Source organism: Oncorhynchus mykiss, chromosome 19 (assembly GCF_013265735.2).
Source record: "Oncorhynchus mykiss isolate Arlee chromosome 19, USDA_OmykA_1.1, whole genome shotgun sequence".
Classification (NCBI taxonomy): domain Eukaryota; kingdom Metazoa; phylum Chordata; class Actinopteri; order Salmoniformes; family Salmonidae; genus Oncorhynchus; species Oncorhynchus mykiss.
The window spans coordinates 18,799,117-18,871,205 of record NC_048583.1 but is presented as its reverse complement, the minus strand read 5'-3'; the positions used below and the strand labels follow the sequence as shown (position 1 = coordinate 18,871,205).

General features: G+C 42.5%; 1 long non-coding RNA gene and 1 other non-coding gene across 3 annotated transcripts; both read right to left on the bottom strand.

The window, feature by feature from the left end:
- Positions 1-32,598: 32,598 nt before the first annotated feature.
- Positions 32,599-32,654, bottom strand: LOC118941552. The gene has a single exon (XR_005037849.1). It is a non-coding gene; the product is annotated as a U7 small nuclear RNA (small nuclear RNA).
- A 22,957-nt stretch (positions 32,655-55,611) lies between these two features.
- On the bottom strand, positions 55,612-68,479 carry LOC118941462. 2 transcript variants are annotated; one of them, XR_005037674.1, is made up of 5 exons: positions 68,418-68,479; positions 58,129-58,333; positions 57,837-57,912; positions 56,817-56,873; positions 55,612-56,524 (listed from the first exon to the last, which is right to left on the bottom strand). It is a non-coding gene; the product is annotated as an uncharacterized LOC118941462 (long non-coding RNA). The 2 variants fall into 2 exon arrangements; XR_005037673.1 differs by having other exon boundaries at positions 57,837-58,333.
- Positions 68,480-72,089: the final 3,610 nt, after the last annotated feature.

Here is a 72,089-nt window from a genome sequence, read left to right as displayed (position 1 = left end):
GAGAGAGAAAGAAAGAAAGGGAAAATTAGAGAGAGCATACTTAAATACACACAGGACACCGGATATGACAGGAGAAGTACTCCAGATATAACAGACTGACCCTAGCCCCCCGACACAAACTACGGCAGCATAAATACAGGAGGGGTCAGGATACAGGAGGGGTCACGGCACAACCCAACACTCATAAGTGTATAGCAATGTCAATCAATCAACAGCACGAGGATAGTGTAAGGTGCAAATGGACAAAGTCAGGAAAGTGCTTGAATATACTGTGAGTGCATATGGCCTGTACATGATACATTGAGTAATGTACAGTGTCCATGGGACAGCATCTACACTAGGCATGTGGGCTACATTTAGTCATCAGAGCCCAGTTCTCAAATTCGTACAAAGTGGAGAGGCTACTATTGACTGCCACAGTGTGACCCTTAAACTGTACCAACACCAAGGGTGAGTGATGGAGTTTGGAAATAGGCCCGTCTGAATACATCAGCATTCATTTTGATGATGGTCATGATGATGGTAATGTCAGCGGAGGGTGTCAATGGAATTAACTTGCTATCTGCTAATATCCATAAGAGACAAGGATGGTTGAATAGTGTAGCATTTGTCTGAATACTGTGAATTCCATCGGTTTCCCATAAGGAATCGACGTCTCAATCAATGACTTTCCTATAGTCTGAGCGATAGAGCATTCACGTGGAAGCGATTGTTATGCCACTGAGCCGAAACATTTGTGGCATAGCTGTGATATTATCTCTGACTCTTGAGTGCCACTTCACCATATCATTGGATTAGTGTTGAAGGAGTTTCACTCATCACCTGCAGAGTGAGAGAGGAGGAAAATGTTTTAGACTGTAGTGTGTGTGTGTATGAAAGAGGGAGTGTTTCTGTGTGTCTCTCTCTATAAGTGTGCATGCATGTGTGAGCTGCAGGCTGCAGTCTGACAGGATTCGATTAGTTCTCCTGAGCCAGCAGCCGTGTCACCTTGGACAATGACCTCATCTCGACACGGAGAAGTGAGCAGAGTACAAACAGGTCAAGAGTTAATGGCGCTATTCTGGAGGAGGACTTGAGGTGTGTCCCAAATGGCACCAAATAAACAAAAAGGGTGGCATTTGGGAAGCACACTTGGAGTTTACTTTAAACCATTCACCAAGTCTTACTCAATTTCACACTAAACAAACGCCTTGCCTCAGTTGCCTCAGCCCAATGCTTTTTCACAGGAATCAGACCAACTGTCAAAATGTTGTCTGAAAGCTGGTCGATACTGTTTTATAAATGTTGTTTCCCTGGCAACCCTTTAAGTACGTTTGTCAGTAGCATTGACAGTCAGGTAACACCCTGCTATCATTAAAGAACATGGAGAAATATAAAACTAATTATTATAAATAACATATTGTAATATAAATTAATTTAAATGTAAATTGGGAAATTAAGATAAGCTGCCAGTGCAGGAGGTCAACAAAAGGTCAATAATGGAAGGTGGAGAAATCCATTATTTTTTATTGGCTTTGAAGCTTCTATTAGCATACACTGTTCATTTGCCATCCACTTCCTTATGTCTGAAACACAGGCTTCCAGGGTATGTAATTGTGGGGTTTCACCTTGTATTATCGAAATGTACAGCTGTGTGTCATCTGCAAAGCAATGAAAGTTGACATTTTGTTTCCAAATGACATCACCAAAAGGTAGCATATCTAGTGAAAACAATAGTGCTACTAGAATGGAACCTTGAGGAACACCCAAGAGTACCGGTGATTTGTCAGAGGACAAACCATCCACAGAGACGAACTGATATCTTCCCGACATATAGGATCTATAACAGGGAATAACTTGTCCACGTAGACCAATTACGGTTTCCAATCTTTCCAAAAGAATGTGATCATCAATGGTGTCAAAAGCGGCACAAATGATGATAAATGCAGAACCTTGGTCTGACGCCATTAAAAGGTAATTTACCACCTTCACGAGTGTGGTCTCAGTACTATGATGGGGTCTAAAACCAGACTGGAGCATTTAGTATATATTATTTGTCCTCAGGAAGGCAGTGACAGCTTTTTTTATGTTGAGAGGAATGGGAGATTCAATATATAAATGCATATGTATGATAGTAAAAAAAAAAATAAAAAAAAAAAATTGGGTTGAAGGTTTGGATTTTTCGGGAGAAGCTTTATTACTGCCACTTGTTGTGAGTTTGGTACACATCCGGAGGATAGGAAGCCGATCATTATGTTCAACATAGGAGGTCCAAGCACAGTTAATCGCGCTTTCAGCAGTTTAGTTGGAATAGGGTCCAGTAGACACCTGGAAGGTTTAGAAGCCATTGCTATTTGTTTCAAGAGATACAGGATTACCTCGATTACCTTGACACCGGTGCTCCCGCACATTGACTCCGTACCGGTACCCCCTGTATGTAGCCCCGCTATTCATATTTACAGCTGTTCTTTAATTATTTGTTATTCTTATCTCTTGCTTTTTTTGTTGTTATATTTTCTTAAAACTGCATTGTTGGTTAATTAAGGGCTTGTAAGTAAGCATTTCACGAATAAAATTTGATGTGATTACGAAACTTGAGCATTTCCATTGATCTGAGGTCCTGGCAGTTCTGTGCAGACTCGTGACAACTGAGTTTTGGAGAAATAGTCATCTTCAAGGAGAGGTCCGTAGTTTTCCTAATGATGATATATTTGCCGCTGCTGAAGTCAAGGGCAACCACACTTGGGGAATGGTGCTTTTTAGTTAGCTTTGCAACACTATCAAAAATACATTTACTATCGTTGTTATTCTCCTCAATAAGGTTGGAAAAATAGGCTGATCGGGCAGTAGTGAGGACTTTTTCGATATTGTACGATACGATCCCAAGCTAGTCAGAAGACTTTTCCATTCTAATTGTCTGGACGCTTGCTTCAGGGCTTGGGATATCTTTTTTTTGCGGTGTGACTGCAACAAGGGTATTACAGAAGGTTAAGTTTAGATCCTCAGTTAGGTGGTTAACCCCATATGGCCGACGTCTGCAAACCAACGGATATCTAATTAGGATAATACAAAAATCCCCATAGAAATCTGTCAGTTTTAACTAGAGATATTTAGCAGACACTTCATAGCAAACTTCCCTTAGATTTTTAGGGGATAGATCTGTTGTTCCATGTAAGCAAAATGTTATTCAATACGTTTGTCTGGGCTAATACCTGTAAGGCCAAATACACATTTTCATCAAATAATGTTATGTATTTTGGGGTTCAAACAACAAAATTATCCTTGGTATGACCGTCAAAAATTGGGATTTGACATGAAATCATGTTCAAGTGTTCATCTTGAACCACGTTTCAATCCACAGTTTTTATGCGACTAGACTGCCATATAAAATGCAGACAGAATTTGTTTGTTTGCATCTGTAAAATTAATTGAGAGAAATGGAGGTGGAAATATTTATATAATAACCATCATATCAAAGTAAACTTAGAGTCACTCGATGACATGGTGTAAGAGCCTCCCACTATGATTCGGCTTATTATAAATGATGTTGAACTTCACAGGGTGGTGAAAGTGCACGCTGATGCACTTGATGCCCCTTTTCAGTCATTTTCAGGAGTCTCATTCTGGTGACATGATGATCAATGCTTGATTGGCTTTTGATAAAAACAAATATTCCAACTTTTATCCATAATAATCTCATAATGTAAAATAGCCTAACCAGTACTCACACAGCCTACCTGCACTGTACAGTTGAGGTCGGAAAGTTTAATGCACCTAGGTTGGAGTCATGGCAAGTTGGTTAGGACAACCACTCCACACATTTCTTGTTAACAAACTACAGTTTTGGCAAGTCGGTTAGGACATCTACTTTGTAACATGACACAAGTCATTTTTCCAACACTTGTTTACAGACAGATTTCACTGCATCACAATTCCAGTGGGTCAGAAGTTAACATACACTAAACTAACTGTGCCTTTAAACATCTTGGAAAATTCCAGAAAATTATGTCATGGCTTTAGAAGCTTCTGATAGGCTAATTGACATTTGGAGGTGTACCTGTGGATGTATTTCAAGGCCTACCTTCAAACTCAGTGCTTGACATCATGGAAAAATCAAAAGAAATCAGACAATATCTCAGAAAACAAATTGTAGACCTCCACAAGTCTGGTTCATCTTTGGGAGCAATTTCCAAACGCCTGAAGGTACCACGTTCACCTTTACAAACAATAGTACGCAAGTACATAAACACCACGGGACCACGTAGCCATCATAACGCTCAGAAAGGAGACACGTTCTTTCTCCTAGAGATGAACATACTTTGGTGCGAAAAGTGCATCCCAGCACAGCAAGGACCTTGTGAAGATGCTGGAGGAAACAGGTAAACAGTATCTATATCCAAAGTAAAAGGAGTCCTATACCGACATAACCTGAATGGCCGATCAGCAAGGATGAAGCCACTGCTCCAAAACCGACATAAAAAAGCCAGACTACAGTTTGCAACTGCACATGGGGACAAAGATTGTACTTTTTGGAGAAATGTCCTCTGGTCTGATGAAACACAAATATAACTATTTGGCCATAATGACCATTGTTATGTTTGGAGGGAAAAGGGGGAGGCTTGCAAGCCGAAGAACACCATCCCAACCATGACACACGGGGACAGCAGCATCACGTTGTTGGGGTGCTTTGCTGCAGGAGGGACTGGTGCACTTCAAAATATATGACACAATGAGGCAGGACAATTACGTTGATATATTGAAGCAACTTCAAGACATCAATCAGGAAGTTAAAACCTGTTAAGGATATGGCAGACATATGCCCCCTTTGGAGAGATTGGGTACCCCTAGTAAACTGAAAAAAAAATCTGTAAAAAATTGCTAATATATGCAAATAAAAATTATTATTGGATAGAAAACACTCTAAAGATTCTAAAACCGTTGGAATTATGTCTGTAAGTATAGCAGAACTCACAGGGCAGGCATTCTTCCAAACTAGTTTTTGTGGCCATGAAAGTTGGAGCAACTTTGACGTCATGGCCCCCACCCTTCCCAACCAGTTATGATTCTGGGGAGACTTTCTATCTCTTCCGCTAGATGTCCTCTTTCAGTAGAGCTTTGAATCGTTCAAATCGAGAATTGATTTGCATGCGCCACCGTTTCAGCTGAACGTGGGAGGGTTGATTCCCAATTGGGAACCAATTTCGTAGACAGGTTAAAGCCTGGTTGCAAATACGTCTTCCAAATGGACAGTGACCCCAAGCATACTTCAAAAGTTGTGGAAAATGGCTTAAAACCTGTTATGGATGATACAAATTTTCGCAGCTTTTTGTTAAAAATCGCGCAACATTTCAAAGTCCTGCTACTCATGCCAGGAATATAGTATATGCATATGATAAGTATGTGTGGATAGAAAACTAAAACTGGTTAAATCGGGTCTGTGGCTATAACAGAACGTGTTTAGGAGTAAAAATCCCTGGTAAAACTGTTTACCAAAAACAAAACAAAAATATTCGTCCGCCATTCAATGTATTGTTTAAGACGAGAGAAAATATATGCGAATCCCCTGTAAACGCCTACAGCTTCCACACGATGTCGCCATTGCTATCAATATCTGAATAATGTATCCTTGGTTACATCACGAATAGACCCCTCCTTTCTTGAGGCGCACCACAGTATGTTGTGAAACTGAAAAAATGGACGATGATTTCCAGACTTGCTGCTATCGAATACAGATCGCCCCGTGATCAATTTGATACATCATTAACGTTTATTAATACCTAAAGTTGGTTTAGAAAAGTCGTTTGAAGTGATTTGTAAAAGTTTATAGGGGACTTTTGTAATTTTAAAAAGTGACGTTGCGTCTTGTAAATGGACTTTTTGCAGCATCAGACTGGCCTTCAGCAAATGACATTTTGGGTATACAATGACGGATTTAATCGGGAAAAAGACCCAATTGTGATGTTTATGGGACATATAGGAGTGCCAACAAAGAAGCTCGTCCAAGGTAATGAATGTTTTATATTTTATTTCTGCGTTTTGGGTAGCGCCGGCTACCGCAAAATCTGTTGTTTACGTGTCGTGCTGGTATTTTGGGGGGTGCATGCTATCAGATAATAGCTTCTCATGCTTTCGCCGAAAAGCATTTTACAAATCTGACGTGGCTAGATTCACAACGAGTGTAGCTTTAATTCAGTACCTTGCATGTGTATTTTTATGAAAGTTTGAGATTTATCGAGTACTAAGTAAAGTACTATAGGTGGCGCTCTGAAATTTCCGCTGACGGTCCCTGTACAGGGACCACCTCCATAAGAAGCTAAGGACATCAAAGTCAAGGTATTGGAGTGGCCATCAGAAAGCCCTGACCTCAATCCTATAGAAAATCTGTGGGCAGAACTGAAAAAGTGTGTGTGAGCAAGAGGCCTACAAACCTGACTCAGTTACACCTCTGTCAGGAGGAATGGGCCAAAATTTACCCCAATTATCATGGGAAGCTTGTGAGAGGCTACCCAAAATGTTTGACCCAAGTTAAACAATTAAAAGGCAATGCTACCAAATACTAATTGAAATAACTGAAATAAATAATTCTCTACTATTATTTTGACATTTCACATTCTTAAAATGAAGTGATCCTAACTGACCTAAAACAGGGAATTTTTACTTGGATTAAAAGTCAGGAATTGTTCAAACCTGAGTTTAAATGTATTTGGCTAAGGTGTATGTAAACTTCCGACTTCAACTGTATCTGCGAGCTGTTGGCTAGAGCACATGTGTTAAGACCAGAGTAGCACATTTGCAACAGTTTTTGTGAAAAAAAAACTGGTCTCAGAGCATTTCCTATTATTCTGGAGGTAAATTCAAGACTCTCCATTTAGTATGATACAGTATGTAACGTTTGTATGGTATGTATTAATTTGTGGATGTCCATCACCTATTTCCTGTGATTGTTTAGAAATTACAATATCTATTATGCAATATGAACAATATGTTAAGAATTTGCAAAACGTTCGATATATTACGAATTCCCGCTAACGTTAGCTAGGCTAGGGTTAAGTTTAGGAGTTAGGTTAAAGGGAAGGCTTAAGCTTCGTTTTAGGGGAAGGCTTAAGCTTCATTTTAGGGGAAGGATTAGCTAACATGCTAAGTAGTTGCAAAGTAGCTAAAAAGTAGCAAGTCGTTTTAAAGTTGCTAATAAGCTAAAAATGCAAAAGTTGAGATTCAAACTTCAAACATTTGGATTACTAGACATTCACGTTATATGCCCATCCATCCACTCTGACCAATCACCCTCCTTTTGTTTTTAGTAACCATCTGTCTTACGTAACCATACTAAATGGAGTGTCTCAGATTTACGTACAGAATACTAATAAATGCTCTAAGACCAAAAATGAGTTTTTTTCCCCCCAGAAAATCACATTGTAGGATTTTTAATTAATTTATTTGCAAATTGTTGGAATATAAGTATTTGGTCAATAACAAAAGTTTATCTCAATACTTTGTTATATACCCTTTGTTGGCAATGACAGAGGTCAAACGTTTTCAGTCTTCACAAGGTTTTCACACACTGTTGCTGGTATTTTGGCCCATTCCTCCATGCAGATCTATTCTAGAGCAGTGATGTTTTGGGGTTGCTGCTGGGCAACACAGACTTCCAACTCCCTCCAAAGATTTTCTATGGGGTTGAGATCTGGAGACTGGCTAGGTCACTCCAGGACCTTGAAATGCTTCTTATGAAGCCACTCCTTCGTTGCCTGGGCGGTGTGTTTGGGATCATTGTCATGCTGAAAGACCCAGCCACGTTTCATCTTCAATGCCCTTGCAGATGAAAGGAGGTTTTCACTCAAAATCTCACAATACATGGCCCCATTCATTCTTTCCTTTACACGGATCAGTCGTCCTGGTCCCTTTGCAGAAAAACAGCCCCAAAGCATGATGTTTCCACCCCCATGCGTCACAGTAGGTATGGTGTTCTTTGGCCTCCAAACGCGACGAGTTGAGTTTTTACCAAAAAGTTATATTTCGGTTTCATCTGACCATATGACATTCTCCCAATCTTCTTCTGGATCATCCAAATGCTCTCTAGCAAACTTCAGACGGGCCTGGACATGTACTGGCTTAAGCAGGGGGACACGTCTGGCACTGCAGGATTTGAGTCCCTGGCGGCATAGTGTGTTACTGATGGTAGGCTTTGTTACTTTGGTCCCAGCTCTCTGCAGGTCATTCACTACGTCTCCCCGTGTGGTTCTGGGATTTTTGCTCTTCTTGTGATCATTTTGACCCCACGGGTGAGATCTTGCGTGGAGCCCCAGATCGAGGGAGATTATCAGTGGTCTTCCATTTCCTAATAATTGCTCCCACAGTTGATTTCTTCAAACCAAGCTGCTTACCTATTGCAGATTCAGTCTTCCCAGCCTGGTGCAGGTCTACAATTTTGTTCCTGGTGTCCTTTGACAGCTCTTTGGTCTTGGCCATATTGAAGTTTGGAGTGTAACTGGTTGAGGTTGTGGACAGGTGTCTTTTATACTGATAACAAGTTCAAACAGGTACCATTAATACAGGTAACGAGTGGAGGACAGAGTAGCCTCTTAAACGAGTTACAGGTCTGTGAGAGCCAGAAATCTTGCTTGTAGGTGACCAAATACTTATTTTCCACCATAATTTGCAAATACATTTATAAAAAAAATCCTACAATGTGATTTTCTGGATTTTTTCTTCTCATTTTGTCTGTCATAGTTGAAGTGTACCTAGGATGAAAATTACAGGCCTCTCATCTTTTTAAGTGGGAGAACTTGCACAATTGGTGGCTGACTAAATACTTGTTTGCCCCACTGTAAGTGAGAACTACATTTAAAAAAAACAGGGCAAAACAAGCTCACATGAAAAATGAAAAAGGCATCTGCAAGTCACATTCAATAGGCACATCAACCTTAACCCCCCCCCAAGAAAAGACAAAGAAATGCTCATCCAACCCTTCAGTCACAGGGGAGTCAAATATATGTATTTTTGTTTTAATAAGAATGCCATCAGAGCATGGGCTGTTGAAAGGAATCCCGGAATGGAGCCCAAGCCTCAAAACAGTTTGGGGTTCCCACGGTTATTGAATTAAATATGTTCTGATTTCAGAGAGCACAACACATCTCCCACCCAATATTTATAAGATGGGGGAACAGCCATCTTCCAGAACATATGATACAGTGTGGCTGGTTCCGTTTTACATCGGACACAGGTAAGATCAAAATCAGAGAATATTATTCTTTAAAGGCAACAAAGGGTTCTGTAAGTCATTAATGATTCCATATACATCTGAAATTGCACCCCTAGAAAGCTTGTTTAGCGCAAAGATGCTCGCTATTGCTGTATTTGCAGGCCTATGGGGAAATTCAGGTGTGTTAGCTCTGACAAAGTTCCTAGTCTGGAACTAGTGGAAGAAGTGGGGGAGGTTGAACTTTTCCTGTAGCTGAGAAAAAGAGGCAAATGTATCAAAGAATAATTGGGCTAGTGAGGAGAGGCCTAGTGAGTGCCAGATGCCAAAATCCCCATAATTTAAAGACAGAGGAAATCAAATGTTCCGATTGATTGGGCCTGATTGAGAAAAGCCTTGGAGGCTAAACAGAACTGATTCCAAATTTTAAGAGACTGCTTTACAATTGGGTTGACACACCTTTTGCATAGGGACACTGGGAGAGACGAGTACAATACAGAAGTACAGGTTTACACAATTTGGACAACATCTGGACCCAGAGTGGTCTTAGGCCAGTAAAAAAGGGCTCTGAAATTTGCAACCCAATAGCATGTCTGAAAATTTGGTAGAGCTAAACCACCCAATGCCTTAGGCTTCTGTAAATGTTTTGTACCATCCGTGGTACCTTGCCATCCCAAATAAAATACATGAATGTTTGATCCAGTGAATTAAAAAAGAATGTTGAAATAAATAAACATTTGGGCAACACATTCATTTTCATGACATTAATCCTCCCAATAAGAGAGAGGTAAATACTTCCAAAAAGTAAGATTGTTTCAATCTGTCTGCTAGAGCAACAATGTTTTCCTTAAACAAATTTGAATACTTCCTTATCACTTTAACTCCCAAGTAGGTGAGTTGATCCCAGACAATCCTGAACTGAAAACTTGCAAAAGAGCACTTTAAAGCAGCCTTATTTATAGGAAAACGTTAATTCTTGCCTAGATTCACCTTGTACCCTGAGATTGTTCCAAACTTTTTAAGAATAGAGAAGATACATGGCAATGAGGTATCAGGGTTGGAGATAAACAAAAGGAGGTTGTCAGCATATAGCGAGACTTTCTGCTCTAAGCCCGTCCTGATTATACCTTGAATTGCATCATTAGAGCGCAATGCGACGGCGAGGTGTTCGAGTGCCAAAGCAAACAAGGGGGAGTGTGGACAACCCTGTCTGGATCCGCGGTGCAAGGGAAAATAGTCAAGTTGTTAGTCCTTACCGAAGCCATGGGAGAGAAATAAATCTTTATACACGCAATGAATTTGGGGCCTAAGCCAAATCTATAAAGGGCAGCTGTTAGATAGTCCCACTCAATGTTTGTCAAAAGCTTTTTCCGCATTGAGCGAGACCACCAACGCTGGGGAGTACAGTATATTCATAAGGCGTCCAATATTGAAAAATGAATGCCTTTTTCTCACAAAGCCAGTCTGGTCCGAGTGTATTACTTGGTGTAGCGAGCCTTCCATACGGATGTCTAAGAGCTTGGCTAGGATTTTGTAATCAGTTCAAAAGCTAGATTAGGCAATAGGATCCACATTCCATGGGGGGGGGGGGGGGGTCTTTGTTTTTCTTTAATAGTAATGAAATTGAATTCTGATAAAGACTAGGCGTTAGCTTTGATGTATTAAGGCACCCTGCATACAATCGAGACAGGAATGGGCAAAGCAGACCGGAAAACGTCCTGTAAAATTCAGTTGGAAAACCGTCCGGACCCGGTGATTTACCACTTTTCATCAGCAAAGGCTCTTGATGAGAGTCAAAGGTGTGTATAGTGCAGAGTAAAATTTTTGAATTGATCATTAATCTCTTTATGTATAACTTTGGTAGCACAAGATAGGGTCCTTATTTGTGGGATTTAACATGAGGCCTCAGATTTACGGATCTGATGTGCAAGGAGTTTTCTGGCCTTGTCGCCTTATTCATACACTATCAAGCTCGCAAGAGTAATTGTTCAGCTTGCCTGGTAGAAAGCTAATTTAGATTGGAGTAGTTGGCGCTCTTTATGTAGATCAGAGGAAGGATCTGTAGCATACTTCTCATCCAATCTAGCTATGGCTTCTCGCAGGTCTCGAAGCCGCTGAGAGAGAGCTTTGTTTTTGCTGGCTGTATAAGAAATAATTTGGCCACGTAGGTGTGCTTTGAGAGACTCCCAAATGGTAGAGCTGTAACGGGTTTCTTCTTCCTCCTCTGAGGAGGAGGAGTAGGAGAGATCGGACCAATGTGCAGGGTGGTAAGTGTCCATTTTAGTTTATTAAACGGAACACTAAAGAATACAAAATAACAAAGTGAATGATACAAACGAAAACCGAAAAAAACATTACAACGGGAAACAATCACCCACAACTCAAAGGTGAAACCAGGCTACCTAAGTATGGTTCTCAATCAGGGACAACGATTGACAGCTGCCTCTGATTGAGAACCATACCAGGCTAAACAGAAATCCCAAAACATAGAAGGAACATAGACAACCCACCCAAGTCACGCCCTGACCATACCAAAACAAAGACATAACAACAGAACGAAGGTCAGAACGTGACAAGAGCAGGACATCCCTGGCATTGAATTCATTTCTAGGAATAAGGTGATTTCAGAAGAAATGAAATAAACAAACTCCTTATCTGATAATAAAAATGGGGTTAGACGCCATTGATAACACATAGGAGGTTGCTGGGGAAACTCTAGCTCAAGCACTAATGGTGATGTTTCAGAAATAACAATAATCTCATAAATACACCTCTGAAGATTAGGCAGGAGTTTTTTGTCCAAAGTAATCAATGCCGGAGTATGTTTGATGAACATGAGAATAAAAAAGGAATACTGTCTATCTGTAGGGTGTAGGAAACACCAGGCCTCACACAACATATTTCGGAAGAAAATATTTAATTGGTAGGGCACATTTAGATGGAACTGTAGTTCTTCGTGAGGACTTGTCAAGAACTGGGGACATTGTACATGTGAAATATACCCCCCACTAAAAATAAACAAATGGGAATCTAGCAGATAAAAGGTAGAAAATAGAAAAAAAACTTGTCATTCCAATTGGGAGCATAGACACTAGCCAAAACAAGAGAGGTAGAAAACAGTTTATCGGTTACTATGACGTGTCGTCCCTTAAAATCAGCAATAACCTCAGAAGCTACAAAGCACCTCTTGATTTACTATGAAAGTTAGAGTTGAACAGTTGACCAACCCAATAAAATGTATCAAGGTTTTCAACCAAAAATCTAATTTGAAGTAAGCACATTACATAGTAAGACGATCAAAAAAATATATATAAATAATTGTCTAGTTGGATGATAAGAAAATTTACAGCCAAGACCAAAAATCTATGCGCAATGTTGAAAGTTTGCTGGGTATAAATGACGTTCAAAACCTTTAACAGTAAGTGAAGACCCTCAAAAACGTGTAGCCTCGGAACATTTACTGTTTACTGGGTCGGTACAAACAGATGCAGTAAACAAATAACCTAAATATTTTGAGTCACTGAAACTGAATAGGTGAATGAGACAACTCCTATGTTTCCAGGCTAAGTAAACCCTTAATACAATTCAATTAAAATGACTGAATGCTTGTAAGGCCAGCACACTAGATGATCAAAACTTTGGATCACATCAAATATGCCTGAGTGGGTTCGCCAACTCCCCAACTATACAAAAAAAGTATGTTATACCTTAACATAGTTGTACCACAGGTGGGCTACTTACTTTACTACCCTCAGTTCGCAAGCAACAGTTGCTGATCTATGGGCAAGTTCAAGACTTCTTGATGTGACGTTGAATATGAGCCATAGCCTCATCCGGAGAATCAAAGGAGTATTCTTTGGCATTCGCATGGTATAGACGGGCCGGGAATCGCAGTCCATATTTCACACCTGGATGGTCCCATAGTAGTCCTTTGGCCTGCCCAAAAGCTGCACGTTGCCTGGAAACATTGCGGGAGTAGTCCTGGTATATAGAGCGGCTCTATCCTTGAATGCCCACAGTGGTATCACGGGCTCGTCGGAGAATCTCCATCTTCTCATGGAAAAAGTGCACTCGAAGAATGATGTCATGGGGCCTCTCACCATCCCGGGGCGTAGCGACCGGTAGACACAATCAATCAGGGGCTTCTCATCCATGGCAAGAACATCCTTCAGCAGCCCAGAAACTAAATCCGCGGCGCGAGGTATTTCCGCTGACTCTAGGACCGAAACCAGTCTCGGGTTATTGCGGCGAGAGAATCGCTCTAAACTCACTCAGTGTTTTACTAAATAAACAAAACAATAAAAACAAAACACAAACAACGCACCGACATCAAACAGAGTCAATAACACCTGAGGAAAGAACCAAGGGGAGTGACAGATATAGGGAAGATAATCAAGGAGGTGATGGAGTCCAGGTGAGTGTCAATATGCGCTGGTGTGCTTGACGACGGTGACAGGTGTGCAGGATACTCAGCAGAGGGAGTATATGTGACAGAGCGTAGTAGTTTGATGGCCTCGAGAATATTAATTTCAGCGCCGCCAGGCCAAGCCACACCCCCGGGACCTCAGACTCAGGAGAGGGCCGTGATAAGAGTGGGTCTTGTAGGCCGGGTTTTCTCAAAGTCATGTTTTTGGCCTTGTGTTTTGTCGACATGCTGACATTCAAATGTAAAGTGTTCTTGGGTTTTATGGAAACTAATATTTGAAAATAAATACGGTTTTGCTGCAAAATTCACATAAACTTTAAGAATACTGCGGGAGCAAACGGAAAACACCTCAGTCGCACATTGCATCCCACGCACTGATTTTTATCCGCAAAAGTCTGTTTGGTAGAAACACTTTTGGGAATATGCACATATGCAGATCCTTATGCAGATTTTGTCATATTTGCATGAAAATCTTTCGCCAATTGGATGGAAACCTACCTACAGGCAGAATTCAGTCCCAATTTTCTGAAGTGACCTTTACGATTGAACTCCAGTGAAGTTGTCTTCCATTTCTCGCCATCTAAGCACAAATTCACTTATCAGGACTGCCTCAGCCAGGGATAATGGTAGGTTCACTTTTCAGGACAGCCCCATCCAGGGATAACGGTAGGGCCTGAATGAACTGCCTTGATTACAGACCTGCACCACTATAATAACAGCTCAGGGAAACTAAGCCCCCTTCAGAGCCTCCGGGTCGAAGTTGCCTTAGGCACAGATACAGGATCAGCTTGCTCATCCTGACCTTAAACATTCCAGATAGTAGTGTCCCATAGGCTAAGCTATAGAACCAGTTTACCCTCCCCAAATCCTACACTTAACCATTAGGGAGAAGGAAGAAAAGCAGACCTTAGATCAGTGTCTAATAGCAACTTCAACATTCTCCATTGAAGGTAAATGGATTTGGGTGTGGTGAACCGTGACCTGGTAGTTTGGATTAACTGCGCCATTGAGAGGAAATGCTTTCCTTCAGCAGGGCTAGTGGTTGGTATTCCACATTCCACAATGGTCTATTCCAGCTGTGAATCTGATGTAACCCTGCATCATAATGGTTTCTTTCGGGTCTGTAAAAAGTGTGGCTGTATTGGATTGGTCAAACATGATTTTTCCTCCAATCTTGTTCAATCACAGCTTGGATGCATCTAAGGGTATAAATCTGATGGATGAAGGGATGCAGTTTGTTTACTACAAATGAATTGACATTAAGAGACTATTAGGATATTGAACCGGGCACTTAACTAATGGGGGACGATTTCACTTTGATGAATGGAGGTCAATATTTCCGTCACACTGACTCAAACTCATTGGCATTAAATCAGTTGTTTTTTTATTTACCCCAGTCTGATGTAAAACTAGGTTTTACAATGCATTGTTAAACCTGCTGTGAAGGAAGACTGGGCTGCTGCTAGAACAAAGCAGCCATTGTGTTTGTGGTGGAGAAATAGACTGGATCTGGATGTTACATGACCAGACAGTGTGATTAATGACATTCCTGAGCAGAAGTCTGGGATGGAACCCTTTACTGTACTAACCAATGCACACACAACACACACACACACAAATACACACACACACACACACACACACACACAGAGATAGATAAAGTCATCCCTATACAACAGTATACATTCAGTTATGGTATTGTGCAGAAATTTATTTGGCAGCCAATATGGCAGGTGGTCAATAACTCAGAGATGCTGAAACACCAATAGATGGTTTGATACAGATTTTGGATTGTGGGTGTGTGTGTGGGTGTTTATGTGCGTCCGTGTGTGTGTGCGTGTGTGTGTGATTGGGCCGCCAGGTTTCTGACTTGTTAAGAAATAGAGCTGAACTTTGAACTACTGCATTGCGACACTGTGAGTATGTTTACATGCACAGTAATAATTTGATATTCACCTGATTATGTCAGTAGGCAGGTCATGCAATAGTCATGTCAACACCTTATTCTGCTTGTCTTAACTGGCTTAAAAGTCGGTAAGCAAATAGAGATTAAAACACCTGGTTTTCTGAGCAATCTATCGCGCTATTAGGACATGTCAATGCCTTAATCAGCATTCCAGCAGTGCATTTGATCTGTGCATGCGCCAGAACTTTTCGCGCAAGGCGCCCTTTCTAGTGCGAACCAACTGTACATGTCCGAACTCAGAATCAAATACTGTATCCTTCCCAGAAATAACGTGGATGCTGTGGTAGAACGTTTGTTTTGATTGCCGATTTTCTGCTTTTTTCAGAGTGCCATCAGGTCGGCCGATTTCAGATGTGCCCATGTAAACAGGATAATTAGGGAAATTGTTCCTCTTGCAAAGCAGTTAAACGTTTTAATCAAACTATTGTTAACCTGACTATCCATAATAATCCCATTATTGTGTGCATGTAACCATACTCAGCGATGAGAGGAGAAGGGATCACCTTCTTGATCCTATTCAAACGATTTACAGGACAGATGCCGCAATTCCCAGGGACTAACAACAGCGCTAACTCTCTCATTTCATTAGTCTAGTGTACAACACATGTTGGGTTCAAGTGTCAGCTGAATTTGCCTGGAGGAAATGCTACTTGTGACAAAAATACTTGTACTAAAATGATCCAATTGATTGATCATTGTAAACACATTAGGACAGCAAAAACTAGTACGCACAAGAGTTCTGAAAAGGCGTACTGTCGAGACTCATTGGGCTCCTTTGTGAGTTGATTGGAAATCACTGCAGTCTGCAGACGTGTTTGAGGCGTATTAGCTTCAGGTCGACTCAGGGATCTGCAGCAGGATCCATCAGGACTAATGACTAATTCACACCGTGGTGGCGGCCTCCAGCATGAACAGAGAGGAGACTACTATTCATCACTGTGATTTGGGATGATCCTCATAATTGCAGATGCATGAGCGGCTCAGCTAACGGCTTTAGTAGATGTCTTGGGGATTAATCAAGTTGTATTGAATTAAGTGGAATTGAATTTTGCTGGAATATGACTGTATGATTGCACTTTGTTGGCTTTACGATTACAGGTTGCATCGTATTGTCAATATCATGAGAACTGTTGAAAACTACTGCAAATGGATTTGTGGAAAATGTCAAAATTCCCTGAGGAAATGTAAAAAATTATCCACAGTTATTTTGAAATCAGCACACTATTGAACAGAGACCACAACATCTGACAATGCGGGAGATAAGACAAGATGAGAGACCAAACCTTTTCCATTCTGTCTCTGTCTGTTACTGCAAAACCATGTAAACCACAGCACCAACAATTGCCTAGCTGGAAGACAAGTGGTCTTTCACACAGTTGGTTTGAGGCTAATCAATTGTGACAAACGTCCTCCACCTCCTCCACCAGTCTCCACAGGCATCAACCCTGGGAGGGATCTTCTTCTCCCAATGCACTCCTGTTTCTCTCCCTTCCCTTGATTGCCACTTCCTAAAAAAGCCTTCATGCTGCAACGAATGCTGTTGGTTTGGTCAAGCTGCCTGTTTGTTCTGTGGCCCAGCAACGGAGGCGAAAGTAGAAAAGGGTTCATAGACTGCTGTGGAGTGAGTGGGCCGAAGCCAAGGTGGTAGAAGAAAAGCCTGCAGGCAAAGGATCCGGGGATAGCAGATAAAGACAAAGTTTTCTCACGTCTCCATTCAATGCCCCATAAGGTCCTGTGAGGTAGATCTGTTGATTCTAACCCTGTTTACTGTGGAAAACCCAGCATGGCTAAAACAATGGAAAAATGGTTCTGCTATTAAAAGATGATTTCTCAAGTTGGAATTACTCTGTCAGATGAGCTCAACGATGGAATTATGACGGTTTATTAAGGAATGGCTACAGGTGTTTACCAGTTAAATTGTCGGAATACTCTTTGCAGAGAACCCCTAGACCTGCAGCTCCGTCGGCCACAGACGCAAATTAGCAGTTGAGTTTCTCATTCGAAGGAACTGAAATACGATTCACTGTGGCACTTCTGCCTCGGAGGCCTTCGGAGACGTCTGTGCTCGTGAAATATGCAACCCCGTGTAGACCATTATTAAAGAATGCAGCGTCACATCGGAGTTGCGGATGCTACCGGCTTGACAAATACAGGCAATAAAAATATGCAAATGAATCTCGCACATGATGAATGTGATGTGTGTGTGTTCTGTCTCCGCAAGTGCTGCGCCGCCATCATACAGAGGTCATTCTCCATTTGCGTGTCTCGCAGTGCCATCCTCATTAATTTCAGTGACAGTTGGCCTATGCAGTTAATTGTGATTAGATTTCTCCACCAACAGTTGACCAAGTAGTCTATATAAAACAGATGGCTTATGGAAATCAGTTCCCGAAAGGAAATGGTTCCTGATACAGCATCTGATCAAATTTCCCCTTTGCACGATACCATAAACCAACAGTCAGTACAACATTCTGACAGTATCGGCCCACATTTGCTCGCTCGGTGTCCCAATGTGTATGGTTGTAAATCCAGCCCCTGACGTTGAAATGTCCGTCAACGATAACAACCCTGCTGTGGGTCGGAACCCCGCAGTCTGCTCAGCTCTGATTGGCTCCTCGTTGTACTGGATCATCTCTTGTTCTCACACCCATCTGCAGTGACCTGGAGCAGGACCAAGATGACCCTGTGTTATCACCATCACCGCCCTCCTCCCCTGCATACTTCCTACCCGAGGTAGCATCTGTTCTTTCCCTTTATCTCTCCTCTGCGGAGCTCTTTACCAGGAGGAACCAACAAAAAGATCCTATCCTGTGCTCTTTCTGGTATTCGTTCATCTCTTTCATCATACTGGTGTTACTTTGATATCGCCTTTGTGCGGCCAAAAGTAACACTAACTACAAGGGAATGACGTGTAATGGCATTGTATTAGGTGTGTAAGTACCGATAATTGTACACTACTCACCACTGCTACTTCTGATTTCCAAGAAGGTGATAGGCTACATGTGCATGTGCTACTGGTTTTTACCTCTACGAGAAAATAGTAGACCTAGGCTTGTCACCGTCCTGGAACCGCCTGGTTTTAATGGGTCATTGGTATTGACAGAAACACAGAGTATATTGTGTCAAGTACTGCTTAATATACTTAATGTGCTTACTAGCTTATTATGTAGCAATTACACAGATTATTACATTAGTTACCCAGGGATAAGGCCTATGGATCATAGAGATGTTCAGACTTTTCTCCACCATTTAAAATGACAGATGAGATAGTCTGATTGCACCTACATTTATCTTCCCTGTACTAATTTGTTGGTGCATATGGAGGTTGTGCCTGTGGGTAAATATGGACTGTAGCTCCTCATCTAACTGTAATTAAGTCACAGCAGATTGTTTTGCCTCCTCCTGTGAAACTATACTGAACACAAATATAAACACAGCATGCAACACATTCAACGATTTTTACTGAGTTAACAGTTCATATAGGGAAATCAGTCAATTGAAATACATTCATTTGGCCACAATCTATGGATTTCACATGACTGGGCCATGGAGGTGCTTGGGAGGGCATAGGAGCACCCACCACAAATAAGAATACTTTTTTTCCCCACAACAAAGGGCCTTTATTACAGACAGAAATACTCCTTTTAGGAGCATATACCCACGTGGGTGATGAAAGATGATCTGAGGTCCACACTCCAGTCCAGTTGTTGGTCGTAATGCACCTTTTAAATTTGGTTGCCAACCGCCATAAAGTCCACAGAAGAAGAAGAAGACTGAAGGAGGAGAGGTTATTATAAACTAGTCATGTGGATTAATTGTCGGAGTAGAGAACACACAATTTTGTGTGACTCAAAATGGGTCAGAATTCTACAAAGGACCTTCTGCATTTCAGGTAAAATAACAACCCAATGTTTACATCCCATGACAAATTAGCTAGCAACAGCAAGCTAGCTAGCTAGATGTCAATGAAGGTTTCATGTGGTTTGACCTGTCCCTAAATGAATACAGTTGGTTCAGAGTTAATTTTTGATATTTCAACCTATGTCTCCTGATCACGTCTGGTGTGGATGGACAAAATCAACATGCAGGCGATGGAGCAAGGGGACGCACGGGCGTGCCCGGTCCAGTCAGCATGTTAAGGACTAAGCACCACAGTGTTCCGTTGACAAGGAGTGGAAGGAAAAAGGTTAGGGTTGCCGCCAAATTAATTTCGATGCGGTCAATCCAGCCAAATTAAACTTCCCAGTCAGTAATTTATAGTCATTTGTTTCAATTAAGGTTTTTATAATTTGGCTTGGCATTTGACAGTGAACTGACACTAACTACGCTAAAGATATAGGTCTACCCATAAATTAATCTAAAATGGGAAGATATCAATTTGAATCAAAAAACATTTCTTTGTCACATGAATAGAACTGGTGTAAACTTTACCGTTAAATGCTTGCTTACGAGCCCTTCCCTACAATGCAGTTTAAAAAGAAAATAGCTGCGCAAAGAAAATACACAAGACTGGATCAATGTGCAGCTATATACAGGTATTACCAGTACCAGATCAATGTGCAGCTATATACAGGTATTACCAGTACCAAATCAATGTGCAGCTATATAAAGGTATTACCAGTACCAGATCAATGTGCAGCTATATACAGGTATTACCAGTACCAGATCAATGTGCAGCTATATAAAGGTATTACCAGTACCAGATCAATGTGCAGCTATATACAGGTATTACCAGTACCAGATCAATGTGCAGCTATATACAGGTATTACCAGTACCAGATCAATGTGCAGCTATATACAGGTATTACCAGTACCAGATCAATGTGCAGCTATATACAGGTTTTACCAGTACCAGATCAATGTGCAGCTATATACAGGTTTTACCAGTACCAGATCAATGTGCAGCTATATACAGGTATTACCAGTACCAGATCAATGTGCAGCTATATACAGGTATTACCAGTACCAGATCAATATGCAGCTATATACAGGTTTTACCAGTACCAGATCAATGTGCAGCTATATACAGGTTTTACCAGTACCAGATCAATGTGCAGCTATATACAGGTATTACCAGTACCAGATCAATATGCAGCTATATACAGGTTTTACCAGTACCAGATCAATGTGCAGCTATATACAGGTTTTACCAGTACCAGATCAATGTGCAGCTATATACAGGTTTTACCAGTACCAGATCAATGTGCAGCTATATACAGGTATTACCAGTACCAGATCAATATGCAGCTATATACAGGTATTACCAGTACCAGATCAATGTGCAGCTATATAAAGGTATTACCAGTACCAGATCAATATGCAGCTATATACAGGTATTACCAGTACCAGATCAATATGCAGCTATATACAGGTATCACCAGTACCAGATCAATATGCAGCTATATACAGGTATTACCAGTACCAGATCAATGTGCAGCTATATACAGGTATTACCAGTACCAGATCAATATGCAGCTATATACAGGTATTACCAGTACCAGATCAATGTGCAGCTATATAAAGGTATTACCAGTACCAGATCAATATGCAGCTATATACAGGTATTACCAGTACCAGATCAATATGCAGCTATATAAAGGTATTACCAGTACCAGATCAATGTGCAGCTATATACAGGTATTACCAGTACCAGATCAATATGCAGCTATTTACAGGTATTACCAGTACCAGATCAATATGCAGCTATATACAGGTATTACCAATACCAGATCAATATGCAGCTATATAAAGGTATTACCAGTACCAGATCAATATGCAGCTATATACAGGTATTACCAGTACCAGATCAATGTGCAGCTATATACAGGTATTACCAGTACCAGATCAATGTGCAGCTATATACAGGTATTACCAGTACCAGATCAATGTGCAGCTATATACAGGTATTACCAGTACCAGATCAATATGCAGCTATATACAGGTATTACCTGTACCAGATCAATGTGCAGCTATATACAGGTATTACCAGTACCAGATCAATGTGCAGCTATATACAGGTATTACCAGTACCAGATCAATGTGCAGAGGTATGAGGTATTTGAGGTAGATATGTAAATGAAGGCAGGGTAAAGTGACTAGGCATCAGGATAGATAATCATTTGAGTCAAATTAAGAACAGAGTAGCAGCAGCAATGATGAGTGTGTGAGTGTCTGTACTGTATGTGTGTCTGTGTTGAGTCATTGTGTGTGTGTGTGTGTGTGCGTGTGTGTGTGCGTTTGTAGTGTGTGTGAATGTGTGCATATGTAGTGTGTGTGTGTACTGTATATGGGATTGGATGTGGAATTTGCAGTGATAACAATTTCAACCATCTTCACCACAAACCCAGAAGAGTTCATGGCAGGATAGAGCAAGCCAAAGGCCCCAACCAAACAAAAGATCCCTTTGAGGAATAGCTAACTCAGCAGATTCTTTGAGGATTTGGCCTGGTTGGCTCACACACACCTTAGGCAGTGGCACCAACTGAATGAAATAAAAGACCACTTTAACACAATCAGACAGGCACTTATTACCTGAGTCTCACCCTTGGTATGTCTCATCCTCCATGTTGATGTTGATGGATGGATTGTGTAGATGGATAGAAAACAAATTCCCCAAAGATGAACATAATTGAGGCACTCTTGCAGAACTATGGGCCATTATGTCATATTGAACCTCCATATTTCTTAGTCATACTGGGACCGTCTGTCGTTACACTTTCACCCACGTCCCCTATGACTCTTCTCCCCTAGTGCGTTTGTCATGAGAATTGAGAAGGGGGCCGTGACATGTAACAGTGACCGCATCTAGGAAACTTCAGCACAACTACAGTGACATCAGCACAATAAGCAACAATAAGCAACAATAAAGTCAGGCCCTCAGGTCCGCCCACGACCAGATGTGAAAATTGAGAGAAAGGGAGAAAATGGTGACTTTTCTTTTTTGGCGTGGGAATCCTTCCTTTCCGCCAAGCTTCATCTGTAGTCTGGAGATGCATACTAAATGGCACCCTATTCCCAATATATCTTGCACTACTTTAGTCCAGGGCCCATAGGACTCTGTTCAACAGTAATGCACTGTATAGGGAATAGGGTGCCATTCGGGACACAACCTTGGAGTTGCAGGTTTGCGAAGTGGTACAGTAGCTGACCTTGATATGTCAATCACTTGTCAGGTTTCAGAGGTCTTCATTTATTATGGCCCTCACGGCTCTCCTTAGTTCACACTTCCTGGTCACGGTGAATAGAGTGTTTCAATTAGCTGTACAGAAAATACGTGGCTTTGAATGGCATTGATATTCAAAGAGAATGCTCAAGGTGGAGCGTCTCTAGATGAAGAGGTGTGCTAAGATGATTATATAGTTCAGGGACATCTCTCTTTTCTTCCTTGGCTGAATAAGGCATGGACCATGAACTCAGAGACAGATATATGTATTTTCCCCCCGCTTTTTCTTGGAGATATGCAAATGGAAAACGATAATGTCAACCCCCTGGGGGATGCTAAGGTCTTTTAAAGCTCCAACATTATGAGGATGTCACATTTCATGGTCCATCTGCATTATCGCACTACTAAAGCAGAACAACCTTGACTCCTTGTAAAAAGGGGGGGGGGGGGGGGGGGTGTGCTGGTGTAGATAAAAGTTCCCCTCAGTGCAAAGTAAACGGAGCTAATAGTATACAGGGTGTATGGACATCAAACTCCCGAGAGAGAGAGAGAGAGGTATAACATCATGAAAAGGGATGCCATCCTTCAATGTCTAGTGCTAAGGACAAACAACTGCCAACTGGTAATGGTGGAGTTGTTTGTGTGCGCTTTGTTTGTGTTGGAGGGTGTCCTTCCCTATACTGACCCCTTCATGATTATGTACCCACAATGCACCCTGTGTCCCAGACGATACGAGTGGCCCATGAAAATCAGGCTATCTTACGGCCTCAGACGTGACAGCATGATGCTAACCCAGTTCTAACTAGCTGGTTCACAATCCGCTACACATGTTTACATCCCTTGTAACTCCTCTTACATTAGTCTAAATGGCCCTAGTCATCCTGCAATTTCCCCAAAACTACAGGGACCAAAACAACACAGATTCTCTGAAACTGACGCACGTGTCGGCCTACCCTCTGACAAAACTCAGTCTGTGCCCAGCTCCCTGCCTCTGATGTGGAGTTAGATTATGACTGTGGCAGGAGTGCGGGTGGCACCGTTTTGGTGGGAAAAGCAGAACTTCTAATTTAGTCTGACCAGATCAAAGAGTGACGCACGACGAAAGAGGAAATGGAGAAAGGTGTGGAGATGCAGAGAGAGTGGGCGGGGTTCACTCTGTTACATCATCAGGCTAAACCTCCCTGCTCCAACATCACTGACTTCTCTCCTCCTTTAGCCTTCACCACCTCTTTCAACTCTTCTTCCGGTGCTGTAGAGAGTTGAGGTTGCATCCAGAAAAGGGATGATTCACTAGCACTACCTACCCACTGTCCTTGCAGGAATTCCAGATTATTATAATAATAGGCTGTCCAAACAGGTTCTACATCAAACGGGTGCACAACGTGTCTATTCTGTTTCTTGGCAGGGTATGAAAGGAGAATTAACACTGGAAACTCATCTTCCCAGCCAAGTAAACTCAGCCGTTAGCAGACAGTTGGATGATCCCACTACCTCACTGTAATGGAAAAGACACATTCAAAGTGAAGATAAAGAATGGAAGAGGAATAGCATATCTAGCCTCCAGATTTAGGCCACAGTGTGAAACTAGTATTATATTTAATTTCCCTCAAACCCTTAGTTCTCATAATCTCCAAAAATGTGTTAATTGAATTTATTGAGAAATTCCAAAAGCTTCTGACCAGTTGCTTTGAACCTCTCTCCCTTCTCATTTTAACTTCACGGATTAGTTAACCCTCGTTAACTACCTAATTAGTTCTCCCCATTCAAACAATCAGGTTTCACTCCCATGGACATCCTAGAAAGGGGAAATTAGGATCAAGCAGGTTCCTCAGGCAGACTCCTCAGTTCTTAGACAATGTATTGATGAACCTTAAGGCAACTCCAAGGGTAAAATCCCCTCCGAGAGAAGAGATAGACAGTTAGAGAGAGTCGAGTGATGGCGGTGTTTTTATTAGTTTCTCCTCCCCGGCGAGAGTTGCTTCGCCGTTCTCAACCACACATGAATGATAAATGCTCGGCCAACATAAACCGTCCTCTTCCTCTGTCCGTTACGTCAGACGATGGATCTGTTTCACTGGAGCTCAACCGTGCACTCCTCGCTCTAAACATTGGCGCCGTTTTGCATCATTGACACTTTTACTAGCCTGCCAAGTCATAGGGTCCGATCCCATCGTCATAATTTAGCCTACATTTAAACCAATAACTATTCTAGAAAGCGTTTCTTGAGAGCGGGATCCGTTAGTCCACGGTTAATTCTGCTGCATGGACTAAACACATTTCTGTAGCTTCACAGGACATAAAGTGACTGGGTTTAAATTGTTTGTTGGGTTGACTGGTTATCAGGCACATCCATGTTGTTCAGTCATAATATTCAAATTGCATGTTGTCTTAACGGACTTTAAATGTTGGAAAATCTTTTATTTAATTCCCAAAATGTATCACCTTTGCTGTCTTTCTCAAGTCACTTTTCTTAGACCTTCAGCAAAGTAGGTATCTTGAGACTTGAAGTGCTACAATAGATCCCCTGCCATGTCCTTGCCCACACTGGGTGATAATGTAAATTTCTCAGTTCGAACGAGAAGAAGACAGTTTCCTGGTTCGGTCCGTCTTTAATATCCTTCTGTGCAGTAGTAGGTTATTAATATCAGAGCCGTGACCCACATCCAGCAGCATAGGGTTTTAGAGGATGTTAATTGGCTTCTGAGATTAATATCCAATCGTGGCTGCTGATATGTGACTTGTGACAAGGCCCAGTATGTGGCAGTCCGCACAGATCAAGGCTCCTTAATTAAACCATGTCCACAATTCTGGAGATACAGGTCTGAAACACATTGTGGTACTATAACATTTCCTGATTCAGAAAGGGTTCAATGTTCGGCAAGTCTGTATAACTTCTGCATGCGTCCACACACATCAGGATTACGTAAAGGCTCCTTATTTAAAACACAAGAGTAAAGCCTTTTGTCATAATATAACATACTTTTACGATTCAGAGTGGGTTCATTGTCAGGAAGGTTAGTGTAACGCAGAGATGCTATCACCATTCGTGCACACAGATCAGGAATGAATCGAGGCTTTTTCATAAAACTATTTTCAAATCAAATCAAAGAATTACAACGATTCTGGAGGAACAAGACATTTTCATATCATAACATACTTTGTGATTCAGAAGCGCTTCAATATTTGGCAAGTCTGTAATCTTTCTTCAGCATTCATCATTTCGCTGTTCATAATGTCGCTGACTTAGTAGTCCTTCAGCTGTCACATTTGTTTCCTCTCCACTTCCCTCAGGTTTGTCTGGTATGCATAACAATGACATACCTGGGGGCGGATGGCTTGTAGCTGTATCATAACGTCCTGTTTTATTTAATTATGGTGGGTCGAGGGAAGGTGAGCTGAAGAACTCTCCAGAGCTGGAGGCATGCCACGTCAAACTCATCTCAGCGTGTCCGACTCTCCCTGGCAGGATAAAGGGCAGCTGATGGTCGACAGCGACCTATTCCCTCATCAGTTTCTCAGCAACTGCTTTAGTGCGGAATGAAGGCAGCTGCCCATCTCTGACTATTCTTCCAATGGAATTGACACTGTGGTCAGTGGTTATCTCCCGCTATAGAGCCAAAATGGATTCCCAGGGAGGAACCGAAGGGAGAGGCTCTCCAAAGCTACTTCACACACTGTTACACACCACTATTAAAGATCGGAGAATGAATTGTCTCCCTTCTAATCCTCTTCAGTTGTTCTGGCTCCCTTGTCTTCCCTTCCATCTCCTCTAGATCTGCAGGAAAGCCGGTGAAGCTGACAACCGTTGATTATTATACTTCCAGGCTGTCAATCAGTTCTCTCGTTGCACAGTGAGGAGTTGATTGCCTTCGCCTTGGGACACTACAGAAAAACCCCAGGGAGATATGTATTACTATATTACATAGAATGGAGACTGCTGTAGATGACTGTGCCTTGTTTTGAAATCAAGGTAGAAATCATTGAAAGTGTAAATCTGTTGCTTTGTAAAAAGCGTGGTGTGGATACTAACTGTTGATTTATGTCATGTTCAGGTTTACACTAAAGCACAGTATTGAAGAAATGTAAGATAAACCAACTTTCTATCTAGCTTCTGTGTGATTACCATAGTTTTAGTATACGCTGAGTGTACAAAAGATGTCAACTGTTAAATTCACTTCAATCAGTGTAGATGAAGGCGATTTTAAACCTTTGAGGCAAGTAAGACGTGGATTGTGTATGTGTGCCATTCAGAGGGTGACTGGACAACACAAAATATTTAAGAACCTTTGAACGAGGTATGGTAGTAGGTGCCAGGCGCAACGGTTTGAATGTGCCCAGAACTGCAACGCTGCTGGGTTTATCACGTTCAACAGTTTCAAATTAAATCAAATTCTAATTTTATTTGTGACATGCCCCGAATACAACAGGTATTCAGTGAAATGCTTACTTACAAGCCCTTAACCAACAATGCAGTTATGAACAAAAAGTGTGAAGAAAGCGTTTACAAAAATTTACTGAAGTAAAATAAATAAATAGTAAAAATAATAATAAATAATAAAAGAGCAACAATAACACAACACTAGCGAGGCTATATACAGGGGGTACCGGTACAGACACAATGTGCGGGGGCACCGGTTAGTCGAGGCACCGTGTGTATCAAGAATGGTCCACCAACCAAAGGATATACAGCCAACTTGACATAACTGAGGCTGTTCTGAGGGCAAACGGGGTTGCAAATCAATATTAGGAAGGTGTTTTGTGCACTCAGTGTAGACTCTATGGATGTGGTAATCACATGGCAATCACCGGATTCTGATGTATGATATTACTATTTCCCTTTCCTCTAATGATGGAACTGTGAAGTGGGACTGTGAAGAGCTCTCCTGGAATCCATTGTGGCTCTATAGCGGGAGATAACCACAGACCTTGGTGTCAATCCTATGGAGTTCAGAGAGTGGCAGCTGCCCTTATTCCCTACTAAGCAGTCATTGAAAAACTGATTATGAGAGAATAGACCGGCATCGCCCACGAGCTGCCCTTTCTCCTGCTAGGGAGAGTTGGACACTCTGATATGAGTTTGACATGGCACGCCTCCAGCTTCGGGAACATTTTCCAGCTCACCTTCCCTGGACTGACCTTAATTAAATAAGACAGGACGTTATGACACAGCTACCCACCCGTAGAGAAACAAGCACACTGTGAACCTGACCTGAGAGTAAGTGAGTGTTGGTATCCTACCTTACTAGAGAAAGAAAAGAGTGGAAACTGAGTAACAGTGACATGTTGACTGTTTCCCTGTCCACAGAGACACATATCTGCCAATCTTTTACAGTAACGTACATATTTAAACACTGACTTACCCCACTTTCCACATCCCTCTGGGTACAGATAAAGTGACAGATAATATTACATTCTTGTATTTAATTTAATTCAAAGCTCTAACAGTATAAAGACCTATAAATATTCAGATAATATTTAGGGAGCGCAGCATTTTGAACACTGTCAACAGAAACACTTCAGCAAGCGGAAAATCTTTGTAAATCATTGTATTTGAACCCCCCGCTCTCTTCTCAGTCAAAATTGGATGTGAATCTCAGAAGCCAATTAACATCTTATCAGACCTAGCGCTGCTGGTGTGGGTCACGGCTCTGATGATATGAATGTCCGTCTGTGTAGAAGAATATTATTAAAAAGACAGACTTTGCCAGGTGATTACATGAGCCATCAAGTTAGACAGGTGTGTCTTGGGGTGATTATGGCCATCTATTGTATTTCATGAACATCTGTACATGTCTAGATAATTGTGACCTATCCACTTAGCTAGATGTGGCTGGCGGGTCGTTATGGCATGTCTTTCATATGACCCTTCAATTTAGACAAGTGAGTCTGGGTAAGTATATCTGGGCACTTTCTTTTATGCAAGGAACCATTTCACTGTACCGTTACACCTTCTGTATCCTGTACTTGTGACAAATACATTTAGATTTTATTTGATATTGTGTGTGTTTACCAGAGATGATAGTCTGCAGAACAACATGACATAGGATATAGGCCAAGGACTAGCTAAAGTGTGTTTTTACCTGGAGGTTTTCCTTATTGTAGGCTACTACTTTCACCATTTTTAGTCTTAAAAGCTTTGGTTGTTTACTACACTACCTTACTCACTCTGTTTAGCACATGGCCTCATATGTGAATCCTTAAAGAGATGGGTGGGGCTAAGGCTTAAGAGGGTGTGGACGATGCTGAATGGGTGTAGACAAAGAGCTCTCCAGTAGGTGTACCAAAACATTCAAGGACCATTTTATCAGAAGTGGGGTTACAAGTTTATCAACGTTCGAAGCAGAATTAATAACCCATTGTTCCTCAACTGCATTGTATGATATACAATTTCTAGCTCTGAGTTTCTACTTTTATGCAATATAAAAAAAATACACCATTTCAAATGTTGCTACATTGGACCGAATCCAGGTGGTGGGTCAAAAATGTCCCCTGCTCACGTTTGTCAGTGACTAAAGAAGTGAACGATTGTCAATATGTGACCAAGAATGTTGAAGAAATTGTCAAAGAACTTTAATATTTCCAGATTTTCTTCTGGAAAAGTACCTCTGTCACAATCATGACAAAGCAAAATAGAAGGAAGTATGTTGTACTGTAGTATTTACTGTAGTATTTTCTGGACATTACTGTAGTATTTACTGTAGTGTTTTTGCAAGCATTACTGTAGTATACTGTTTCATTTACTGTAGTATTTACTACTGTCACGCCCTGACCATAGAGAGCCTTTGTTTCTCTATGTTGTAGTAGGTCAGGGCGTGACAGTAGTAAATACTACAGTAATGTCCAGAAAAAAACTACAGTAAATTCTTCAAAAACACTACAGTAAATGAAACAGTATACTACAGCAATGCTTGTATGTGTTCTAGTTTATTATTTCTACAGTGCATTGCGAAAGTATTCGGCCCCCTTTAACTTTGTGACCTTTTGCCACATTTCAGGCTTCAAACATAAAGATATAAAACTATATTTTTTTGTGAAGAATCAACAACAAGTGGGACACAATCATGAAGTGGAACGACATTTATTGGATATTTCAAACTTTTTTAACAAATCAAAAACTGAAAAATTGGGCGTGCAAAATTATTCAGCCCCTTTACTTTCAGTGCAGCAAACTCTCTCCAGAAGTTCAGTGAGGATCTCTGAATGATCCAATGTTGACCTAAATGACTAATTATGATAAATACAATCCACCTGTGTGTAATGAAGTCTCCGTATAAATGCACCTGCACTGTGATAGTCTCAAGGGTCCGTTAAAAACGCAGAGAGCATCATGAAGAACAAGGAACACACCAGGCAGGTCCGAGATACTGTTGTGAAGAAGTTTAAAGTCGGATTTGGATACAAAAAGATTTCCCAAGCTTTAAACATCCCAAGGAGCACTGTGCAAGCGATAATATTGAAATGGAAGGAGTATCAGACCACTGCAAATCTACCAAGATCTGGCCGTCCCTCTAAACTTTCAGCTCATACAAGGAGAAGACTGATCAGAGATGCAGCCAAGAGGCCCATGATCACTCTGGATGAACTGCAGAGATCTACAGCTGAGGTGGGAGACTCTGTCCATAGGACAACAATCAGTCGTATATTGCACAAATCTGGCCTTTATGGAAGAGTGGCAAGAAGAAAGCCATTTCTTAAAGATATCCATAAAAAGTGTCGTTTAAAGTTTGCCACAAGCCACCTGGGAGACACACCAAACATGTGGAAGAAGGTGCTCTGGTCAGATGAAACCAAAATTGAACTTTTTGGCAACAATGCAAAACGTTATGTTTGGCGTAAAAGCAACACAACACACCATCCCCACTGTCAAACATGGTGGTGGCAGCATCATGGTTTGGGCCTGCTTTTCTTCAGCAGGGACAGGGAAGATGGTTAAAATTGATGGGAAGATGGATGGAGCCAAATACAGGACCATTCTGGACGAAAACCTGATGGAGTCTGCAAAAGACCTGAGACTGGGACGGAGATTTGTCTTCCAACAAGACAATGATCCAAAACATAAAGCAAAATCTACAATGGAATGGTTCAAAATCAAACATATCCAGGTGTTAGAATGGCCAAGTCAAAGTCCAGACCTGAATCCAATCGAGAATCTGTGGAAGAACTTAAAACTGCTGTTCACAAATGCTCTCCATCCAACCTCACTGAGCTCGAGCTGTTTTGCAAGGAGGAATGGGAAAACATTTCAGTCTCTCGATGTGCAAAACTGATAGAGACATACCCCAAGCGACTTACAGCTGTAATCGCAGCAAAAGGTGGCGCTACAAAGTATTAACTTAAGGGGGCTGAATAATTTTGCACGCCCAATTTTTCAGTTTTTGATTTGTTAAAAAAAGTTTCAAATATCCAATAAATGTCGTTCCACTTCATGATTGTGTCCCACTTGTTGTTGATTCTTCACAAAAAAATACAGTTTTATATCTTTGTTTGAAGCCTGAAATGTTTAGGTAGCATTTTTTTTTTGTGGGATGTTATTTTGTGTTTTTTTCATGTGCACCACGTAGTCACGTTTATTGATATACGTTAATAGCGTATTGATTTAGCTAAGTTTTACTTTATTAATAAATGATGTGGAACTCAACATCCACTGCGCCTTAGTCCGTCTCTCCACACGTACATGACAGAATATTCTACCAACAGAGACCGTCAGTGAGTGGATGGAGATATTGGAGGAGAGAGAATGGAGAGAGTTGTTGAGAATGCACAACATTTGCCCTAAGGAGTGTGTTATCAGTTTAATGCCACCTGAGTCAGCTCTCCGTACACGTCCTGAGTAGCGTGCTATCAGTCTGGTAAAATCTGTGCCGGCTCCACACACTAGGTCTCCAGTACGTCTCCACAGCCCAGTATGTCCTGTGCCAGCTCTACGCACCAGGTCTCCAGTGCGCCTCCACAGTCCGGTACATCCTGTGCCAGCTCCTCGCACCCGCCCTGAAGTGCATGTCACCAGTCCGGTGCTACCTGTGCCGGCTCCATGCACCAGGCCTCCAGTGTGCCTCCCCAGTCCGATACGTCCTGTGCCAGTTCCACGCACTCGCCTTGAAGTGCGTGTCACCAGTCCGGTGCCACCTGTGCCGGCTCCAACCACTAGGCCTCCAGTGCATATTCACAGTCCAGAACTTCCGGCGACGGTTCCCAGTCCAGAGCTTCCGGCGACGGCGTCCAGTCCAGAGCTTCCGGCGACGGCTTCCAGTCCAGAACTTCCGGCGACGGTTCCCAGTCCAGAGCTTCCGGCGACGGCTTCCAGTCCAGAGCTTCCGGCGACGGCTTCCAGTCCGGAATCTCCTTCGACGGTCCACAGTCCGGAACCTCCAGCGACGGTCCACGGTCCGGAACCTCCAGCGAAGGTCCACGGTCCGGAACCTCTAGCGAAGGTCCGGAACCTCCAGCGACGGTCGACGGTCCGGAACCTACAGCGACGGTCCGGAACCTACAGCGACGGTCCGGAACCTCCGGCGACGGTCCGGAATCTCCAGCGACCGTCGACAGTCCGGAGCGTCCAGGTATGGCGTCCAGTCCAGCTCCAGGGCAGGAGCCTTCCTCTGTGCCGGTGGCCAGTCCAAGCACGGCGTCCAGTCCAGCTCCATGGCTGGAGCCCTCCTTTGCGCCGGTTCCCAGTCCAGGCATGGCATTCAGTCCCTCTCCAAGGCTGGAGCCTTCCTCTGCACCGGTGCCCAACCCAGCTGGGTTCTGTCACGCCCTGACCATAGAGAGCCTTTGTTTCTCTATGGTGTAGTAGGTCAGGGAGTGACTGTGGGGTATTCTAGTTCATTACAGTGTTTTTGTTTTATTATCTTTGACATATAAGTGGGGGCTTTCTCCTTGGGGAAACCTACTGGACAAATACTAAAAGAGAAGATCATCCATAACATGTAAGTATGACTGGGGTCTGAACAGATAGTTCAGAGCTTCTGCTCGTTTCTATAAGCTGTAAGTAAGTAGGTAAGTCAGTTTGTAAGTAAAGGGACTTGGGCCTTGTAGGGATAGCTCAGGGCTTCCTGCCATTTTCTACCCCTCTTCACAGTGTGTCTGCCCTGTCAAGGATGAGGTTTGGCAAGGGACAAAGGGGATGGGGGTTGGAGTTCTCCTTTTGTCTTCTGCAACTTGATTTTAGTGAAAACAAACTTTATTGGATAATTAAATGTAGCCTAAAGAAAAAAAGTAAGAAAAATAAGAAAGAAGGGTTGGGTTTGGGGATACGAACCCAGTTTAGGTTAAGGGTTTGGAGGTTAGGGAACAGTAAACGGACCCAGTTTATGGTAAGCGTTTGGGTTGGGGGAGAGGTTTAATATCGTTACATAATTGTTCATAATATTAGGGGATGGAAACATGCTCTTTAGCATGCAGGGAATCTGGCAGCCTTTGTGGTCCTCTATAAGTGGGTAAAATACCAGCGGGAGTATAAGCAGCAATTTAAAAGTGGGAAAGGTTATGACATGGTAATAACGTGATAATGTGTTAACTTGTTAAAAGTTGGTTAAAGCCACGTAAAATGTTATGCTCAGAAAATTTTTTAAAATAATTAAAGCACAGAGAGTGGGGTGCGTGATAAAACTCTGGGAGGGTTTTGTCGTTCCTCTTGAATCATCGGTTTCAAAGATGGATTTTCAGCCGACCTGATGACAAACTTCCACCCCAGAACAGCCCTGCCAGTTCTGTGTGACATCCAGGAACTTGGCTATGGGAGTGGTCTCAAGTGTCTGCCCATAGAGAGTGAGGTCAACGGTTTTGTTTGTCTTTCTTGTCTTGGAGAATAAAATGCAATTCCCATTGTGTATCAGCACTGTTACTTTTGAGTGGTATGTGTTGCCGTTTACTTTTTGCCAGAAGGTTTTGGGGTTTGGATCTGTGTTTAGTTCTTGATAAAAATCTTACCCAGTGGTTTTCTTTTTATAAAGCCAGTAATGTTCTTATTTGGGGTTGTTGCTGGTTCTTCTATTTTTGTTTCCTCAGTGCTGTACCTTATGTACTCTCTTTGTGCCTTCCATTTCATCTGGATGAGGCAGAGAATGTGAGGGGTGGAAGAGATTTGAGATATTTAAATTGGCTTGGAGGTTTAACTGAGAACTCCGGCAGCGAGGAGAATCTGGTCCAGGGTTCAGGGTCACAGTGAGGCAGGTCAGAGCTCTTGGTGGATAAGCTATAGAGAACACAATATTGCTATATACTTGGCATGTAGGTTTATGACTCATGGGTGGCAGAAATTGGGATATGGGAGAAGGGAATGGACAGAATATATGCAAATTAAATAGTAGCATATCAGTTGAGTGTAATATTACTATAGTATGTTTACATGTGGGTATGAGAGTGTTAACCATGATTTATTCCCATGAATAAAATTAGCATATTCATGATTTCCAGCTTTCCTCCATGCAGTGTTAATTTCATCAATGAAAACAACCTCAAGCGACATCTGAATGCACATCATCCCAACATATACACTCAGGTATATAATGACTTTGATTGCGACCTTTTGAATTGGCTGTGCAGGTAAATGTTTTAATTTGTTGCATCAGTGCAAGCTGAATATTAATTACATGGTCACATCACCAAGGTTATTATAGCAAACAAAAACTTGAAACTAAAATAAAAACAAACATTTGAAAAACGATTTGGTAAACTGAAATAAAAAAACAAAAAACATTTGAACAATTAAAACTATACTGAAACTATTATCTTTGATTACAGAACTAACTAAAAGTAATATTAAAGATCAATTAGTAGATAAAAAAATACTCTGGTGTTGAAAAGGAAATGAATATGCATGTATGTAGATGGGTGTCTTTCATTGATCCCTATTCTGAACCCATTCTCTCGATATATATTCTAGTAAAGTGAATTCGGAAATTATTCAGACCAACTTGACTTCTTCCATATTTTGTTGCGTTATAGACTTATTCTAAAATGTATAAAATAGTTTTTTCCCACTCATCAATCCATATATAATACCACATAATGACAAAGCAAAAACAGTTTTTATTTTTTAAATTTTTGCAAATGTAATGCTGCCATCACCTTGTTCCACCATAGAGATGGTGCCAAGTTTCCTCCAGACATGACGCTTGGCATTCAGCGCCAAAGAGTTCAATCTTGGTTTCATCAGACCAGAGAATCTTGTTTCTCATGGTCTGAAAGACGTTTAGGTGCCTTTTGGCAAACCAAGCGGGCGGTCATGTGCCTTTTACTGAGGAGTGACATCCATCTGGCCACTCTATCATAAAGGCCTGATTGGTGGAGTGCTGCAGAGATGGTTATCCTTCTGGAAGGTTCTCCCGTCTCCATAGTGGAACTTTAGAGCTCTGTCAGAGTGACCATCGGGTTCTTGGTCACCTCCCTGACAAATACCCTTCTCCCCCAATTGCTCAGTTTGGCAGGCTGGCCAAATTTAGGAACAGTTTTGGTGTTTCCAAACTTTTTCCCTTTAAGAATGACGGAGGCCAATGTGTTCTTTGAGACCTTCAATGCTGCAGAAATGTTTTTACTACCCTTCCCCAGATCTATGCCTCGACACAATCCGGGCTCGGAGCTCTGTGGACAATTCCTTCGACTTCATGGCTTGGTTTTTGCTCTGACATGCACTGTCAACTGTGGGACTTGAGACAGGTGTGTGCCTTTCCAATCAATTGAATTGACCAAAGGTGGTCCCCAATCAAGTTGTAGAAACATCTCAAGGATGATCAATGGAAAGAGGATGCACCTGAGCTCAATTTCAAGTCTAAAAAAAGGGTCTGAAGTTTTTTTTTTTTTATAAATTTGCAAACATTTCTAAAAACCTGTTTTCTCTTTGTTATTATTGGGAAATTGTGTGTATATTAATGAGGAAAACAAAAAATGTAATCAATTTTAGCATAAGGCTGTAACGTAACAAAATTTATAAAAAGGGAAGGGGTCTGAATACTTTTCGAATGCACCTTTTTCAAAGATGTCAAGACAATTCCAATTAAAGGTACGGCTTTTGATAAATATACTGAAAACCCTATTGAATGAAACTACTTGAGAAAATCTGTTGGCCAGGAAGTGGGAAGGTTTTCATCAGTTTAATCACATTTATTCAGTGTGCGGAAGGGAGCCACACCTGCAAAGCCCGTTATGCACCTGCATAAGTTAAGTCTGAATATCAACTAATTGGTACCAATTGTTCATCTTTTTTTGTATGTATTTCAATTTATTTTACATTTTAAATTAAATATACCTTCCGTTAACCTGCCTCACCCAATTTGATACGGATCTGCTATTTTTAGACCTTTTAGCCAGAATCTCCATCAGAAGCTATCCAGCTATTTAGTCATTGTCAGCGACTGCTAGCGGCCTTTACCTTCGGCACAGACTCCAGACGCTTTTAGCCTGGACAACACTTGGCAGCCTGCCAGTATTGGACTGTTTTCTTCACTACAATGCCGGATTCCTGCTGTAAGCCCTCGACCATGACTCCTGATCATCACAGCTAGCTAGTTGCCACTGAAGCTAGGTATGAGCCAGGCCCACCTCCCGGCCCACTCAGTGATCACTCAGCTACACAGCTGATGCCTCCCGGACTCTTCCCCAACACGGCTAGAATTCCACTACTCCACCAGATCCTTGCCGTAAGCTCTGGACCTTTGCATTGGATCATCACTGCTAGCTAGCAACTACCGAGTGGCTATAGTGGCTGACTCCCCTGTCCTGAAGCTAGCACTAGTTAGCAGTGAGCCAGGCACATCTCCCAGCTAGCAAACAAAATTACTACAACCACAATACCTCTTTTGCCAACTGGCCTGGATCCTTTTGTCGACACGACATTCCACCACGACTGGTCTGCCGACGTAACTCCATCTGCTGAGCAGGCGCTTCTACTAGCCCCGCTAACTTTAAACGCTGTGTCTCCTGCTTGCTAGGTAGTAAAGACTACCCTGCTTCTCTGTTTCATCTATTGCTGTTCACTGGACCCCATGATCACTTGGCTACATAGCTGATGCCTGCTGAAGTGTTCATTAATCACGGTACTCTATTTTGTTAATTTTGTGTTTATCGTTCGGCCCCAGCCTCGATCTCAGGCCCTGTGTGTAGTTAACTGACCCTCTCTACCCATTCATAGCCATTTTACCTGTTGTTGTTGTCTTAGCTGATTAGCTGCTGTTGTCTTACGCGTTGTTGTCTTGGCTAGCTCTCCCAATCAACACCTGTGATTGCTTTATGCCTCACTTTATGTCTCTCTCAAATGTCAATATGCCTTGTATATTGTTGTTTAGGATAGTTATCATGTTTTTTTAGTTTACTGCGGACCCCTAGTCCCACTCAACATGCCTCAGATACCTCCTTTGTCCCACCTCCCACACATGTGGTGTCCTCACCCAGCATATCTAATACGTCCAGAGATGCAACCTCTCTTATCTTCACAAAATGCCTGGGTTTAACTCCACTGTACCTGCACCCCACCATACCCGTCTGTACATTATGCCCTGAATCTATTCTACCATGCCCAGAAATCTGCTCCTTTTATTTTCTGTCCCCAACGCACTAGTCAACCAGTTGTGATAGCCTTTAGCTGTACCTTCATCCTACTCCTCCTCTGTTCCTCGGGTGATGTGGAGGTTAACCCAGGCCCTGTGTGTCCCCAGGCACTCTCATTTGTTGACTTCTGTAACCGAAAAAGCCTTGGTTTCATGCATGTTAACATCAGAAGCCTCCTCCCTAAGTTTGTTTTACTCACTGCTTTAGCACATTCCGCCAACCCTGATGTCCTTGCCGTGTCTGAATCCTGGCTTAGGAAGGCCACCAAAAATTCTGAGATTTCCATCCGCATCTACAACATTTTCCGCCAAGATAGAACTGCCAAAGGGGGAGGAGTTGCAATCTACTGCAGAGATAGCTTGCAAAGTTCTTTCATAATTTCCAGGTCTATGCCCAAAGAGTTCGAGCTTCTAATTAAAAAAAAGAATCTCTCCAGAAATAAGTCTCTCACTGTTGCTATATTTACAACTTTCTTCGCATACCTTTTTATATATATTTTTTTATTTTCCATAAACTCATCTTCAAAACACTCTCCTGCAACCCGCCTCACCAATTCATAAAAATAGAAAGTATTATTTACCTCAAATCTGTAATCCTCCATAGAAGCTAACTAGAAGCTAGCCAGAAGCTAATCAGAAGCTAGCCAGAAGCTAGTTAGCTTCTTTACTGGCTAATTGTTAGTATTCAGCTAACCACGGTTTGTGGTCATCAGCTATCCTTTAGCTCGAAAATCTATCGCCAGTTTTGTACGGCGCGGCTCAGACCAGAACATACCGGATCTATTTTTCTCTCCATGTCCCTGGATTTCAACCGCAAGCTCTGGCTAGCTAGCTAGCTGTCCAGAGCTTGCGGTTGAAATCCGGGGACATGGAGAGAAAAATAGATCCGGTATGTTCCGGTCTATCCGTGTGACTATCGGCTTACGTCGATGCCAGAGCAAACATCAATTATTCCGGAGCTAGCCAGCTGAAGAGTTCCATCAGTCACTCCTGGGCTACAATCACCTATCCGGACCTGTTTTACTGCCAACGCGGAGCCCCACCGGGCCTTCACAACTCGACTACCGACGTTATCTGCCCGAGGGAGTCATCCTGCTGGCTCCTCCGTCGCGACGTTACCTGAACGCCCATCTGCGGTCCGCTAATCATTAGCTGTCTTATCGGCTGCTATCTGAATAGATCTATCAGACAATTATTTGTATTTTTTCTTGGGCCTCTATAACTATATCTATTTTTTATTTTTTGGGGGAATTGGATTGATCCCCGCTACCACACGGAACCCCACTAATCCTACCGACGGAAACGCACGAGGTGGCTAAAAACAGACCTCCATCCTATGCTAGCTTGCTACCGATGGCCCGGCTTGCTGTCTGAATCGCCCTGACCCCGACCAACCTCACTACTCACTGGACCCTTTTTATCACTCGACTAAGCATGCCTCTCCTTAATGTCAATATGCCTTGTCCATTGCTGTTCTGGTTAGTGGTTATTGCCTTATTTCACTGTAGAGCCTCTAGTCCTGTTCACTAAACCTTATCCAACCTATTAGTTCCACCACCCACACATGCAACATCTCCTGGTTTCAATGATGTTTCTAGAGACAATATCTCTCTCATCATCACTCAATACCTAGGTTTACCTCCACTGTATTCACATCCTACCATACCTTTGTCTGTACATTATACCTTGAAGCTATTTTATCGCCCACAGAAACCTCCTTTTACTCTCTGTTCCAGACGTTCTAGACGACCAATTCTCATTGCTTTTAGCCGTACCCTTATCCTACTCCTCCTCTTTTCCTTTGGTGATGTAGAGGTGAATCCAGGCCCTGCAGTGCCTAGCTCCACTCCTATTCCCCAGGCGCTCTCTTTTGATGACTTCTGTAACCGTAATTGCCTTGGTTTCATGCATGTTAACATTAGAAGCCTCCTCCCTAAGTTTGTTTTATTCACTGCTTTAGCACACTCTGCCAACCCAGATGTTCTAGCTGTGTCTGAATCCTGGCTTAGAAGACCACCAAAAATTCTGACATTTTCATCCCTAACTACAACATTTTCAGATAGAACTGCCAAAGGGGGCGGTGTTGCAATCTACTGCAAAGATAGCCTGCAGAGTTCTGTCCTACTATCCAGGTCTGTACCCAAACAATTTGAACTTCTACTTTTAAAAATCCACCTCTCTAAAAACAAGTCTCTCACCGTTGCCGCCTGCTATAGACCACCTCTGTCCCCAGCTGTGCTCTGGACACCATATGTGAACTGATTGCCCCCCATCTATATTCAGAGCTCGCGCTGCTAGGCGACCTAAACTGGAACATGCTTAACACCCCAGCCATCCTACAATCTAAGCTTGATGCCCTCAATCTCACACAAATTATCAACGAACCTACCAGGTACCTCCCCAAAATCATAAACACGGGCACCCTCATAGATATCATCCTAACCAACTTGCCCTCTAAATACAGCTCTGCTGTCTTCAACCAAGATCTCAGCGATCACTGCCTCATTGCCTGCATCTGTAATGGGTCAGCGGTCAAACAACCTCCACTCATCACTGTCAAACGCTCCCTGAAAGACTTCAGCGAGCAGGCCTTTCTAATCGACCTGGCCGGGGTATCCTGGAAGGATATCGATCCCGTCAGTAGAGGATGCCTGGTTATTTTTTTAAATGCCTTCCTAACCATCTTAAATAAGCATGCCACATTCAAGAAATTTAGAACCAGGAACAGATATAGCCCTTGGTTCTCCCCAGACCTGACTGCCCTTAACCAACACAAAAACATCCTATGGCGTTCTGCATTAGCAATGAACAGCCCCCGTGATATGCAGCTTTTCAGGGAAGCTAGAAAACATTATACACAGGCAGTTAGAAAAGCCAAGGCTAGCTTTTTCAAGCAGATATTTGCTTCCTGCAACACTAACTCAAGAAAGTTCTGGGACACTGTAAAGTCCATGGAGAATAAGAACACCTCCTCCCATTTGCCCACTGCACTGAAGATAGGAAACTCTGTCACCACTGATAAATCCACTATAATTGAGAATGTCAATAAGCATTTTTCTACGGCTGGCCATGCTTTCCACCTGGCTACCCCTACCCCGGTCAACAGCACTGCACGCCCCCAGCAACTCGCCCAAGCCTTCCCCACTTTCCCACTAGCCTGTTCAACCTCTCTTTCGTGTCGTCTGAGACTCCCAAAGATTAGAAAGCAGCTGCGGTCATCCCCCTCTTCAAAGGGGGGGCCACTCTTGACCCAAACTGCTACAGACCTATATCTATCCTACCCTGCCTTTCTAAGGTCTTCGAAAGCCAAGTCAACAAACAGATTACCGACCATTTCGAATCTCACCATACCCTCTCTGCTACCAGCCACGCTTAAAGTCCTAAACGATATCTTAACCACCATTGATAAGAAACATTACTGTGCAGCCGTATTCATTGATTTGGCCAAGGCTTTCAACTCTGTCAATCACCACATCCTCATCAGCAGAGTCGACAGCCTTGGTTTCTCAAAGGACATCGTTTTCTTGAGTAGCTGCTATTGAATACAGATCGCCCAGTGATCAATTTGATCGCTTATTAACGTTTACAAATACCTAAAGTTGGGTTACAAAAGTAGGTTGAAGTGTTTTGTCAAAGAATATAGGCAACTTATATAATTTTAAAAAATGACGTTGCGTGTTGGAAGGGAGCTTTTTTCCTGAACCAGACAGGCTATACAAATGGATATTTTGGGCATACATGGACGGATTTAATCGGGAAAAACACCCAATTGTGATGTTTATGGAACATATAGGAGTGCCAACAAAGAATATCATCAAAGGTAATGAATGTTTTATATTTTATTTCTGCGTTTTGTGTAGCGCCGGCTACGCTAATTATTTTGTTTACTTCCCCTTCAGGTATATTGGGGTGTTGCATGCTATCAGATAATAGCTTCTCATGCTTTCGCCGAAAAGCATTTTAAAAATCTGACTTGTTGGCTAGATTCACAACGAGTGTAGCTTTAATTCAATACCCTGCATGTGTGTTTTAATGAACGTTTGAGTTTTAACGAGTACATTTAGCATTTAGCGTAGCGCATTTGCATTTCCAGGTGTCTAGATGAGACATCTGCGTCTCAGGTAGGAGCAAGAAGCCTCCAGGCAAGCTTCAATGCCATACACCTCTCCTACTGTGGCCTCCGATTGCTCTTAAATACAAGTAAAACTACATGCATGCTCTTCAACCGATCGCTGCCTGCACCTGCTTGTCCAACATCACTACTCTGGACGGCTCTGACTTAGAATACGTGGACAACTACAAATACCTAGGTGTCTGGTTAGACTGTAAACTCTCCTTCCAGACCCACATCAAACATCTCCAATCCAAAGTTAAGTCTAGAATTGGCTTCCTATTTTGCAACAAAGCATCCTTCACTCATGCTGCCAAACATACCCGTGTAAAACTAACCATCCTACCAATCCTCGACTTTGGCGATGTCATTTACAAAATAGCCCCCAATATCCTACTCAACAAATTGGATGCAGTCTATCACAGTGCCATCCCTTTTGTCACCAAAGCCCCATATACTACCCACCATTGCGACCTGTACACTCTCGTTGGCTGGCCCTCGCTTCATACTCATCACCAAACCCAATGGCTCCATGTCATCTACAAGACCCTGCAAGGTAAAGTCACCCTTTATCTCAGCTCGCTGGTCACCATAGCATCATCCACCTGTAGCACGAGCTCCAGCAGGTATATCTCTCTGGTCACCCCCAAAACCAACACCCCCTTCGGCCGCCTTTCCTTCCAGTTCTTTGCTGCCAGTGACTGGAAAGAATTGCAAAAATCGCTGAAGCTGGAGACTTATATTTCCCTCACTAGCTTTAAACATCAGCTATCCGATCGCTGCAGCTGTACATAGCCCATCTGTAAATAGCCCTTCCAATCTACCTACCTCATCCCCATATTGTTTTTATATACTTTTCTGCTCTTTTGCACACCAGTATTTCTACTTGCACATCATCATCTGCACATCTATCACTCCAATGTTAATTTGCTAAATTATAATTACTTGCTACTTTGGCCTATTTATTGCCTTACCTCCTCACCCTATTTGCACACACTGTATATAGACTTTCTTTTTTTCTATTGTGTTATTGACTGTACGCTTGTTTATTCCTTGTGTAACTCTGTTGTTGTTTGTGTTGCACTGCTTTGCTTTATCCTGCTTTGCTTTTTCTTTGCCAGGTCGCAGTTGTAAAATGAGAACTTGATCTCAACTAGCCTACCTGGTTAAACAAATGTGAAATAAAATAAAAAATAAAAAAACTACTGAGAAGTGCTTATATCAAAACTATAAATTCAAGGTCAGAATTGCGTAGAGAGAAATTAAAAATGGGAATTATGTTCCATTTATGCACGCTTAACTCGGGTCTGAAACTGCCTCAAACCGATTCAAAACAGGAATTTGTCATATTGATGTTGTACTACTTTTTCAGGGAGAATACTTCAAAAATCCACCTGAACTTCCCTAGTGACTCATTTGTGTAGTCAAATAATTATAGATATTTAGCAACTGACTGAAAATAGGAGCATCTGTCAGGCAGGGACAGATTGGGACCAAAACAGGCCCACACATTTCTAACACCAGCCCATTTGTTTCCTCCAGGCCCCCACACCAGCCACATGTTTTCCTCAAGGCTCCCATTATAATATTATTAGCCAAACAATTATAATTCTGCACAAAGATAGGTTGGTCTATCTGACAATTGCCCTTGCTGCCTAATGGCCAGTCCGTTTCTGCTCCCTAGTCCTAGTTGCAGAAAGTCGAGATAAAATATATATATTTTGCTCATTATATGGTGCTGCCCTACAACAGGGCCATAGAAACCATTAGATACAATTTTTAGCCTGTGACCTGGCCCTTGTGGAGTGGATCATTTTCAAGAAAAAACATCACAGCCCATATATATCTGAAGGATATGCATCTCATTAATTGTAATTACGATACATCAGAAGCTTCGGAAAATGGTTTTTGAAACACATCCAGTGTGACATCAGTGTCAACATTTACGCTATGAGGTTGAAAATTACCCTCTTCAGGCATGGCACTGAGTGCATTTTTTAATCAACTTCACAGTATCTGTTCTATTTGCATATATTATGGGGATGTGTTAGGTAAAAACAATGACATGATGGTAGTGATGATAGTCTCTCAAATTTGTTCTATCATTTGCAGGAAAGGGATACACTTAAAAAAAAAAATCATGTCAAACATAGCGTACACACCATAGACACATACAACAATGTGAATGTATATACTCTATGTATAAATCATGTAAGTACAGACAACAATAGCAACTGTGGGCCTATCTATCTCTTTGTTTTGTTTGTTACCATCTAGCATTGCATCTTCTCACAGAAAAGTGATGACATCACACAGCAACATTGTCTGAGGGAAGGTCACGCACCAGTCAAAGCAATCCATTTGGTGCAACGGAAGAAGACTGGGTTTATGTCTGCTCTGTATTTATTATTCGTGCGCCGTTTATGAGGATGGCCTGCGAGAGGAGAGGAGACAAATATAAAGCCTTCCATCGCGCTCTCTCCTCCCTCACTCTTCCTCTGTCAATTCTCTCGGATGGGATTTTCACCCTTGGAGTTGCTTTAAGGTTCATCAATACATCGACGTCCTAGAACTGAGAAGTCTCCCTGAGAAATCTGCCTCCTCCTCGTTTCTCCTTTCTGGGATGTCCCGACTGTTTGAATGGGGAGAACTGATTTGGCAGTTTACAAGAGGTTACTGTTCAGTTAACTTGATTTAAAGGAAGAGAAGAGAGTGGTTCAAATGCAACTGTCCAGAAACACTTTTGAATAGAGTTTACATTTAGAAAAGCTGCGTCTCACAGTAAATTCAATTACCACATTTTTTGGAGCATACGAGAATCAGGGTTTGAAGGAAATAAAAGATCAAACTAGTTAAACACTATGCCCTAAGTCGGGATGCTGGATATACTATTTCACTGCCATTATTTTTCTTTTAATATGTATTTTCTATTACAGTGAGGTGGTGAGATCAGCCGACCCCTGCCTGTCTGCTAACGGCTGAGTTAACTTGGCTAGGAAGATGGATTTCAAGTGTTAACACTCCTTTCATACCCTGCCAAGAAACAGAATAGACACATTGTGCATCAGTTTGATGAACAACCTGTCTGGACAACTTAATATTCTAATCTGGAATTCCTGCAAGGACAGTATCGGGGTGGGAAAAGGACAGTGGGTAGGTAGTGCTAGCGATTCATCCCTTTTCTGGACACAACCTCAACTCTCCACAGCACCGGAAAAAGAGTTGAAAGAGGTGGTGAAGGCCAAAGGAGGAGAGAAGTCAGTGATGTTGGAGCAGGGAGATTTAGCCTGATGATGTAACAGAGTGACCCCGCCCACTCTCTCTGCATCTCCACACCTTTCTCCATTTCCTCTTGCGTCGTGCGTCACTCTTTGATCTGGTCAGACTAAATTAGAAGTTCTGCTTTTCCCACCCGCACTCCTGATCTAACTCCACATCAGAGGGAGGGAGCTGGGTGCAATCTGAGCTTTATCAGGGGTACATATGCATACAGTATGAGACTGTTTTTCACTGAAGTTTGTCCCTCCTTGCTCCCCATACACATTCTACATTCCACCTCTGACATTCTTTTTAAAACATTATTTATACTCTGAGTGGCAATCATCCTGCTTTATCATAACAACCTCCTTTCCTCCTCCTTTACCAAGAAGAATGTTCTGCCTTTACTTCAATACCTCTACTAGACCAAGAAATGTACTGTAACATCCAATAATGCAATGCTCTAACTGGACCCTCAATCACCTTAGGGTATAAGATCATGTGAAGCGCATCAACATCTCTCTACCCTTACAGGCATAGCATCAAAATGTATACCATTAATTAACAATGAACAACACCTTGTCTATACATTATTATGTTGTATGCCATAGGCATGTTAAACATCAAGAGTTTACATCTTCAGACACACTTATTTGACACATGCCGATCATTCAAACTTGCATTCGTGATGCCAATATAAAGCATGATGCATATTTTGATTCCTGACTCCAAGCTCTCAATATGCAGGGCAGTGAGTGACATACGATTAGATGTGTAATTAGATTTGGATCCCTTCCTCCAAGTGATAAAGATCTCTTCATACTACCTGGTTCATCATCAACTTGTTAAAGTTTAGATACCTCCTGATAACATACTTTGGTGCAACATGTATATGATTCTTTTAAATGACTTGTTATGTGCTTGATTGAGCTTGCCTGGCTCAATGGACCAATAAGTCCCAAAACTACAAACCCCACCCATCTGGTATTCCAAGCAGGCTAGAGCAAACGCTCAGTATTTGAAAGATTTCAAATAATGTTTGAACCCAGGTCTGCCGGTTAGAATTCCACTCTTATCTGTATACTTTATCTAAAAAAAATGTTGTGTGTTTTTTTTACCTTTATTTAACTAGGCAAGTCAGTTAAGAACAAATTATTATTTTCAATGACGGCCTAGGAACAGTGGGTTAACTGCCTGTTCGGGGGCAGAACGACAGACTTGTACCGTATCAGCCCGGGGGTTTGAACTTGCAATTTTCCGGTTACTAGTCCAACGCTCTATCTACAATTTCATGGACTACTGATAAGGCCCTGTTTAAACACTCCATTAGAATTCTCCTCGTCTCCGCTCACCTGATGGTAATGGTCAGGTCTTAGAGCAGATCTCATGTGACAATGGCCTTCTGTTTGCTGAGGTTACTTGCAGCTTTTCATTCGAATTGGGATGAAGCACTGATATGACTATGGTCACAAATCATCTCTAAATCCTTAGAAAAAAAGGTGCTATCAAGATCCTAAAGGGTTTTTTTGGTTGTCACCATAGGATAACCCTTTGCAGAACACTTTTGTGAAAATATGGAGCTGTAAAACATGACGGTCGGGAGTACAGTACTGGGCTATTTAGCTAAAGAATCCAGTGTCCTGCAGGAGACCGGGGTTCAATTCCCCGACAGGGAGGAAGGAGTAGGCTGTCCTTGTAAATAGGAATTTGTTCTTAACTGACTTGCCTAGTTAAATAAACGTTACACTAAGAGCATAACATTTCTACACCCCAATTTTCTAATTCTATTCTAACCAATACCCCAAAATCTCATTGATTTATCAAGACCAGTCCCAATGCTTGTCTCAGAGTAGCACAAAACTGTGCTAAAATAGTTGTAAGCTATTGCTTCTAACTTCAATCTGCTCTTTATATAAATAAAACTCACACCACTTTTAACAGCACATTACTCAACACTAGTGAGACTCATGTCGCCTACGGAAGGTCTACAGTATATCGAAAAATATGACGTTACTCTCTGCCAATAATTACATATAGAGGATTGGAGGATATTTATTTCCATAGTAATTCATTGTGGATCCATAACTAAATAAACATCGGCATTTTGAAAGAGTATTTTTATCATTCTTTTATTAATGAAAGCATAAAGATGCCATTATTAGTTACATTGTTTTAGTTTTAACAATTTAGTTGGTCAAATTTACACTTTTATGAAAACTTTTTTTAGTACAATACAGATTACGTTAATTAACAAATAAAGAGCAGGAGAGATATTGTGTTGAAAACCTAATAGAAAATGAAACCCTGACAGAATAGGAAAAAGCACTCTTGCACTATCTCTGTTAGGCAGCTGGGACATCAATGAATCCCTTTACAGAATTAAGGTGGTTTCATCTAGTTCCACAGTACGAGCCAGAAATCTGCTGTGACTTAATTACAGTAAAATGAGGAGCTATGAGTCCAGATTTACTAATAGGCACACCTCCATATGTCTTCCCAAAATGCCCAATTATGATTAAATGAGAGGATACCAGCCTTCTCATGGCTGGTGGGAGGAGCTATAGGAGGACATTACTATGGAATAAATGGAACAGAGTCAAACATGTGGTTTATAAATGTGTGATACCGTTCCATTTTCTCATTCTAGCCTTTACAATGAGCGTGTCCTCCTATGGCTCGACCAATCAGCTTCCACTGATCTCAAAGGTACCAAGTCACGGATGTTCCTTTCAATTTGACAGCCATTTGCCAGATTGAAGCATATTGAAGCATTATATGGACCCAGGTAACTGACACCAACCTGAGAGAAAAGGGAGAGATGGAGGAGACAAAATGTCCGCCTCTGTGTGTTTGTTTGGCTTTTTTCTTTAGTATTCCACGGAGGAAAGAAAGTAAAGGAACAGATGCAGGGGAGAAGTGCGGTGGTGGGGGTGGTGATAACAAAGGGGAATATTGGTCCTGCTCCAGGTCACTGCAGATGGATGTGAGAACAAGGGATGATCCAGCACCACGAGGTGCCAATCAGAGCTGAGCAGACTGCGGGGTTCCAACCCACAGAAGGGATGTTATCAGTGACGGACACTTCGAAGTCAGCGCTGGATAACAAATATACATACAGGTCAATATTAGGCTGTATCAGGACGCAGTGCAAAATAGGTTGATATGGATAGATAGATTGTATATGTGGTCCTGTTCCTCTGTAATCTCATCTCTCACCTCACTCCACCCATCCCCCAACAATGCCAGAGAGACTGAAGGATCATAAACTGACTCCCCAAACTCCCAGTGACGTCTGCGACCTGGCTACTGATAGGTTGCCAGGGTCAGGTGGTTTCTAGGGGGCCCGACACCTGACAGAAACATTCACCTCATTTGTCCTCTGAAAATAAATGTCCCTATGTGTAGCTCTGTTGTGAGGTTGCTTTATTCTTCTGACCGGGAAATGTCAGTTGGATACAGAAAAGCCCAACTGGAGAGCAGCCCAACTCTTTCATGGTCCTTCGAGACGGATTTGTCACTTTGCTAGCACAACTGTGGCTGCCTCCAGAGAATAGCACACAGGTTAATTGCCATACATCCCGCCTGCAGTCCAGAGAAGGACGGCCCCGGGGTATACAGACAACTACAGACTGGAATATGTCCCCTTTCTGGAGCCTCAGGAGTCCACAGGCCTTCCAAAGCTTGGATTTTATGGCCCCTCTGCTTTATGTGGCAGATTGCTGACCTCAGACATCGCTTGGCTGATGCAGGAGCTCGTCCTCCAGCTCGCAGAGAGCTACCAGGGCTCTAAATGGCTACACAGGAACCTCTTCCCTGACACCCGGCTCCACCGGTCACCCTGCAGTTCTACTGCCAGCCTGTGGCCCAGTGTTCCTGCTGTCGCCACCCGAGCCGGCCCAGCGAACCCCTGGCCTGGAGCTAGTCTGGTCCCCATCCGTGTTCGAGCCAGCACCTCAGCTAATGGATAGGATGGCAATCCAGCCAGAGCCTCAGTCAGCACCCCCGCCCAGCCAGGAGCCACGGGCCTCTTTACTAGAACCCCAGCTGACCCAGCAGTTGCCGGCCATCCAGTCTACCCGTCATCTGCCATCACTGGAGTCACTTAGCGGTGCCAATCTATCCCGCAGGTGCCAGTGCAGAGCTGACCCGCTTGCTGCTACACCCAAAGAATCATCCAGGCCTGACCCGGCCCATCGGGGGACCAAGCTGCAGCCCCAAGTCCACAAATCACACCATCTCCCAAGGGCCAATACTATCTTGATCCTGCCACAGCACTGGGTTCCAGAACGGGCGTTCAAGAAACTCCTTTCTAGGGTACTCCTCCCGACCCAGCACCAGTCCTGACCGTGCTGCTGCTGGACTCCACAGATCTACCACCTCTGATTCCAGACCCGGCCTCAACCCTGAGCCCAAGGCAGGTCCAGCCACCCTGTGTGGTCACCCCATCAGAGGCAGGCAAGGAGCTTGGATGAAAAGGTGCCCATTGTAAACGACCAGCTCCTCAGTCTCAGTTGCTAATACATGCATATTATTATTAGTATTGGATAGAAAACTCTAAAGTTTCCAAAACTGTCCAAATATTGTCTGTGAGTATAACAGAACTGATATTGCAGGCGAAACCCTGAGGAAAATCTGGAAAATCATAACAGGAAGTAATTAACCCACTGCCTAATTTCTATGTGTGAAATTTCCGATGATACCAACTTTCTATACAGTTGCTAAATTACACAAACACGTGTCTCCTCCTCCAGGTGGACCCAATGTAGCAGCAATCAACTCTGTGACATCCCACATTTCTAAAATTTTGGATTACCACATTAAACCGATGGTTGAGAATCTCCCATCTTATGTCAAAGACACTAGTCACATGATCTCATTGATTGGCTTAGGAATGATACCACAGGGCACCCTGCTGGCCACTTTTGATGTGGAGAGCTTGTACACTAACATCCCACACACTGGAGGCTTGGAGGCTATGCAACACTTCCTTCAGCAGAGAGACTCGACCCTTGCTCCATTCATTGATTGCATCTTACAACTTACTGAACTGGTATTAGCCCATAACTACTTTGTCTTTGAGTCAGACTTTTTCCTTCAAATTCAAGGTGTAGCCATGGGCTCCCCTTTTCTCCCCAACTATACAAACCTATATGTGGGACAATTTTAAGAAGCATTCCTTTATAAAACAGACACACCCCTTACTTTCTAAAATACTTCTATGGGAGAGATACATAGATGATGTCTTTGTGCTCTGGGAAGGAGCTAAATGAATTCCAAACTCTACTAAACGAGAGTGCAGAATATCTCAAATTCACCATGCAGGTTGATGAGGAAAAAATTAACTACCTGGATTTATGGATTATCAAAGAGAATGATGCATTACTCACAGACTTACATACAAAGCCCACAGATCGCAACACCATGCTATGTGCGGATAGTATCCCTCCCCTTCCCCTCAAGAATGGTCTACCATATAGCCAGTTATTCAGGGTTAAAAGAATCTGTGGCCACCAGTCAGACTTTGACATCAATGCTAAAAAAATGACAGAAATTCAAAAGAGGCTACAAGGACAAAACTCTTTATGCTGTAATGATGAAAATATCTCAAAAACCAAGAGAGGAATTACAAAAAAATCAATCAATCTTTTGCACTAAGTACACCACGGCTTCGCTGGTGGTCTTTAAGCGTGGTCACAATATTGGAGATAGTTTGGTGAGATCTGACATGCACCCTGAGCCCACTCAGACACTCCTGACACCTATCCCAAATGGGAACTTCAAATGTGGCTCATGCGCACAATGCAATAGCACTATAAAAACGTCTTTCTTCAGACACCCACATACAGGTCGAAAGATCCCTATTAGGGGTATCATCTCATGCAAGACAAAGGGAGTAATCTATCTCATCACCTGTTCGTGTGGAAAAGCCTACGTAGGACAAACAAAAAGACAATTAAAACAACGCATAGCTGAACACCGCAGCTCAATCAGGTGTAAGAACATTGTATATCCAGTAGCAGCACACTTTGTTGAAGCTAACAATCCCATCTCCTCCCTCAAATACACAGGCATTGAGCATGTTGCTCTACCAAGGAAAGGAGGTAACATCGAGATCCTACTACTACAAAGGGAGGCTTACTGGATATCTATCTAAAAACATTGACCCCTAGTGGTCTGAATATTGACTTTGATCTCAGGCCCTTCTTATGAACAAATGTTTCCTTTATGAACAAGTCTTATGAATTATTTTTATAGTTTACAGCGTACACTCATTAGCGTTCCCCCTGTTGATGATGCTAATTATATATTATATATCATTCTCCTGCTGCCTATTGTATTCGATCTGGTTAACATTTCTATTTATGTCTTGGCTTTAAAATTCAATATTTAAATAATATAATTTAAAATTGTTTTGGAATGAGGGAGGTGGGCTGTGTCACAATACATTATGTAGCCTAAACACAGTGTTGAATTATTGTTACAGCCAGTTCCGGTTCCTTGGACTTGGAGAGGAACTAGGAGGGGCACCTTGTTTATGCTATCACTGAAGAGCAACTGAGGGTTCTGATGTCCTGTGCTTTGTGTGTCTCAGATGGCAGATATTCTACATGTGTCCCGATTAACAGTCAAACAGTCATCTAAGGTCAGTTGTGTTTGGGAGTAATGCTTTATATGGTTTTCAGTTTCTTACCAGTCAAACAATTTAGAATGACTACAATCAAGACAGGACTTTAAAATGACCTCATCCTTGGCCATTGTTACTCTTTTTAATTTTCCCGAGACACTTCAATCTGTCACATGCACCGTTATATTCTGACATGTCTGACTTAGCTCTGGATGAAAAGATTAAGGACTTGGTGGCTGGGTACGACAAACTCGGACCGGAGGCTGTTCGAGCACAGCCAAGGGCATTGGCAATCCGGGTGCAGAGACACAGAGTGAGGGACAGCATGCTTCGCGTTAACCCGAGGGCGACTGTCCTCAGAACCATGTCGCAGGGGCTGCAGAGAAGGTCATACCGTGTTGCTGGCCAAGCTCGTTATGGCACCTTGATGGAAACCACAAACTGATAACCTTTGTGATTATCTACATCACTGGTGAGAAGTTGTACATCGTAACATCTCTTAATTGTTCATCAACAATTAACAGTTCAGTTTAGCAAGCAATGGCCCTTGATACCATGTGTGTCTTATGTGGATAAATGTTTTATTGTGTTTCTGCTACTTCTGTGATTGATAGAATATCGGCATTATGAAATGAACAAACATGCTCATACTGAGGACACACCGAGGCAAAAACAGTTGGAGCAAAGTATTTGTGCCTAAGTGTGAAAAACAGGAGAGTCTGTCCTCTTGACTCATCAAGATAAACATGGTTATTTTTCCAGTTGAAGTAGACATTGTAATCACACATCTTCCGCTGCAGGAAGCAGCTTAGAACAAACCCTTGTTGGAGCCTTTAGAGGGCTGACAGAAGTTCTTATAGTTGTGATCCGCGGTAGATTGTTCATTAACATGGTTCCACATTTTGGATGTTGATATAATATTTTGCCTGCTGCAACAATCGCAGCAGAACTGCAATGGATTTCTTCATGAGTGCCGTCTCCAGATATGGCGTTCCCTCCAGAGTTAGGACGGACCATGGAGGAGAAAACACTGTCTGCTTGTTGAATGCAATACATCATGAAAATATGATTTTCAAAAAATAGAGCTACACGCATCCTTAAAATGTCTTCTTGACCTACACATTGATTACATTCTATAGTGAGTGATGCATGAGGCTACATTTTCTTTCTGGAAATCATTTTCAGAATACCTTGACATTGCCTTTTACAGCCTACGTCTACAAACGAGGCTACACTTCTGCACCACGTCTTGTGGCCCCCCCCCCTCCACCAGTGCAACTTCCTGTGGCCCCTCCACCTATACCACTTCCTGTAGCCTCCCCTCCACCATTCCCCGAGGCTTATCATCCACCTTCACCACAATTTGTGGCCTCCCCTCCATGGAGTCCACTCTCGTCTGTTGATGTTGTCGATGATAACAATGAGAATAATGAAATGTCTTGTTATTGCAGATGAATTGTGGGAAGTATCTGAGCTTTATTATTCTGAATGTAGTTGACCTCCAAACACTGCTGAAGTTAATGAGCAGCAAGGTTGACTCTGCTTTTGCCCCTGATGCCAACCCAATGAACGTGAGGAGGGACAACGTTTATGATTGTGCAATGAGAAGCTTTAAGGGAGCCTGCTTTAATCCAAAGGCAAAAATAGACGTGGTTTGTAGGGATGCTGATGCAAAAGGGGCAGCTGATGAGGGCGGTCCCTCAAGAGAATATCTCCGGCCGCTAATGAGCGCCATCCATTCCTCTGCAATATTTGAGGGACCTGATTGGCAAAAATGGCTTTCATGCAGCTTTCTTGCAACTTGGAGGAGAGGGATTCCCTGGTGGAGTCAGCCACAAAGTTCTACTTAGAAAGCAGGCTACGGGATGCTCTTGAGCAGTGAGTTTCCAGATATCTAAGGAATCTCATAAGCTGAGTTAAATTCTTCAAGGCAAATTCATTGACTTGTTTTACTTTATAGATTCAAAGGGGGTCTGGAGTGTCTAGGTCTCCTGCCTTACATGAATAGAGACTCAAGCCTCTTCAGAGAGGTTTTCATCTACGCTGAGAAGCTTCTTTTGGCCAAAGACATAGCTTCTCTCTTCAAAGCAGCGCGCTCCCCACCTGGTACCAATCAAAGAGCAATAGAGAGCAGAGTCATATGTTTCTGGAGGGACTGGCAGCTGGAGGTGGAAGGTTAGATGCAAAACCATGATCATTGAAGTAACACGGCCCACGTCAGTAAAATATATCACCTAATCACTCTCAACTGTGGGACACCATTTTATAGCCTTATTCTTCCATGGGCTCCCTAAGAATGTAATAGCTACAGTAAATCAAATCACAAACTACTTACACTTAGAGTGTAGTGTTACTTATGGACTTTAATGTCCCACCCTACCCTTTAATCCCGGTTTATTCATTTCAGAGTTCCTAGGCTGGGATTGCCAGTGGAGCCACTGCTACAGTTCTTACACAAACAAGAGAATGAGGCTGCCAGGATCTTCCCGGAAGCAAATACATGCAGCATTGTTTTTAGGCTGCCAATACACCCAATTTATGCAGCCTTCAGGGAGAAAATGGAGAGTGGAATTCTACAGTCACCAACATTTGGTGTTATTGCCAAGGACTACAGCCACCCTATTCATAGACTGTTCTCTTTGCTACCGTATGGTAAGACTACTGATCATCTAATCAAATGGCTACCCAGACTATTTGCATTTGCCCCCCCCCCCCCCCACACACACACTATTGTACGCTGCTGCTACTCTGTTATCATCTATGCATAGTCACTTCAATATCTTTACCTACATGTACTGCATATACGCTGTATTATCTCGACTAACCGGTGCCCCCACACATTGACTCTGTACCGGTACCCCCTGTATATAGCCTCACTATTGTTATTTTACTGCTGCTCTTTAATTATTTGCTTCTTATTCTTATTTTTTAGGCATTTTTTTGAAACTGCATTGTTGGTTGGTAAAATGGCGCAGGAGAAGAAGGCAGATGTTTTACGTGCCCCCAACTGATTGTTTTTTTTGTTTGTTAATTTGCATTGTTTGTAACTTGTTTTTTAAACTTATTTTGTACATAATGTTGCCACTACCGTCTCTTATGTCCGAAAATAACTTCTGGACATCAGGACTGCGATTACTCACTAAGGACTGTCAGAATCCTTTTTTGTCTTTAACGAGTCTGACGACCCCAACGCGAACAATATACTGCTTTCTCGGGAACAGGCCCAGATCCCCATGATTTGCGTGAAGAGGAGGCAGAGAAAAAGGGGCAGGAGGGTGGGCTGCCTTCTGAGAATGTGTAGGCGATTGAATAAACCCCCACTTCCTTCCATCCTGCTAGCAAAAGTGCAATCTTTGGTCATTAACATAGATGACCTACGTGGAAGATTAAACTACAAACGGGACATTCAAAACTGTAATATCTTATGGTTCACGGAGTCGTGGCTGAACGACAACACTATCAACATACTGGCTGGTTATACGCTGCACCGGCAGGATAGAACAGCAGTGTCTGGTAAGACAAGGGGTGGCGGACTTTTGTAAATAACAGCTGGTGCACGATATCTAAGGAAGTCTTGAGCTATTGCTCGCCTGAGGTAGAGTAGACCACACTATCTACCTAGAGAGTTTTCATCTGTATTTTTCAAAGCTGTTTCCTGCCATCCAGGACCTCTATACCAGGCGGTGTCAGAGGAAGGCCCTAAAAATGTCTACAGCCAAAGACTGCAGCCAACCTAATCATAGACTGTTCTTTCTGCCACCGCACGGCAAGTGCTACCGGAATACCAAGTCTATGTCCAAGACGCTTCTCAACAGCTTCTACCCCCAAGCCATAAGACTCCTGAACACCTAATCAAATGGCTACCCAGACTATTTACATTATCCTCCCCCTCTCTTTTACACTGTTGCTACTCTCTGTTGTTATCATCTATGCATAGTCACTTGAATAACTCTACCTTCATGTACATATTACCTCATCTAACCGGTGCTTCCACACATTGACTCTGTACCGGTACCCCCCTGTATATAGCCTCACTATTGTTATTTTACTGCTGCTCTTTAATTACTTGTTACTTTTATCCATATTTTTTAGAATGGTATTGTTGGTTAGGGGCTCGTAACTAAGCATTTCACTGTAAGGTCTACAGTACACCTGTTGTATTCGGCACAAAATTGTATTTTTGTTGCATGACTATCTAGTTAAGTTCAGAATTCTGCAGCCAATGTTAATTGTGATATATCCTAAAAAGTGTGTTATTATGAAAGTTTCCTAGAGCATTGTCCATCAGCAAAACAAAGTTGTGTGGTGAAGTTTTCAAAAACTTTACAACCAACTAGAATCAATGGGACACAGTAATACTGTAATAATCTTTTAATAAATGTATGATTTCTTAGTAAAGTGGGTAAACTGAGCATTATGCAAAGTAGTTAAGTCATGTATGTCAAGTGACTAATGTTACAATATGTGCAATGTTACCATAAATAGATCTTACTGTAAATATGGACAACATTTAATTTACATGTGTAATGGCAATACAAACAGACACTGTAGTTGGTACATAGGTTGTGGTGCAGCAAGTTGAGGATGGTAGTTGAGAAGCGCTGGTGGGACTTTTTGAGTGAAGTGACTGAGAGCAGAAAAGGATATCAGGGTGCCCAGGAACTTGAAGCTGCTGATCATCTCCATGCCAAGGTACAGTAGATGGGAGAATGGTCAAGTATCACCATCTACTTTGTTTTGCTGAAGGCTGTTGTCCTTATCACCATTATGTCAGGTCCCACAGCTCCTTCATGTACTCAAGATCACCATGGTTGTGTTGTCAGCATGTTTAGGTGTTGGATCCATTCTGGGGATACACATTCTTGTGATAAGTTTACACCCAGAGGCCTGAGTTTGCTAACCAGTTTGTGGGTCAGGATGTTGTTGAAAGCAAAGCTATAAAAGAAAACGTACTCTGACGTATGTAAAATGCATAATTAACACATTTGTTGGGACAATAGGCAAACTAGAGTTGGTCCAGTGGATTTTTGCTACCATGTGCTACACGATATCTATTGTTCCAGTTTTTAAAATCGATATCGACTGGGCTGCGGTGAAGATGGTAAGAAGCTTCGATATCATGGGGACCTAACTTCTAACGTCCTTTCTTGGTAGACACACAGACACTGTGAAACCAGTGTCTCTCCATCCTACGGTGGCTGAAGACGTTTTGCCTGACGTCAAACATTAGCAAGGGCGTCGGATTGAAGTGTCTGAAAAAAAATGTAAACAGACATAAGAGCAGATTCCTTTTTTGTAATCTTTACTGGCACGGTGGTTTTAAAATCATTTCTAATTGTAGCCATTTTCAATTGATTAATTGACTCCAAGAACCATAGATTCTTATAGTTCATAACATGAACACACAACTGACATTAAACGTTGCTTGACCGTAGATTGGGATACATGTTTTAATAACATTGGATATTTGATTGGGCTTAATGTTGCATACTTTGTAGTGGTGTGCATGCCAACCAGGTGAGAATCACGAGAATGAACTAATACTTGCTGTTTTTTCAGCCTCTCCCTTGCCCACTCCAAGCTCCTCTTCATGGTTCCCTTCTGCAAGACACAATTGTGTGAAAATAAAGCGGAAGGAATGGGAAACCCTATTCCTTTGAAGCAGTACTCTAAAGTACTGGGTATATTACCCGAAGGGGTTGTTTTACCCCATAGGCTTTGATGGAATGTAAATATTCCAAACATGAAGTGAATGTCGACATTAAAGTCTACTCTGTTCAAAAGCTGGTATGTTGTAGATGTTAGAAAAGGTTTTACAAGGTCGTCACTGGCCAAATTTGCTTTATGTGAGCTTTTCAGTGTCTTCATGGTAATCGCGAGCTAGCGCGGCTAATGCTAGCATTGAAATGACAGTCGGTCCGGCTCAAGACGTTGCCTACCTTCAGCTGTTGTTTTGCTTAAATACAAGGCTTTGGGCTAAAAACGTAACTCAAAAACATGTCCTGCTTCAGTACTAGCCGATAAGTCACATTTAGGTAGCTTGTCTTCCTTTAGTCAATGATAAAGCAAAATAGAGACAACATAGTCCAAAAATCGACAACTACCCGGATTTTGAGCAGGATGTTTTTGGAGTATCTCCGTTGTCTAATCTATGTATGCCTGGCCCTGCATTCAAGCAACTATCTTGCTAGTATGTAATTGACCTTGATAGTATTATCATAGTCCATGGCTGTTATAGTTTCTGTGGCTGTTATAGTTTACATGTTTTTTCAGCAGAGCTTTTAAAGAAACACAAGATGGCGACTTTCACTGTGGCTAGCAGTATGGCCGGCAGAGTTTGAGGCTAGCTATATGATATAATATGCTTGGGTTCGAGGCTACCGACATTAGCCAAATTAGCTAGCCAGTATCTGACTTAGCTTATGCTAAGCACTGCTGATGAAGGTGCTGGATTAGTGTTAGCTACATTTTATCGCCAGTGATGAGAAACAGATCCTTCCACTGTAAACTAGCCGATAAACTTTTTGATTCAGTAACAACAGTTTTCAAAGACAAAACCATTACCTTGTGAAGGTTCATGCTCTGCTTGCAGTGAAAAAGGAAGTTCCTTCAAACCGTGAAATCTGGTTGAAAGGAGGAGCTAGGGAAATTTAATAGTAAAATTAGCATATTATAGAATGCATTAAGTTAGCATGTGTAGGTGTATATTTAGCGTGTGCAGGACCGCTTGCAGCCATTTATTTAGCACGTTGGACAACCTGCTGCAAGCATATTTGCACGCACTTATTTGACATGTATAGGCATTAACTTGAAGACGTTAACTTCACACGTGAACGCGTTCATTTAGCATCTGTACCTGCTTACATAACACGCGTAGCATTAAATAGATTGCGTTTTGACCAAGTGATTTAAGACCCAATTGTTATTCCATAGTCCACCACACAAAGGATATCCAGCCATCATGACAACTGTGGGAAGCATTGAAGTCAACATCGGCCAGCATCATTGTGGAGCTCTTTCAAAACCGTGTAGAGTCCATACCCAGAGGAATTGAGGCTGTTCTGAGGGCAAAAAGGGGTAACAACTCAATATTAGGAAGGGGTTCCTAATGTTTTGTACACTCAGTGTGTGTAGATTTAATGGTAAAATATGTTTTGCCTCAAATTGATTTGCAACCAACATTTCTGTGCTCTTCAAGTTATTATAAATCAGATTATGTAATAGTTGTTATCTATTAGAGAGGCCTTGTGAAACAAAGCACAGGCCATATGGTCAGAAACAAAATGCCCTTTAACCCTCATATGGCACAATTGATTTGTTCCAGATCAGATGTTTTCTCTCTATTTCCACTTCTCAGAAGTTTTAAATCCTTGTGTTTGTACACCACCCTTGGATTAGTCATTGTCTCAGTGGAGGTCCTGACCTTGTGTCAGCCCCTCATCCAGTGGAGAATTATACACACCCACCAAGGACAGCAAACACACACCAAACACTAACAGGAACACACACCCAACAGTGCGCACACACATGTATGTAGGCAATACAGACATACCCACACACACACACACTCATCCAATGAGTGCCACCGTTTGGAATTTACTCAGGCCTTCAGTGCCTCACTCTCAACTCGCACAAAACAATCAGTGTTACCACACAGCCTTTTGCGATTGAGTGTGGTTGTGTCTGTGTGTTCCCATGCACAGCGGGGAAGCTAGAAAACAGACAGGCTGAAATCATGGACACACAAAAAGATACTATACACACTCATTTCTTTCATTTTTTATTCATTTACCCTTTATTTAACTAGGCAATTCAGTTAAGAACCAATTCTTATTTTCAATTAGGGCCTACCAAAAGGCAAAATACCTCCTGCGGGGACGGAGGCTGAGATTAAAAATACAAATATAGGACAAAACACACATCGCGACACTAGTGCATTTACACTAGCAGGTTCCACGGATGACAACCGACTCATCCATTATTCTCAGAGGCTACCATTCTCTCTCATTCACTCAGAGAGGAGGGAAAACCAAAGGGTTATTATGCAGATGACAGCTCTTTGGCTTAAAGGCACATTTTCTGGCCTTTAAGCCCCCTTAGTCGGGACTCTCATGCATCTGCAATGATAGAGATCATCCCAAATCACAGTGATGAATAGTAGTCTCCTCTGTGTTCATGCTGGAGGCCGCCACCTCAGTGTGAAGTCATTAGTCCTGATGGATCCTGCTGCAGATCCTGCCTGAAGCTAATATGCCTCAAACACATCTGCAGACTACAACACTGTCCAATCACCACACAATGGAGCCCAATGAGTCATGATGGGATTCTGAGGTAATTCTGAGCGCCTATAGCGCTCATTACGGCCAATGGTGCTGCGGTGACTAAATTCCTCTGCACGATATGGCGCCCAGTATATTTGGTTATCTTTATGATCACTAAGTAGCCTTGATGAGATTGAATGATTGAAGTCTCGTTGTGGAGGATGTGGCTGCTGCTACCTAAAAGGTTGTGTTTATAAAGGCAGCCCAATTCTGATCTTTTGCCCAATTATTGGTCATTTGACCAATCAGAACAGATCTTTTGTCAAAACATTGGGCAAAGGATCAGATTTGGGCTGTCTGTGTAAATGCAGCCTTAGTGAAGTGGTTTATTAATGGAGGCCATTAAGATCTTTGAAAGTCAAGAAATGAGAAGGTTACTACTCATCAAGAATACATTTATTGGAGCCTTTTCATTATTTTACTGCAGAACTTATTCCGTATTTACACATGTAGGTAATGGTACGGTGCTGGATATGTTGAATATAAGGTTAGAAAATGGTGAAGGTCCCATTTAATTGCACAGTTTCTTTCTCGCTAACTCCTATCTGCAGTGTTTTGAAATGCACTTTTCATTCCAAATCCCAAAAGCCAAGGTAAAGTGTAATTTTAAGCTTTCAGAAGCTTTCTGAAAGGATGACTAACTATCAAATGTGTGTGCACTCACAGATGGACAAGTAGCATCTACAGCATAATAGTTGCCATTTGCAATCAACGTCTCCATCTAACCAGTACAAAATGTTCTTCCCTAAAAGCTTCAGTGCACAAAGTACCGCCACAAGACTAGAAATGATTGTTTAAATGCTGGTCAAAATGGATGACCAAGGTCGGGCAGATATCGCAGGTGGGAGTGCGGGTTGTTTTGAGAGATGTCACCACTTATCCTTTGTATGCGCTTCATTTGCTTTCACCATCCACTATGTAGAGGTTTCCCTTGACTGAGTCTCTATTACACATAAAAGGCTGTTATCACTATCAATATGAAACACAACAGTCATGTCTTGCTTGCATGCCTTTCTTAGCATCGCAAGTGAACAACAGTTCACAAGACTATACATCACGACCACCAGCATGTCTTTTTCTGCCTTTACCCAAGTGAGAGAAGAAGAAGAAAAGGCCCCTTAGGCATCAGGGAGAAACCAAAATAACAGAACTACATACAGAGCCATGCTGATCTGGTCCTACAGTATGCATATACTTCAGAAAAGTACGATCTTTGTATTATGTAGGCCTATTTATCATCTTTGTATTATGTAGGCCTATTTATCATCTTTGTATTATGTAGGCCAATTTATCATCTTTGTATTATGTAGGCCTATTTATCATCTTTGTATTATGTAGGCCAATTTATCATCTTTGTATTATGTAGGCCAATTTATCATCTTTGCATTATACAGGCCTGTTTATAATCTATGCATTATACAGGCCTATTCTTCTGATTTTCTCTGCCAATACCCAGCCAGTCACACATTTTGTCTGTATATTTTTTCTCCATTCATGTGTTGCTGGGACTCATAAGGATAGCGGCTTTAAGTGGGATGCACAGAAGTTATAAGCCTTTGAAAATGTCTATATCCAGACTTTCATGGTTTCTTATTGAAGGCCGCCCCTGGCTGGATCTGACTGGCTCGCTACACACCAAGAGTTATTTTGGACCGAAATTGCCACGTGCCTCGTTCCCCCACCCACTACGAGCTGAGCCCTTTTCTCCGGACCAAGGAATTCCTAAGGAAAAGGATTAGACTCTTTTTATGTGTTCCATCAGGTGGTTCGTAGAATCGAAGGTGAAAGGGGGAAGTGTATCAGCTAGCGCTAGGCAAGGAGCTGGCTAAGGCTGTCAAGGCTGTCTAAGGAATTAGAGGTATGTGGGCCAGGAACTCAAATAAGGCACGATGTGAAACATAATCGCTTTCACCCACATACAGTACACAAACATATAAAGGTACATGTGAATATACAGTATGCACTTGTTCACCAACATTTACACTTATGAACAGGGTGGAAATACCTTATCTTTAGGAAACTCTTAAATGTGAGCGATATTAGCACTTATTTCCCCCCAAAATGTGTTTTTATTCATTAACAAAAACGTTTATTTCTCTGAAGTGCAGCATGTTATGGACATATGAATCAATTAAGCCTTCCATCAACATCCTCATTCAAAACATACAAAAATCACCACCTTTTAAAAAGTCCAAGTAGCTACTCATAACTTTCAATGTTTATTGGACTTCCATATCCCGGGGTCATCGTTTGCATATTTGATTAACATAATTGTATTTTTCCATTAGTGTGGTCTGCGTCTATGGCAATAGCATCAGATCTATGCTAATTGTGTCTAACGCAAAGTGTACCTTTCCTGAGTCATAGCTAAAAGTATGTTTTTTCTTTCTTTTAGAAAGCAATTTAAAATTCAGATTTCCTGACTCAGATCCAACGGCACACTTTAATGAAGGACATTGAAGTAAATCAGTCCTGAATTCAAGTCCGTCCCCGGTAAGTGCAGCGTCTGTCCAGTATCGTTAATACACACACACACACACACACACACACACACACACACACACACTTCTCTATATCTAGAGAAGTTGATCCTTGAGTCTACATTTTCTAAATACTTAGATAACTTCTCCTCTCTCATCTCTTTCACCACGGAGTGTCTCGAAGCTACGAAGCTGCATGTCAATGATTAGCTCTACTATGGTGCCCTGGCGGCCCCATCGCGCACGCACCCCACACCACACACACACACGCACACACCACAGTGGAACAAACCATCTGTTAGTATTTCAGCACATTTGGGTCTGATACTGCTTTAGAAACATTCTGGTCAGCCACATTTTTGTATAAGTCCATAATTTAACGTGCCCTTTGCAGGAAATAGAACAATTTCAAAAACTCAGGAGAAAGGAGATGATGGATAAGTCACTGAAATGGAGGCACAGAAAGCTGTTCAGGCAAAGAGTGTTTCTGAATAATGTTTAACTATAATGCACATATGTTGTATCTTGTACCTGAAACACATTCAGCTCAGAGATACTGTGCAGTGGAGAGATAGTGTTGAAGAGATTTGGCATTGGACAACATGGCTGAGGATGACCTTTTAACAGGCCTAGTGAAAACAATGCAATTTGATCACACATGCGAGATCACAAACATATGCACACACACACACACACACACACACATGCAATCACACTATTGCATTCCACACTGCCCTCACCCACCTAGAGAAAAGGAATACCTATGTAAGTACGCTGTTCATTGACTCCATATCTGCATTTAACACCCTAGTCCCCTTTAAGCTCATCACCGAGCTCAGGAACCTTGGACTGCACACCTCCCTCTGCAACTGGATCCTGGGTTTCCTGATGGGCTGCCCCCAGGCGGTGAGGGCAGGCAACAAGAAATCCGCCGCGCTGACCATCAACAGGAAGCCTTCGACTAAGTCCCCTCCTGTACTCCCTATTCACCCATGACCGTGTGGCCGCGCATGACCCCAACATCATCATCATGTTTGCTGAGGACACAACGGTGGTATCGGTTGATCACCAACGACGATGAGCTTATAGGGAGGTGGTCAGACACCTGGCAGTGTGGTTCCAGGACAACAACCTCTCCTTCAATATCAGCAAGACAAAGGAGTTGTTTGTGGACCACAGAAAACGGAGGGGCTAGCACGCTCCCATCCACATCGACAGGGCTGTAGTGGAGCAGGTGTTGAGATTCAAGTTCCTCGGTGTTCACATCACTACGGACATTAACATGGTCCACACACACCCACACTGTTGTGAAACGGGCACAACAGCGCCTCTTCCCCATCATGAGAATGAAAAGATGTTGCATGGGCCCTCAGATCATCAAAAAGTTCTACAGCTGCATCATTAAGAGCGTCATGACTGGCTGCATCACAGCTTGGTGCGGCAACTGCAAGGCACCTGATCGGTGGTGAGTACTCCCCGTACATCACTGGGGCCAAGTTCCCTGCCATCCAGGACCTCTATACCAGGTGTCAGAGGAAGGACCAACAATTGTCAAAGACTCCAGCCACCTAAAGCCACAGACTGTTCTCTCTGCTACCGCATGGCAAGCGGGTACCAGTGCAGTCTGGAACTAACAGGAACCTGAGCAGCTTCTACCCCCAGGCCAGAAGACTGCTAAACAAGACGGCTAAATAGCTCATGAAATGGCTGTACGGACTGCCTGCATTGAGCTTTTTCTGCACTCTCTTGCACTGACTATGCACACACATTGGACGTACACTGACACACACACACACACACACGCACGCACGCACGCACGCACGCACGCACGCACGCACGCACACACACACACACACACACACACACACACACACACACACACACACACACACACACACACACACACACACACACACACACACACACACACACACACACACACACACACACACACACACACACACACACACACACACACACACACACACACACACACACACACACACACACACACACACAGATACTGCTGCTACAGTCCGTTATCTATCCTATTGCCTAGCCACTTTAGTCTTACCCATATGTGCAGTACATAGCTACCTCAATTACCTCGTACTCCTGCACATCGACTCGGTGCTGGTACTCCCTGTATTTAGCCATGTGCCTCAAGCACAACAACCACCCGAGCCACTGGCTGTTCACCCCGCTACCATCCGGAAGGCGAGGTCAGTAGAGGTGCATCAAAGCTGGGACCGAGAGACTGAAAAACAGCTTCTATCTCAAGGCCATCAGACTGCTAAACAGCAATCATTAACTCAGAGACGCTGCTGCCTACATAGAGACTCACTAGTCACTTTAAACAATGGCACTTGAATAATGTTTACATATCTTACATTACTCATCTCATATGTATATACTGTCTCTATACCATCTATTGCATCTTGCCTATGCCGCTCGGGCCACCGCTCATCCATATATTTATTTGTTCATATTCTTATTACATCCCTTAGATATTACTGCACTGTCAGAACTAGAAGCACAAGCATTTCGCTACACTCGCATTAACATCTGCTAACCATGTGTATGTGACCAATAAAATTTGATTTGATACACACACACTAACACCTAATCCACTACAACCCACTAGGATACACAAATCCATAGACACCCCTGTAAAAACACACAACGTTAGTTATCCCCTCAAAAACCCACAAAGCATTTAAATACCCGTCTCATGGAGAATCCAGCTATAATTGACATGGGATAGGGATACAATTGATTCCTATTGGATATTCCCAACGGCTGCAATCTGCCACTCTGGTCCATGTTGATGTTCTACACTTCCCTAGTAGGGAATAGAGTGCCATTTGGGACACAGACCTAGTCTTTGTCATCCCAGGGATTACCGGATGAGTACAAAGAGGAAGGATGTACTCAGATTCCCAGATTATGGAATGACCTTTTATATGACAGTGGGTGGGTTTTATAGTACCCTCTCATCGGATTAAAACCACTGACCCACATAGTGTTGTGAGCGTTCCCTGTACAAAACCTGAAAAAGTTTGAAAGAAATCTCGTACCAATTATTCATCTTGTTTTCATATTCCTAAGAGGCTTTAGTGCCTAAATCTTTAAGCCCACACATGTGAAACCTAATTTCAACCTGTTCAGAAAGACTGAGCTTGTACATTTGGTGGTTGATGTGGCTATATCTGGAAAAGTTGACCTTTGACTCTCTGCTGTCTGATGGTGTGTCTGGAATGAGAGGTATTCAAACCACACATGCGCCCACACACAGACAGGCACACTCACCAACAGACAGACAGACAGACAGACAGACAGACAGACAGACAGACACACACGCATACCACCCAAGCACACTTTCCAACAAACACACTTTCCCACACACACTATGGACCACAATGAACTCCATGTTCCAATGTATCCTGCTACTTTTGAGAATGAGTCTGTAGTTTCAGAATAGTGCCTCCCAAATGGGAACAAGTGCAGCAAATTAAATGGCTGTCCTCCATTGCCCCTCCAGGCCAAACTGGTCTGCATATGTATATTTGGTGTAGTAATAATGCCCCATACATACAGACTGGGTGAAAGTGATAATGCCTCATACATACAGACTGGGTGGTAGTAATACTGCCCCATACAGACCGACTGGGTGGTAGTGATACTGCCCCATACATACAGACTGGGTGGAAGTGATACTGCCCCATACATACAGACTGGGTGGTAGTGATACTGCCCCATACAGACTGACTGGGTGGTAGTGATACTGCCCCATACATACCGACTGGGTGGTAGTGATACTGCCCCATACAGACAGACTGGGTGGTAGTGATACTGCCCCATACAGACCGACTGGTTGGTAGTGATACTGCCCAATACATACAGACTGGGTGGTAGTGATACTGACCCATACAGACAGACTGGGTGGTAGTGATACTGCCTCAAACAGACAGACTGGGTGGTAGTGATACTGCCTCCTACAGACCGACTGGGTGGTAGTAATAGTGCCCCATAAAGACAGACTGGGTGGTAGTGATACTACCTCATACAGACAGACTGGGTGGTAGTGAAACTGCCTCATACAGACCGACTGGGTGGTAGTAATCGTGCCCCATACAGCCAGTTTGGGTGGTAGTAATAGTGCCCCATACAGACAGACTGGGTGGTAGTGATAGTGCCCTATACATACAGACTGGGTGGTAGTGATACTGCCCCATACATACAGACTGAGTGGTAGTGATAGTGCCCCATACAGACAGACTGGGTGGTAGTAATAGTGCCCCATACATACAGACTGGGTGGTAGTGATACTGCCCCATACAGACAGACTGGGTGGTAGTGATACTGCCCCATACAGACAGACTGGGTGGTAGTGATACTGCCCCACACAGACAGACTGGGTGGTAGTAATAGTGCCCCATACATACAGACTGGGTGGTAGTGATACTGCCCCATACAGACAGACTGGGTGGTAGTAATAGTGCCCCATACAGACAGACTGGGTGGTAGTAATAGTGCCCCAAACAGACAGACTGGGTGGTAGTGATACTGCCTCATACAGACAGACTGGGTGGTAGTAATAGTGCCCCATACAGCCAGTTTGGGTGGTAGTAATAGTGCCCCATACAGACAGACTGGGTGGTAGTGATAGTGCCCTATACATACAGACTGGGTGGTAGTGATACTGCCCCATACATACAGACTGGGTGGTAGTGATAGTGCCCCATACAGACAGACTGGGTGGTAGTAATAGTGCCCCATACATACAGACTGGGTGGTAGTGATACTGCCCCTTAGAGACAGACTGGGTGGTAGTGATAGTGCCCCATACATACCGACTGGGTGGTAGTAATAGTGCCCCATACAGACAGACTGGGTGGTAGTGATACTGCCCCATACATACAGACTGGGTGGTAGTGATACTGCCCCTTAGAGACAGACTGGGTGGTAGTGATAGTGCCCCATACAGACAGACTGCTGCTCCTTTTATCTCAAATTGAATTAAAATGGAGCGGCACAAGGTCTCTGTCAAAAGTACCAAAGAACATCCTGTACCACTTCAGAGGCTACGCCACAAATGGCACCCTTTTCCCTATGAAGTGCCCAATTCCTTATAGTGGTCTATAGTAATGCACGACATTTGGTAATATGGTGACATTTGGAACTCACTAGAAAGTCAGAAGTATGCTTTTAGTAAGTGGAACAATTTCCATTTGGTTCCTCCTTCTGCTATGGCAACAGCCATGGTTATAAAGAGACATTTAAAGTCTATATGACGTCCGGTATTCTATTCTACATTGCTCTCGACTACTCTTGTTGTCACATGAAAATTGAATTTCAAGGCCTGGAAATGAGAATCTCGCATCTATTCTTGGGTATGGTACAGATCTTGTTGGTATACAGGAGAGTAACATACACGTAGGATAATGACAAATTCAGCACATTTGAATGACACACACAATATACCAAATTCCCCTAAAAAGGAAAATATTAACATCAATTATACCGCGTGACGATTTGAATCTCCAGGCTTAATTTGTGCATACATGTCCAAACATTGTGATATGAACTGAAACCAACTGTTAGTATGACTCCCATCCCATAGTTAGATGTAGGTAACCCCTCCCACCTTGCTGTTTTTGTCTGACCACAATACCTCCTTTTGGACTCCAAAGCCTTTTCCTGAGCATCTGCATTTAGCCTACAGCTTTTCTCCCAAACTACACTCTGACCCAAATGTTCCCATTTGCAGCATTGATATTTTTTTTGAAATAAATCTGTATGTTTGAGTTGCCTGGACTTTTTGGTAATAACAACAGTATCCAGTTTGCAGTATGAGGCTCCCTATTCCCTACTGCCGTGTCTTTGGCTATGCAGGATTAATTGCTATGACATGCTATTCTATAAAATAATTTCTCCGAAATTAATATCACCTGATTGAGCTAATCATGTAAATGTAATTAACTAGAGAGTCGGGCACCACAAAATAATATTTATAGAGCTGTTATCTTCTGAATAAACTCTTAAAGACCTAGTAATATTTTACATCCGTAGCAGTCAACATTAATCTTCATCTTACTTCAGTCTCATCTGAAAGTTGTAAATTCTTGGTTATCTTCAAGAACCCTGGCTAACAATTTGAATCAGCAATACAAAATTGGGTTTAATTATAGGAAACGTCCCTAGCTGGCGGAACAGATATGACAGCTTGTTACACAAAGGAAAAGGGGCTGGGTTCAGTGAAAGAGCGGGAAGACAGAAACAAAGTATCTCATGCATTCTAAATTACTGCCCATTTGGAAAAAGAAAATGCAATAAATATTTACTCTGAGCTGCGCTTCAGTAGGTTGGTGGTAGATGGAAGGCCGTGTTGCCAAACCGAGTCCTCTGTCCTTTGAAGAATGTCTCTGGTGGTCACTTGGATAAGTTGTAGTATCGTCGTTGTGTGGTAGATGGGATACTCTGTCTGTTCCTTCCTAACCTGCGTTTGCAGCTGTGGTCGCTAACTCAACGGCTAGGGGGTATCACTTCTGTCGTGAATAAGAGTTCAAAGTTCATACCATTCGCAACCAAAGCTCATGCTGATGTTGTCTTCGTTCTGTAGTTTTATCTGAACCATACTGACATAGGATCATCATCCTACTTCATCGGAACAGAAAGTTGTTGTCAAGGTTTTATATAGGACGTGGGCGGGCCACTTAGTGAGCAGCCCTAACTTATGAAAACCCACATCTCACATTTTAGAAGTTAAAATCACATTTCATCCCATCACAAATATTCAAACATTTAAATTGAACAACAATTCCATGTTAATCTGATAACTCTGATGTATAGACTTTCCACTGTAGAGTTGATGCCATCTTATCATTGATGAGAATGTCTCAGATGACAACCGAACTGACATCATATTCATTAAGTACCACCGCATATGTTCAATTGGTCGGATTACCAGAATATAGTTCATTTCCCCCCACATTCTGACGTTCCCAGAATCTCTATGTTAACCAAGTTTTTTTTTAAATGTAACCTCAGTAGGTTAGAGAAGGGAAAAGGGGGGAAGAGGTATTTATGACTGTCATAAACCTATCCCCCAGGCCAACGTCATGACACTACACAGTACACTACTTTTGACCAGAGCCCCATAAGACCTGTTCAAAAGTTGTGCACTATAAAAGGTAATAGAGTGCAATTTGGGACGCAAACTTTTATATCAAAAAATATATATTCAGACCGGAGGTGTTCCATTACCATAGCTTGGGGGGGAAGGACCCTAGAGAGGGTATAACACTTCCACTATTTAGGGACACTTATGTGGAATTTGCCATCTGTGTTCTTCCTCTGTAGGGGCTATATTGAGCCCTGTTGCCTTGATCACCCTGCATAATACTGGAGAAACATGGCCTGTCTATAGATGCTTAAACCATTGCAACTGAAATATAATATTTTCAGGAGTCTGAAATGCTAAGTTGGTCTAAATGAATGAACAATTGTATCGATGCATTGCATAGTCAAGAGTCATAATACAGCCAAAAGACCAAATACCTGGCAGTACACACATAAACACCTACAAAGATAACACAATCAACTATTTAGGTCATAGACTTATTTCCAATGTGGCATTTTAATAGTTTAAAATGCTTAGGTGAGGACTAACAGTGCACTCTAACCTATTTATGAGTAAGAAAAGAGGACATAAGAGTTCAAAAGTGATGATAGATTAGGCACACATGGCAATGTTGTGAGTAAGGTGTGAGTCTGACCTGTGTTTTCAATTGGTGTGTCCATCTCCTTATTGTTAGCAAATGGAGTAAATGGTTCATAGCGATGTGTCACGTTCTTCCTTTTAGTCCAGGAATTTCATTATTCACACTGTCTGACCACGGAACTCCCAGACCAAGGTTTATTTTTCCATGAGAAAGGGGACAGCCCTGCCTTTGTTCTCTAACTGCCCAGCTTGGCTCTCCACAGAGTTTAACAGTGCGTTCTAAATTGAGATGCTTTTTTTTCTTTTTGTAGAGTAGCGTGGATCCATAGTGCAGTCAAAGTGGCCTACAGTGAATGTCTAATGAAAACACAAAGGGATAGGTAGAAAGAGAGAGAGAGAGAGAGAGAGAGAGAGAGAGCAATATAGAGAGCGCAATATAGAGAGCGCAATAGAGAGAGAGAGAGCAATAGAGAGAGAGCAATTGAGAGAGAGAGAGCAATAAATAGAGAGAGCAACAGAGAGAGGGCAATAGAGAGAGAGCAATAGAGAGGGGGCAATAGAGAGAGACCAATATAGAGAGAGACCAATAGAGAGAGACCAATAGAGAGAGAGCAATAGAGAGAGACGGCATTACAGAGAGCAAGAGAGAGAGCAATATAGAGAGAGAGCGCAAGAGAGAGAGAGGGCAATAGAGAGAGAGCAAGAGAGAGAGAGAGCAATAGAGAGAGAGAGCAAGAGAGAGAGGGCAATAGAGAGAGAGAGCAAGAGAGAGGGGGCAATAGAGAGACCAATAGAGAGAGGGCAAGAGAGAGAGAGCAAGAGAGAGAGGGCAATAGAGAGAGAGAGCAATAGAGAGAGGGCAATAGAGAGAGAGCAAGCGAGAGAGAGAGCAATAGAGAGAGAGCAAGAGAGAGAGAGCAATAGAGAGAGGGCAAGAGAGAGAGAGCAAGAGAGAGAGGGCAATAGAGAGAGAGCAAGAGAGAGAGGGCAATAGAGAGAGAGAGCAAGAGAGAGAGGGCAATAGAGAGAGAGAGCAAGAGAGAGAAAGAGAGAGAGAGGGCAATAGAGAGAGAGAGCAAGCGAGAGAGAGAGCAATATAGAGAGAGGGCAATAGAGAGAGAGAGCAATAGAGAGAGAGGGCAATAGAGAGAGAGAGAGAGAGAGAGAGAGCAAGAGAGAGAGAGGGAGTTGAGGTCAAATCAAGATAAGTTCCTTTGATGTTGAATATTGGTTGGATCTCATTCATCAAAGTGGAACGTCCTCCCTCTGTAAAATGCCAAGATCAATATTCTAATCGCCTTTTTCCGCCGTGAGGGAAAATGTGATTTTCATTAACACAATTAAAGAGCTATTAAAGAAGCGGCATCCTGTGAACCGCGAGGTGAACTTTGCCCATTAGAGTTGTCGATAGATAAACCTATCGTGCTGACTGATATATTGAGGACAAGCCGCATCCTATCCTGAAGAAGTTGGTTGCTCTGAAAGTAAAGTCATTTCAGGACAGAGAATGGCAGACCGTGGTATAAACCGTGAACTACAGAGCCATTTCAAATCCACAGTATACTGTGGAAATAAATCATACTGAAAGTGAATTGGTTTGACCATGTTTTTGGCGCCGACGCCATGACAGCTGCCAGTATACCATGCCACATTCAGTAGCCACACATGTTCAAACATTATAGCGCTATAGCATTATAGAAATGTCATCAATAGAGCCATCACGATTCCTTATTCTACATGTCAGAGAGGCCTATTTGTTCTACATAGCATATTTCTACCCGAGCGTTCTAAAATGTCGCATCTTGCTGAAGGTGACCCGGCTATTTACTGTACGATGGCCACGTCTGTAAGTGGATTATTGTGAACATGTGCTTCTCTGTTCCAACATTTATGTAAAGAGGATTATGCTTCTAGTCTGATAAACTGATGTTTACTTATCCTCGGCTATTGTTTTGCTGTCCTACACTTGGTCACTATTTATTTTATTTTATATAAAATGCAGATTTACCACAGCTGCAGGACTACGCTGATCCACACGTTTCCATGGTTCCTTGAGACGTGTCCAGGCTGTGGGCTCCACCCCCGTACTCCCTAGCCACACCCGTAGTCACTTCTTGGTTTGAGTGTGATGTTGCGTTCATAACATGTTGTACATTTGTAAATACCAGCATACGCCTGGGGGAAAATCCCAGGACCTCCACATCTGGCTTCTTCGACTCCGGGATCGTCTGAGACCAGCCACCCGGACAGCTGATGAAACAGGAGGAGTATTTCTGTCTGCATGAAAGCCCTT